The following is a 72,089-nucleotide window of genomic DNA, read 5'->3' as shown; positions in this document are numbered from 1 at the left end:
GATGTGCAGAAGTAACCTCTGAATTAGAATATATTGCAAATAAATTAAGAAGGCAATGGCAGTTTGGGGAATGGACATGAAAAAGAAATAAGTTAGATGTTAGATACATTTTAGATGGAGAACCAAAAGGTCTTAGAACTACCTGGCTACAAAAGGCCAGAGAGGGGAAAAGGTAAAGGATGATTTTTGAGTTTTAGACTTGGATACCTGGAAGAAATAAGAAACATAAAAGGAGTTATAGAGTAAGAGAGAGGGGAGTTTGGAAGATGGGTTAATGGCATGATCTTCAAATGGACATATCCAATAGGTATTTTAATTTCTATTTTTGCCTAGGAACTGAATCCTTCCCTTTCATTTTTCATTTCTAAAAGTCATATCTATATTGTCTGTTATCTCTTACATACCTTTAGATCCACAGAAAACTCAATGAAATGAATCCTTCCATTTTTGTAGAAATATCAAATTCCTGGTTTATAGTCCCAGTTTCAAAGACATGGAGGTTCAAAATATTTATGTGATTAACCTGACATTGCTTTTTAAAAATTAAATAATCAACACCAATCAAATTAAATCAATCAATTTAAAAATTAAATAATCAATAAGGGATTGTTTGCAGTATGTCACCTTAGATATCAAGACATGCCTAAATTCAATATAAGAAAGCAATTTTCGTTAAAAATCGTAAATGAAAGGGAAAAATGGCTTGATTTACATATGTAAGGGTTAGTCTGTCTTCTTTTTTACCTAGATTCAGTTTACATCAGCAATATATTCCTGCTTTACGCTCTCTTCTTTCAGTTCTTAAGTCAGACTTAACTGGGGTTTGTCATTGCCTGAACAGGAAGTGTATGAGGGATTGGAGGAGGCAAAATGTTGGAATAGTGCCTTAAATCTATCTTCCTATTCATTTGCCCTACACTTATGGCTCTTGCCAGTTCCCTAAGTCCAGACTGATCAGATTTTGAATCCTCCAGCCTGCTTTGCCCTGGGCCATGTGTTTCCTCCTGAGTCAGACCAGAGACCTGACATCCATATTCAAGTACACCCACGCTCTTGTTTTTCATCCTAGGTTCTAATGGCATTTCAAACTAAGTCTTTTGTATTCAGGGATGCTTCTGGGCTTCTTACCACTTAAATCATAATGTTAAAGTAGGAAAAAATATTGTGGAACACACACAAATTTTATAGGTGAAGAAATGAAGCCCAGATAGTTTAATTAGTCAGAATCATATAGCAAATTTGTGGCAGCATTAAGAGTAGGAGCTAAATGTTATGTCTTCTAGTTCAAGGCTTTGTTTACCACAAAAGCTTTATTCCTTAGCTGTTGTCTCAGTTCTGAGACCAAGTTTAACAATAATTATATTTTGATCTTTACCATATATATCATCCTATCATTTGTATCCTCTTACTAAGCTTCATTTACAAGATACAGGTAATTCATTTTCACCTGTAAAACTGAGGTACTCCTAGGGTGAAATATAATAGCTACTGAAGCAAATCACTAAAAACAAATTAAATTCAAATCACAGACTATAACGTTACCAGTTTGAAAGGACATGGGGAATCTAAATGATGCTGAGTAACTATCAAAATGAAAGAGTAGATACAGCTCAAATAATTGTCACCTTAGTAATGTTCTTAGAGAACTGCTACCATCAAGGAGAAGTTTCATGAGGTTTTAAGAAGTCAGAACTTTAAGATTTCCCTAGAGCACAGAACTAATTCAATTGTAAGGTACTGATTCAGAACTGTTTCAAAAGAATAATTCCCCATTCTAAATCGCCAACACTGATGCTCTAACAAGCAGAAACTCATTTTGTGTACAGACTTCAATTCCATTTAAAGATAAATTAAACAAGCAACAACAAGACAAATGTTATAACCCAGCCCTGATCGTTGCTACCGAAAAAGAAAAAAAAAAGGATAAAAATCATAGAATTCCAGAGTCTCAAATATACATCTTGTTCCAGCAATAACCCACATGAATTTTATCCTTCCCCACTGAAAACCAAAACACTAATTTAAGTGCTTCAAAGCTAGCATGGTTTTTGTGCAAAAGACTTATTGGATGCTTGACAAGGAAATAAATCAAGAGATGGTGAAAAAATGTTTTGCACAAAAGAGTAAGGATTCAGAATCCAGGTCAATGTATTCTTTCCCTCACCCTTTTCTACTTTCTATAGCAGGTCCCAGAGGAGAAGACTAGGCATAAATAATGAGATGGGAAGAATAAAAATTTGAACATCTAACCTCTCAAACCCTCAACAGAAATATATCAATAGAGAAGAAAGATAAAAGCTGATGCTTGCTTGGTTTCTCACTTACTCTCAGGAGTGGGTGCTTGTTTTTGCTAAAAACTCTTTTTTGTGTGCATCTTTAAATAAAGAAAATAGAAATACATGAAAATAACAAGGCTTCTTATAAAATGCCTTTATAAAATTAACAAAATCAACTTCAATCAGAAGATTTATTAGTTGTTTATTTTTTTTTTTGATTTGAGGAATATAGATACTATACAGACTTCTGAACTAATGAAAGGTAAGAAGATATTTCACATTTATGTCCAACATCAGAAATTACTATGTCTCTGTTGGATGTTTTCTCCATCAGTAAGTTAGAGTGGCATGGATGATCTTTTTTCTTACAGTTTTAATCATGCAAATATTCATGGCAATGGCAAAAAGCCTGGGCATAGGTCAATCCCCCTTGCTACACTTCTGAAAATCTCAGGACGAAAAGTAACCCAACTCACTGAACAGCTACTGTGTTCCTGTTTTGATGCTAAGGGCATTAAATACAATATTTACAGCAACCTTAGGAAGTAGATATTATTGGCCTTCTGTTAAAGACTATCATGACTCAAAGTGAGCCAATGAGGGGGATGAGAATTCTAATCTAAAGTTTTCTGACTCCAAAACCTATTCTCGGGATTTCCCTGGTGGTCCAGTGGTTAAGATTCTGCGCTTCCATTGCAAGCGGCACGGGTTCCGTCCCTGGTCGGGGAACTAAGATCCCACATGCCCCGTGGTGCACGACCAAAAATAAATAAATAAATATTTTTAAAAATTAAAAAGAATTTTTCTCTCCACAGCTCTGTGCTGCCACTAGTATCAATAACTGCAGGTGATCCACCAAATATGTGAATTAGACAATGAGTTATTGCATTTACTGTGAAGACCACATAAGGTCATTTAATTGCATTTGCTGATAACTACAGAAAAACTACTTATGTAATTACTTTAACAGATAGGCTATTCGGAGAAAATACCATGATTATTTTTTTCTTAAAATATCACCAATGCACATACAACTAATAAATTCTTCTAGGTAATTTAGAAAAATCCCCACACAATTCAGTGCATCATATTTGTGAATATGCATTTAATTGCTCTCTTATTTTCCTCTACATTTCCCTCCTAGAAAGAATAGTTAGTGATAAGATGATTTCACAGATGAAATTCCAAAGAACTCATACAAGATGCAACTTCAAGTTGATTTCTGCTAATAGATGTGTTTACTCCAACCTTCAATTTTGAACAAGCATATGGGGAACAGCCAACCAGAAACTTGAATGCAGCCTGTGACTAAGGAACAATGTGTGTCTCTGTGTGACACTAACCAGCACATAGAGGGAGCTAGTCATGTTGACCTCACTGAAATCAATCTGTCATCAAGTAAACTATCTGGGTAGAATTATCTACGAACTCTTGATGGCCCCTCCAAAAACCTAAGAGTTAGCTATATGTATTAGTTCCAAATATAGTCATATATTCAGTTACCAAAAACCTCACTCATGCATGAAAATGTTAGAAAAAGCCTTCAAATCTACTTTAATCCAGAAACACTTTCTGATTTATAGGAAGAGAATGAAAGTGTTGGTTACTCCTTTATCATACCGAGAAGGCAATAATCCACATACCATTCAATGATCAGAAGCCTCTTAAAATGAGATATCCTCTCCTTCAAGACACTAAACTTTGCTTTCCTTTAGAAAGGAGTGTTTGGTATTAAGTTCATCTTGCTCAAAGCCACGTTACTGCTGAGTGAAATAACAAAACTGGATTATCTAAGCACGGCAGCCCGCTAGGCAGCACATTTCTGAGTGGTTATCACAGACCGTACCTTAAGTGGCTGTTGTAAGGCCTGAGGCCAAAAGCAAAATGATTCACAAGAACTGCATGAAACAGCAAGAAATTATTCTGTTTGGCTTTCATACTGCTATTGTAAAATGGAATTAATATACACTAAAAAAGAAAAATATCTATTAGGTGTTTTCTCCTCATGTTCACAACCTTTAGTTGGAAATGTACCACAGGATAGAAACTGTGGATATAACTCTCCAGCTTAAACAGAAATTCTGTGGCTTGTATGTGGTTTCTGGCCACATACTAAGTAAATTAGCCATTGATACATTGTTAAAGTCACTCATGTGACAAGTGAGTCAAAAAGACCACGTGTGCAGTGGGGTAAAGAAGGGAAAGGTGTTTTTCATACCTTCAGAAGGAAAATGTTAGCCTCAAAGAACTTTTAGAGAAGATTAATCACCAATTTTCAACAGGTAGTTTTGAGTTACCTGCTTGGGTAGCTCAAGAGAGCTACTCATGACAACTGTACCTGTTGCCAGGGAACCTCAGACTTCCACTTGTTCTACCTGGAATTTAGTAAATTTCAACAAAAAAAGTTGAAAAAGCTTAGTTATAGACCAAGGAAAATATGCTAATAATAATAATAGGTACCATTTCGTAAGTATATGTTATGTTTCAAGAGCTTAGCATTCATTACCTCATTAAGTCACAATACCTTTATTTTAGGAAAACTCCGCATTAGACATGAGAAAACTAGAGTTCAGACATCAGACAGTGTCTTCAATCACTTGAATATTATCTCCATCAGGGCCAACATGGTATAATTTACTAATGTGAGTTTAGCTCCAAAAATAGTGCTGGGCACACAACAGATGTTCGATCAATAATTGTTGATGGATAGTCTGAACACTTCCAAAGTTGAAGACACTTTCTCCTGTGCCATGCTACTTCTCCAGACATGTAGGAAGACAAGGAAAGAAAGAAAGAGAGAAGGAAGGAAGAAAGGAAAGAAGGAAGGAAGGAAGGAAGGAAGGAAGGGAGGGAGGGAGGGAGGGAGGGAGGGAAGAAGGGAGGGAGGAAGGGAAGAAAGAAGGAAGAAAGAGGGAGGGAGGGAGGAAAAGAAAGGAAGGAAGGAGGGAGGGAAGGAAGAGAAAAGAGTGTCATTTTCTTAGTGGGAAAAAAACTTCTATATTTTCAACTGTTTAAAATGAATGGGCAATTTTTTTAAATTGAAATGACTTACAGCATTATGTTAGTTTCAGATATACTACATAGTGATTTGACATTTGTATACATTATGAAATGATAACCACAATAAGTCTAGAAACCATCTGTCCCCATACAAAGTTATTACAATATTACTGACTGTATTCTTTATGCTGTATGTTACATCTCCACGGTTTCTTTTCACAGGCTCCGGACGCGCAGGCTCAGCGGCCATGGCTCACGGGCCTAGCCGCTCCGCGGCATGCGGGATCTTCCCGGACTGGGGCACGAACCCGTGTCCCCTGCATCGGCAAGCGAACTCTCAACCACTGCACCACCAGGGAATCCCCACGGTTTCTTTTTTTAACTGGAGGTTTGCACCTCTTAATCCCCTTCACCTATTTCTCCCCACCACATCCCTCCCCCTCTTGCAACCACCGGTTTTTTCTCTGCATCTATGAGTCTGATTTTGTTTTGTTTTGTTTATTTGTCTTGTCTATTAGATTCCATATATAAGAGAAATCATATGATATTTATCTCTCTCTGTCTGACTTACTTCACTTAGCATAATACTCTCTAGATCCATTCATGGTATCCCAAATGGCACGATTTCAATTATTTATGGCTGAGTAATATTGCATAGTAGGCATATATATATATTCCCCATCTTCTTTATCGATTCATCTATTGATGGACACAAGTTGTTTCCATATCCTGGCTATTATAAATAATGCTGTAATGAGCATTTTTGCACATACGTCTTTTCAAATTAATGTGTTTTTTTTCCTTCGGATAAACACCCAGAAGTGAAAATGCCAGATGATATGGGAGTTCTATTTTTAATTTTTTGAGGAAACTTCATAATGTTTTTCATAATGGCTGCACCAATTTACAATCCTACCAGCACTGCACGAGGGTTCCCTTTTCTCCACATCCTTGTAATGGGCAATTATTTTTATATCCCATCCCAGTCTGACTAATGAAAAACTTCATGCTTGTAAATTCAACAAGTTAGATAAAATGGATACATTCCTTTAAAAATATAAACTACCGGGCTTCCCTGGTGGCGCAGTGGTTGAGAGTCCGCCTGCCGATGCAGGGGACACGGGTTCATGCCCCAGTCCGGGAAGATCCCACATGCCGCGAAGCGGCTGGGCCAGTGAGCCATGGTCGCTGAGCCTGCGCGTCCGGAGCCTGTGCTCTGCAACGGGAGAGGCCACAACAGTGAGAGGCCCGAGTACTGCAAAAAAAAAAAAAATATATATATATATATATATATATATACACACACTACCAAAGCTCACTCAAGAAGAAACTGATAACCTGAATATCTCATTATCTATTAAAGAAACCAAAAATAACTTTCCCACAAAGAATACTAGATTTCATTGTCAGTCACTTTCTCCCCTACATCTAATCAATAACCCATGCTTATCAGTTTTTCTTTAAAATTTCTTCTTGCATTAATCTCTCTCTTCTACAACTACGTGGTCAAAGCCTTTTTCAAGTCGTGTCTGAATTCGTATAATAGCTTCTAACTTGTGACTATGCTTTCTTTCTTTCCTGGTTAAATATATTATTTAAAGCATTTCTTTTATTCATCTGCTTAAAATAATTTTAGGATTCCCCTTTGTCCATAGATGTGGTCTCCACTCTGTTGAGGGTCAGTTTTGCACAGGTCTACCACAGGTTCATCATGGGAAACAAAACACTAACTGTCCTTTGTTTCACATTATCTTTCAAGGATGTTTGTATAGAAGGTAGAGGTAGCATCTCTCCCTCTGGAGCAAAGGGTAGGCATACTACTTTCTAGTATAAAATATGCAGGTCCCCTAAACTCCTGAATCCTCTTCTGTAATGAAACCTACTATGTGTAAAGGTGTCATCTGGCCCTCTTTGTATCACCCTATGGGACTTATGGCTCGAGGAACCAGCACCAAAAACGTTGATATTTCTATGAATAGTAAGCTGTCCTTCATCTCTAACTAAGGAATCTCATGTTTTATGCCAGCATCCTTGAAACTGTGGCAGACTAAGTTTTTAGCTAGCAAATAGAGAAAAATTTCGGACCTTTCACTCTTCTTAAGAATTAGAATCATCTTGGAAGATATTCAAAAACACCATGTCCAATCTCCATCAAATCAATTAACTCAAAATCTCTGGAAATGAGCCCGAGCTTTTGGCTTGTTTAAAGCTCCTCAAATAATTATAATATGCAACCACATTAGAGCAACCTATAGGGTAGAGTTTGCATTCAAGGCCCTCTAAAATCTGACTCAAATTTGCCTTTTCAAACTTATTTTCCAAGTAGAAAACTAAACACAAATAAGAGACTAGCTAAGCTGGAGAAAGAGAGACATCTTCACAAGAGAAAATTGAAATATGGAAAAAAGGATAAACAAATATGATGGAAAAATATGACATTCTGAAGGTCTGAATAGAAACATATTAAAAGGAAAAAGAGATGTATCCAGGAATGTTTGATGTTAAAGGAGTCATTAGAAAAGAAAGAAACATCTAATGGCTACTAGAGCCCAACATCTGAGAGAGGAAGAGAGAGGTAAAGTCTCAGAAAAGAAAGAAAGGAATGATTTCCCCAAGGAGACCAGGATCCTGGAAACTATTAAGATGTGGTTTCTTAAGCTACAAATACGGATTCCATTGTAAAGGTAATTGGGGAACAAACTCTTAAGTTTAGGACAGCAATATTAAATTGTTAAAGAACATAAAACTCTGCATATATTTGAGGGGAGAACATCAGGATTATCACAGTAAAATACTCCAAGAACCATCAGGTGAGTTTCAGAGTAATACAGTGCCCTAAAAGCACATACCAGAAATATGGGTGAAATTAGGACTGTAAGGGATGGTAAAGCAAAGAAGGGGCACATAAAAGTGGAGCCAAGCAAGACCAAAGCAGATGGAGTCTGAATTCGATGTTGGTCTGATCGGAGAATAGCTCCTGGGTAACATTATCCAACCCAAAACATATAAATTGGGCAAGATATATTTGACAAGCAAAGGTTTTGGCAGTCCTGGAATCATACTATACCACTCTTGGCATCTACAAGTAATCTGGAGGAATAGGGTAGAAATAGAAAGAATAAATTAAAAGGAAAAAAGTGAATAGATCAGGCAAACCGTGTTAGAAAAGGAAAGAAAACAACTTAAGAAGCTGATTAAAAATTCAGTTGAGGGCTTCCCTGGTGGTGCAGTGGTTGAGAGTCCGCCTGCCGATTCAGGGGACGCGGGGTCGTACCCCAGTCCGGGAAGATCCCACATGCCGCGGAGCGGCTGGGCCCGTGAGCCATGGCCGCTGAGCCTGCGCGTCCGGAGCCTGTGCTCCGCAACGAGAGAGGCCACAACAGCGAGAGGCCCGCGTACCGAAAAAAAAAAAAAAAAAAAAACTTCAGTTGAGCTTCTCTGAAGATGTAACAGAACAGTAGGGATAAGTGAAACTAGAGACAAATATTCTACAACCACAGAAAAATATTTGGGAGAAAATAATGTTACTCAAGACATTTAAAAACTAAGTACAATGCCTTAATGAGCCGGCCCTTAAGAGTGCAGTTTTCACAGTTATCAAAAGGGTCTTAAGTTGAGAAATCTATTGACTGATTCTCAGGTAGGTGCCAGGGGAAAACTTCCCTAACAACAGGTTTCTGGGATCAGGCTATTCATATTAAAAGGAAAGAACAGGTACGGGTCTGAAAAGGCCTGCTGACAAGACATTGGATGACTATACATCTGGTCAGAGTCCACACTCATTAAGCTCTGGAGTGCCAGAAGCACAAGATTCAAAAGGAAAACTGGGAATTGAAAGAGTTTAAATACACAGAAGGTAAAGAAAAACATTTCAAATGAAACCCATGGGCCAAAGTTGCCACCATCGTAACTCCTAAGCTTGGAGAAAAAATACACAGCACATGGATACATTCCGCTCCCCAATTCTGGCCATGGGATTTTGCCAAAATTACCTCTTGCTAGGAGAGATCTCAGGCTTTTGAGTTCCCTGGTTGTAGATTTGGATTTCAAAGAACTAATCATGGACAGGAATTGCAGCAACTCTAAACAGAGAAAAATCTAACTTTCTCCTCTCAAATACTACTTGAACTTTGGCAACACTAAGTGAAAGGCTCTGGAGACAAACTTTTGCTTGGGACCACTGCTCTAGGAGATGGGAATTGGCCCACTTTCTCAATTAGGCTAATGAGGGGTTGGTGCTCCGATGATTTTTTTGTTCTGTTAACTATTTGGACACGTTTTGAAAGACAAGGATATGAAAGACTTAACTCTTACAGCTGAAGGCACTACATGTTTTTTGGTGAAAAACCCTAGCCAGAGATGCTAAAGAAAACCTGACACAACCCAGGCACCGGAGAGAGAATAAGAAATTGGGGAAGACTTGAAGTCCTTTGATTTTAATTTAACCTCAGCAATACAATTTGATTCGAGACTTTAAATCTTTGGAATCTCTCCAGAAATGTTATACATAGAAGAGATTTATATTCAAATTTAGGGCATCTCTGTGTTGATAGCACTTAATTACCAGAGTATCTTAATGTTTGCATTCACCCTCACAGCAAAACCCTGCTAAGCGATTGTGGATACTGTGGTCAGCCTTGGTTACAAAATGTCAAATTAATTGGTATGATGTTCTGACTTATTTCAGAGCCTTGAGTGCTAAATCTATACTGACAACCTGTGGTGGTAGAAGTTCAATAACAAGTAGGAGGGGAGTGCCCTCGAGAGGAGTGAAGCTGTCTCAAAACGTTCATCTTCTCCCAAAAAAGGGAGAGCCACACTCCTAATTGACCACAGTCTTTTTTTTTTTTTTGGCCACGCCACTCACATGGCATGTGGGATCTTAGTTCCCCAGCCAGGGATCAAACCCCGGGCCCACTGCAGGGGAAGCACAGAGTCTTAACCACTATACCACCAGGGAAGTCCCGACCATAGCCTTAATGGTTAAACCCAATGGGTTATAACAACAAAAACAATAACTCCATGGAATGTGGCAAATAGAGAACGGGGGAAACTCAACTGACAAGTTTGGGAACAAGAACCCGACAAGCAGAGCTGAGATCCTTCCCCTCTTCACCTTCCTTTTAGGAATAATTTGTTTGCAGAGAGTACACATTATCCTCTATCCTTAACACAACTAAAATGTTACATCTCTCCCTGGGGGAGGAGGCCTGCCAGAGTCTAGACAGGCCTGTGGGTTGGAAAGTCTGGATATTTATGGGATTCAATATTTATGGGGTTCAGTATCTTTGCCACATACCCAAGATGAGTGTCCCAGCAGCTCTGGCAATAATACAACTAACATTTAGATTCTCCTCAGCTAGACTTCTTTGTCTATCCCAGTTGAATCAGAATTAAGAGGAAAGATTCAGGTGAATGTTATGCACTGCTCCTCTCCAAACCCCAGATCTCTCTGATTCTACAAGATGAACCAAAACCATATTGCCTCACACCAGACAGCTCTGGTACCCATCTGACCCAAGTAGCTATTTAAATATGACCCCTGGAACAGTATAATCATAGCAGAAGCATGGATGGGATTTAGTGATAGGTTGGTACCAGTTTGATAAAAGGAAGGAAACTTCATAGATGATGCCAAACATTTTATTTTGGGAAACAGAAAGGAACCTGAAAAATGACGGTGCTCCTATGAAAAGAAATGGGAAAGCAGAGCTCAGCATGATGTCACTACTCTTAGCACATCCATGTGCCAGGAACTATGTTATGAGTTACTGGTATACAGATGAAAAAGCATGAAGGAAGCTCTGCCAGTCACCCCATTGTCTCCTGCCTGGCAGCACCAGCAGTAGCATCAGTAGCATATAACATGCAGCACAATGTAAGATTTCTGATCCAAATCCTTTACTTGCATTGATCAAAGAACATAAAAAGGAGATCTAAACGCATGGTCCACAAAAACACAGCAGAATTTGTTTTTCTCCTCAATTCTCTTGCTCCCCCAAGGTTTCCATAAACTCTCGGTCTCTAAACTCCCAATTTTTAACTCAGAGATTTTGTTGCTGCCTCCTCTTGAGCCTGGTTCTTCTTCTCTCTTCATCTACCTTCACACCTGATGCTCCTGAAATTTTCCAACAGACTGTGTCTTCCTGAGGGATGTCATCTAAAATGTCCATGACTTTTCTCTGTAAGAATCAGCCCACTGACTTTATCCTTTCCATATCTGCACCTGTTCTCATCACTCGGCATCACAAACAACCTAAAATCCTTTCTGGAAATATGAGAATCCCTTTGGAAGGTGGCTGAGGGGAAGAGGCTAAGTGAGCACAGCCAGAATCCTCTTCAGGGGAAATTAGAGGGGTAGAACTAAAAACACTTACACAATTTTATCCAATCATAATTATAATAATAAACATAATTAATTAAAAGTTTTACTATATGCAAGGACCTACGCTGAGCACTCTTACATGGACTATTTCGCTTGATGTACCAGTTTTTTGAGATAATTGCTATACTATTTCTGTTTTAGAGAGGAGGGTAATAAGGCTTAGCAGTTAAATGTTGCCCAAGGTCACAAAGCTAGAAAGAAGCAAAGCCAGAACTGGAAGCTGGGTCTGCCTGACTTGGGAACCCTTAACATGTTCATATCTTGTTTAGTCCCTGACAACCTTGCCCTTTTCTTCCCTTCACCTTCCCCCCAAATTTCAATTGTTCTCAACATTTTTCAGTGCAAAATATCAGGAATCTTAAAGTGTTCGGAACATCACATGGTATATAAAAGCATGGACATGGTGCCAGCACATTGTGTGCACTGGAGTAATATTCGCTCATTTGACTTATAACATTTGAAACAAAATCATATACCTCCATCCAGTTCTTAGCCTCCAAACCAGTTGCCGCCAATTTTCTTTCTTCTATAAAGTATATCATTTCCCACATCCCCCTACCCCTGGGTCACAACATCAATCTGGAGTCCACTCTCACAGAATCTGTTGTTGGTCTCTCTTGTTGATTCTTAAGACTGCCCCTCTCATCAATCTTTTCAGGACCACTATCCTGCCTAGCCTAGACCCCCATCATTCTAGATCGTGAAGCACCACAATAGCACCTTAATTGAATTTCTGTTTCTAGTTTCCCAATTACAGCAGATTTGACATACTACATATCAACTTTACACCAACCCTTCAGTTAGATCCTTTACCATTGCCTTTAGACTAAACTTCTCATTATATTGTCACAATCTGGACCCTACATCTCAAATCTAATATCCTACTGATCCCCAGATCAAAGACTCAGCTCCAAACTGCCTTTTAATAGTTCCCTGAATATATGCTTACATTTCTTTCTCCTAAGTGAAATGCAAACAACAAATAATACACAAAAATGGGTTCATCTTTACTCACAATTAAAGATACATTAGTTAAAACAATGAAATAAAATTTTAATCCAGGACATAGACAAAGACAAAATTAAAAGGTTGATAACATTCAGTGTTAAAAAAGAGGTGGGAAAATAGGCACTCTAATTCATTGACAACACAAATTACTTCAGTGTTTGGAGGGCTATTTCTCTCAAAAATTTAAAAGGCATCCTTTATAACTCTAAGAACTTGTGCTATAAATTCTCTAACACAAGTAGGCAACTATAATATATGCCTATATATATATACACATATATATATACAAATTTACTTACTAAACATTATTGTGCTATTAAAAATACTATCTAGGAAACAACACAAAGATCAAATAAGAAATAAGTAACCAGTTAAATAAATTATGATGCATCTACACAATGGCACACTGCACTTCAGAAATTAACAAATATATATGATTGATCTATATGTGCTAATATGGAAATATATTTATGATATGTCATTAAGTAAAAAGAAAAGGTTGCTGCAATAACATCAATGAATCTCAAGGGAATTATGCTGAGTTTTAAAAAAAGGCGATCTCAAATGTTTACAAAGTATACAATTCCATTTACAGAACATTCATGAAATAAAATTATAGAGATGAGCAGGTTACTTATTGCCAGGGGTGAGGGACTGCGGGTGTAGCTGTAACAGGATAGCACAAGGGAGCCTTGTGGTGATGGAACAGTTCTGTACTGTAATTCTGGTGGTAACTACAGGAAGCTGCATTTATGATGAAATTGCATTGAAGTATACACACACGAACACACTCACACACAAATGGGTGCCTATATAACTAGCAAAGTCTGAATAAGCTCTGCAGATTGTACCAATATCAATTTCCTGGTTTTGACACTGTACTACAGATTGAGGAAGTGTAGGCGAAGGGTGCATGGGACCTCCGCATACATATATTTGTCATTTCCTGTGAATATATAATTATGTCAAAATTTAAAAAATTTTTAAATATATAGACACTCTTTCTGTGTTCACACAAAATATCATATAATAGTGAGTGTAATAACTGTGCAAGTCTTACTAGAATGGAAGGCTGAATATAGTTAGTACACTAAGAGAGAGATCACTTTTGTATAAAGAAGGTTAGAATTACAGAGCATGCTGACATAATCTTATGATCTCTTAATAAACCTTTTAGTAAACAAAAATAAAGAGAACAAGTTGCAAAATAGACAAATTGTGATATCTCATTGGTGTAAAATATAAGAATATTTATGTATTAAAATATCAGGGAATATCCTCATCTAAGTCTTGATACTGGCTACCTCTAGGTAACGTTAGGAAGAGTTGGGGGCAAGCTCTTTATTGTTTTACTTTCTTTTGTATTAGCATGTATTTCATTTATAACTTAAAATTGATCAGGAGGATAATGAGTAGGAAGAAACTGAAAGAGAAAAGAAAGGGAAAGAAGGAATTTTTCTCGTCTGAACCTTTGCTCATCCCATTTCTTCAAGGCCCAACAGAGGGCCTGAGGTCTCAATAGAACTCTGAACTCCAGAGGTATTTTACTTATTGTGTACACTATGTATTTGGGATTTAGAAAAGTCTTCCTTGAAATACTAAACCCTGGGATAGCAGGGTTCTCAAGAAATGTTTATCATGGCAATACTAATACTTTATATTTGCTAAAAATGGATTGTTCACAAAAGAGCTGTACCATATTGTCTACCGCAAAGAGAAGAATAAAGAAGATCCTAATTTGAAAAACACAGACCTTAATTAAGTACCATAGTCTTAAACTTCTGGGTCAATTAGTCATCAGAAGAAAACAAAAGGCAACCTTAAAGAATTATTCAGATTTAATAACGATTTTAAGGGTTATTTGAATCCTGCTACTTCCTTTAGAAAAACAACGTAAGTTTTAAAAATTATTAAAACTCAGATTAACACCTATAAAGGGATTCTGTCCAGCCACACCAGTCCAGTGCTCACCAATCCACTGCCGTACCATTTCTTGCAAAAGCCTGCCCTGCACTCTTGTGGTGGCTTCTGTCCTATGCAACAGATGGAAGAAAATTAATCCAAACTGTATAAGCCACTGCATTCAGACTTCCTGTATCTTTCATTGATGTTAAGGAAGAGATGGGAATTACTTAATGTATATGAAGGCACAGCAGGAGTAAACACCTCTAAGAGCTAATATGAAGTACTTGAATGTAGACTATTTTGCATTTTACATTGATAGTGGTATGGTTAATGATGGTAATGATATTTGAAAATGTATGATTCACTTGAAATAACTAAAAGAAATGGATAGGATACATTAAATTTTTCTTCACTGAGGGCTAGAAATTAATTTTATAATAATACCAAGGAAAAAATTATATCTGCATTTTACTATACTCCAAGCAGTTATTGTAAATGCTACTATCTCAAAGATATGACAAAATGTCATCTCAATTATTAAATTATAATAGATAGATAGAGAAGATTTGATTTTATTCAGTTGCAAGATAAAATCTAGAAAGGCTTTAGCTTTCTATTGATTTTCCAACAACAACAACAAAAAAAACTGTGCTTTGTGCACCACCTAGAGGAAATATGTAAAATTTATATTGAACATAGTTGCATTGGTTATAGAGACTGAGTGAAAAATCTCATCATTAGAGTTATAAAATAGAAACTACTTTCATCTGCCTGAGGTGATTTTCAGGCAGTCCTGCTGGAATATGACTTCCAATCTTATCTAGATGATGTAGATGCCAGTTGGAGTCTAGCATAAATACTTATAGTTGCAGTTACTAAAAATTTTTCTTGAACATAATTTAAACTCGAATTTCCCTTCGTAAATTGAAAAGCCTACAGCTAGATTTTCTTCTAACATTAAACCAAAGTCTATCTATTTAAAATTAAATGTAACACTTGTGTTACCAACAAATAATTTAAATAACAAGGAAAAACCTCTCTCTCTTTTATTCTCCTTACCAAAAACAAAACAAAACCAACTGTATTACTGAAAGGGAAACTGAAATGTAGATTATAAAAACTTCCAAACCTAAATGTTTTATTACCAAAAAAGAGAAGGAAAAATAACTGAATTTCATGACCATTTTTACCAGATATCTTTCTGGGCCTCATAGCCTCTATGTAGCAAAGTGTGTTCAATTAATAGTTACACTCTATGAGTAAACATTTTTAATATGCAACTCTGTCTTTATGGCATATATTCAACTTATTTTCTAGAAAAATTATTGATATTACTTATAAACACAATTTTTTAAAATGAGAAGAGGGTCCTTACTATACTATATTGAAAATACTTAATCAAGACTAAAACGCTATGCCTTCAACTCTTCTCACTTATACTCTCTTCCTAATTAGTCTCATTCAAAAATAAAGTCTCAGTTAATAGTTTTACGTTATTGACTCCAAATTAGTATCCGTATACAGTATACAGATCTTACATCTACATATTCAAAAGCCAACTCAGTATCTCTATTTGCATATCTCAAGGACAGTTCAACTCAACCTGTTCAGAACCATTATGTTCTTTCCCCCCCAAGCCTCCTTCTCTTGCAGCTCCCCTTTGTTTAGGCTATGACACCATGAAACTTGAAAGTCAACCTTAAAAACTGCCTCTTCCTTGCTCTTCAAATCTACTCCACTGTCCAAACCACTAAATAACTCTGAAATCTGTTCACTCCTGTCCATGTCCACTTCTGAAGCCCTAGTTCAAACAACCAACACTTCTGAATTGGGCAGCTGTCCTAAGGTCCAAACTCATCTCCCTTCATCACTCCCACCCAGCCTCAGTTTACCACTCAACAGCCAGGCCATTCTCATCACATTGCTCCCACCCCCGAAACCCTCTTACAATCCTTCAGTGGCTTCCCAGTGCTCCTAGGGATCAATACTCCAGTCTTGAATCTACCTAAGAAGGCTAGTTTCACTGATCTTATCTGGCCAGTACCTGCTTTATCCATCTCAGGTCACACTGCTCCCCTTGTCCTCCACATTGTAGCCACCAGAATTCTTTCAGCTCCTCTAAGTGCCATTCTCTTTTCCCAGTCTGGACCTTTGTAAATAACTTTTGCATTTTCTAGAACATGCTTCCTCTTACCCCATTTTAATCTAATCACCTCATTCTCAGCCTATTCCTCAGATCTCAGCTCAAATTCACTTTCTCAGGGAAGCTGCCCTCTGAGATTAGGCCAGATCCCCTCTCTTATCTGCCCCCTTTGGTGTCCTCATGAGCATAGGAAAACTCTCTGGTTTTGCTTATCATTGTATTTTCAGTGCATGGCATAGAGTTATAACAAGCACTTAATATTTCTTGAATGAACAAATAAATACATGAACGACAAAGGCCGTTTTTGTCTTCATTCCAAGAAAAAAAAATCAAGATGAAAGACAGAGTACCTATGTTTATCTCCTCTCTTTCCCAAGACTCAATAAAAATAATATAGAGGTATACACAAAAATGATATACATGGACAAAGAGAAAGAGGATCAAAAGTATGGCACTCACCAAATGATTGCAGCAGATTTTGGGAAGACTGAAAGCAGATGATGATGAACTAATGACTGATAAATTAAGGCAAAGGAAGATGCTGTAAGTATGCACACAGAGTGAGCTGTAGAAGAAAGCTAATCTGCCCGGTGGAATCCAGATGACTGAGAACTTTGAAGTGCCAACTACAGTGGAGAGCAGAAGTGAGGCCTGGGCTATAAACGAAGAGATTCATTGAAAGACTTCAGAGAAAACATGTTATCTCCCCCTACACCCTCCTCTCTCAGCCAACATCTTTCTCAGAAGGTCCAATTACCTAGCATTCACCCTCATCCCAAAGCTGGGTGAAAGGAAGAAAGAAAGAAGAAGGGAGGAAGGGAGGAAGGAAGGAAGGAAGGTGGGGGGAGGGAGGGAGGGAGAAAAGAAGAAAGGAAGTAGTAAAAGTAGCCATTCTTCTCTATAAAAATTGAATACAGTGCTTGAGAAGAAGTAGGGCAGCTTGTGTAGGAGTTGGAACTCTGACATTTAAGAGTCCCAAATTATAATGTTCATCTCGGCACCCACACACCTTCAACAAGGCTTGTCAGAGCAGTACAGCCTTTGACAAAAACTCGCTCAGCTTTTCTATTACCTCTTTCTAAAATATAAATGAACAAGCAAGAACCACCAAATATCTGAAGAAAAAGAAAAAACCTGCACTATGAATGAGAAAGATCAAAATAAGCAAAAATGGGGCTTCCCTGGTGGCGCAGTGGTTGAGAATCCGCCTGCCGATGCAGGGGACATGGGTTCGTGCCCCAGTCCGGGAAGATCCCACATGCTGCGGAGCGGCTGGGCCCGTGAGCCATGGCTGCTGAGCCTGCGTGTCCGGAGCCTGTGCTCCGCAATGGGAGAGGCCACGACAGTGAGAGGCCCGAGTACCACAAAAAAAAAAAAAAAAAGCAAAAATGACTCTAGGAAAAACAGAGGTAATTCCTCAACAAGGGGATTTTTAAAAAAAAAACTTGTATCCTCAGAAATATTCAAGAAGATACCATATCTATTGCATGTATAAAGCAAACAAAAAAACAAGAACAGGATACTATTAAAGATTAAATATCAGAAAGCAAATGTGTTACAATATATGTCAAATTAAAATATGAATACTAAAAATCTTCCAGCATAATAGAACTAAAAGTCAAGAAATAGAAAATATAAAACAAGATGTCCAACATTAGAAAGAGAGAACAGATATCATAGAAGAGAGGTGATAATAATAGTAAATACTAATAATCATCCTAGAAGAAATCTCCTACAGCTAAAGTACTTCAGTGAAAGTCTGCTCAATGATATGTCTGGCTCAATTACTAAAAGGAAGACATTCACTGAGTCATAGCATTTTGAAACCTCAAAACAATAAACTAAGAGAATACACTTTAAATTTCTAGTGTGGAAACAAAAACAAATTCCATAAAAAGGAACAAAACACAGACTGTCATCAGAATTATCAGCAGTACCCGATGATAGAAACCAGTGGATGAATGTTTAAAATTCTGAGGGAAAATGATTTTCCACCTAGACGTCTGTATACAGCAAAACCACCCATGAACTGTGAGGGCAGAAACAAGAAATATTTTCAGACATGTATGCAGTCGGAAAGTTCAGCTACCATGGTGCTTTCTGATGAAATTCCTTTTAGGATATATGCCAAAAAGAAGAAGGGATAATCCAAGAAAAAGTAAAATACCAGCAAAGAGTGGCTTCTTCTCAGAAGGGCAGTAAAGATAAGCTGCAGGATGACAGTGGAGCACCGGAACAGCAAGTCATACTGGCTAATCGTGAGGATGATGGAGGGCTCCAAGCGGGAGAGCTTGGCGGGAAAAAAATGTTCACAGTATCATAGACTGCGTGATGGGTAGTTTGAACAAAATTTAAAATATAGTAAAGGTAAATGATCAAGGAAAAAACAAAACCAGTTAGAAACCCTACAAGAAAGAAACAACTGTAAAAGGAAATATAAATAGAATGCACTACTTGCCTCTTCAGTGAATGACATTTATATTTTACACAATCATTAATAACATGAACAGTGTCTACTGAATTTTATATTTTAAAATCAACTTATGGACAAAGTATAAAATCGTCGTGGTTATAGCGTAGAATGTATGTGGTGTGAACCGTGAAAAAAGTAAAAGTTCAGTGACAAAAGGTGAAGGCGGAAGGGAAACTAGGAAAACTGAAGAACAGGGCTACTGTTTGTGTTTATAGAGAAGTGTCAAAAGATACTCTATAGTTGGAGAAACAAGAAATCAAGATAGTAAAAAAATTATACTAGCTAAACTAAACTAAAGCTGCTACATAGAAGATTAAATTTTTGATAAAAATATACTGAGAAGCAGGGGAATACTGGAAAGCTTGGCAAAAATGAGCTAAATCCTAATCTGTCATAGCAAGAAGTCGATAAAGAATAAAACTGATAAATCTAACAATAGATATATAAGCATGTTTTAGCGATAGAGATTTACTGTGTGAGAGCTAAATTAACTTAACCACTATGCCTATTTCCTCGTCTGTAAAATAAGAACAATAATAGTACATACCCCATGGTGTTTATTGTGAGGATTAAATGAGTTAATATACGTAAAATCCCTGACCATCCCTCGGTGTCTTCAGGGTATTAGTTCTGGAACCTCCTCGGATATCAAAATCATACTCAAGACACTCAAGTCCCTAATATAAAATGATGTGATATTTGCATATAATCTACCTCATCCTCGTGTGTACTTAAATGATCTCTAGAATACTTATAATATCTGATACAATGTGAAGGCCATGAATATAGTTATGTGTGCATGGCAAGTTCAAGTTTTGTTTTTTGGAATTTTCTGGATTTTTGTTTCTTATATATATATATATATATATATTTGTTGTTGTTGTTTTCTTTTGTGCGGTACGCGGGCCTTTCACTGCTGTGGCCTCTCCCATCGTGGAGCACAGGCTCGGGACGCGCAGGCTTAGCGGCCATGGTTCACGGGCCTAGCCGCTCCGCGGCATGTGGGATCTTCCTGGATTGGGGCACGAGCCCGTGTCCCCTGCATCGGCAGGCGGACTCTCAACCACTGCACCACCAGGGAAGCCCTGTTTCTAATATTTTTTATCTAGGGTTGATTGAATCCACAGATCGTAACATGTAGATATAGAAGGGCAACTGTACTGCTTGGTATATTGTGAGTGCCAAATACAAATGTGTGTGTGTGTGTGTGTGTGTATGTGTGTGTATTTTATGCCTCTTGATGAGTAATACGGGTGGTGATGGGGAAGGGAGCCACAGGGCTCTTAATATTCATTATTTACCCTTCTTATTTTTTATTTTTTATTTTTTCGACATGTGGGCCTTTCACTGTGGTGGCCTCTCCCGTTGCAGAGCACAGGCTCCGGACGCGCAGGCTCAGTGGCCATGGCTCACGGGCCCAGCCGCTCTGCGGCATGTGGGTTCCTCCCGGACTGGGGCACGAACCCGTGTCCCCTGCATCGGCAGGCAGACTCTCAACCACTGCGCCACCAGGGAAGCCCTATTTTATTTCTTTTAACAAGAATAAGTATTGCTCTGATAACAGGAAAAGTACTTGTTTAAAATAGCTTTCAAAATCATGTCTTACCATGGATTAAGGTTAATTCCAAAGCTTAGAAAAGCCAAATTTAAATTTATATGATGAATTTTTAAGCTCTCTCATAATAGTGGTAAACATCTCTATAAAGTCAAATTGAATTAAAGGATTAATATGAGTGCCACTAATCCAAATTCTCATCCTTCTATGATCTTCCAGGCAAAAATGTTTTGGTGCTCTATTCCCCTTTGCTACATACACCAATTTTTCCTTTCTTTTTCCCCTTCATTTCCTTTAATTCCCCACCCCTACTCCTACCCCCCGAACCCACCCATCCCTTTTTCTCTTTCATTGTCTTCTCTCCGTCTATACTGGTTGCCCTGCCTAAGCGTTAGGATGTTAGTGGGCTGTCTTACAGTGCTTACTTATCCCTCTTGGGGGTATTTAATACTCGGTGGATTGGTGACCATGGAAATAGTTTTCTCAGAAATTAAAATTTATATCAATAATATAACATAGTTATTGTAATACATATTATAAATGCAATTTATTCTATATTATAATGCTGGCATCGTTTCCTAGGATCTCAGAAATAACCACACTTTTAAAATGTAAGAAAATAACCTTTTAAAAATGTTTAAATAAATATTAACCATACTCTAAGGGTATTACAAAACTCTATTGTTCTAAGGAATCATTGAAATACTCAGAGAAATCATGTGCCTTTAACATCATGTAGACACTTTAAAAAAAAAAACCTACAAATAGAGTCACTTGCTATGCATTCATGTCTTATCACTAAGTATAAAACTGATACTAACCAAGGTGAGAAAAATCTGATCCTAGGAAACAACTCTCTGAAGTACAATATTCAGTGATGTGGCTTTGCTAAGAATGAGCAATTTTAGTGCTGGGATAGTGGAACTTAGGAAATTAATCAAATTAAATACCATTTGGGGCTTCTTAAACTGAGATTCATCTTTCTTTAATAGATATTTTTTCTTATAAGTAGCCTTTTTCTGCTGTATGTATTTTTCACTGAGCGACCAAAAATAACGCGTGGATTCACAGGTCGCAGCAGTAATGCAGCGTGAACAGCAGAGGGAGCTAGAGGCACAGGCCAACCTGGGAATGTCAGTGAGCCTAGTGTCTCACCACTACAGCTGAACCATGCTCGAACTCCTAGGAGGCATGCATATGCAAAACTCCGCACCCTGAGGGCGTACAGTGCGTACTAGTGGAAATAACTGAGAGATTTCTTTACTCTCAAAAATAGTATGAAAATTTCAAACTACCCTTAATGGAGCTCATTCTTGCCAAATATTATTTCTTAGGCAAATATAATTAGGAAATTATATTTTTTAAATATTTTGGAAACACAATTAACAAATATTTCACCACCTCCGTGATCGTAATTGTGAGTATCATCAATCAGTGCAGAGTCTGGGATACTTTTATGAAGACTTGACGCCCTGGGTGGGGAATTAAGCCAAAACAAATCATCTGACTCATGACTTCTACTAAGAAGTACTTGCTAGGGTGGCCCAGTTACAGATTTAGTCCCACGAGTGAGGCAATTTAAAATGCCTATTCACTACTCTCTATTGTCTCATGTTTTTCTCACTTATTTTTTCATATATTTCTTTTCCTTTGTATTTTACTTCTTTTAATCTTTCTTTCATTTCTACAACTCCTTTTCTCCAAATGACACCTATGTTTTCTTTTCTATTTTTATCCTTTGTTCCAATCACATTTTATTTCAACCCCTATTTTTTTTTTTTTTTTTTTTTAGCGGTACGCGTGCCTCTCACTGTTGTGGCCTCTCCCGTTGTGGGGTACAGGCTCCGGATGCGTAGGCTCAGCGGCCATGGCTCACGGGCCCAGCCGCTCCGCGGCATGTGTGATCTTCCCAGACTGGGGCACAAACCCATGTCCCCTGCATCGGCAGGTGGACTCTCAACCACTGCGCCACCAGGGAAGCCCAACCCCTATTTTTATTGCTCTTTAATTTCTTTTTCATAATTTATTCCTTTTTTCATTCATCCTTTTCTTCCATCTGCAAGCTTCCCCTCTTTTATAATCAGCCATTGTTTCAAAATTTTTCTTTTCCTTTTTCTCTTTTCATATTTATTGAAAAAGCTACCTCTTTTCCACTTTTGTGAAATGGGAATTACAAAATCTGCTGCTGTAATCACTTATTTACTTATTTTATAAATGCTTAAGGCATGCCTACAGTATGAAAAATATGTGGTAGGCAACAGGGTTGCAGGGCGAGGTAGCAATAAGGAATGAATGAAAAAAATGAAAAAGACATTATTCATTTCCTTTGCTGCTCATAATATAATAAGAAATAGACACAAATAAATATCAAGGCAGTATAATATCAGTACTATCAGGAAAATATAATATTTTTCTATGGGGATATAAGGGATTAACATGAAAACTTTCTAAGGACACAACCTCTGAGGAATCTTGAGGGATGGAGGGTTATCAATGAGTGTAAATGGAGAGAACAAAATGAATAATAACACGAGGTGAGAGAGGGAGAAGTTTAAGCATGTTAAAGAATAACTGGGGGTTTTGTACGTTATTTGTCAAACAACGAGGATGGTCCGTCTGCAATATTCATAATAGACTCTCCCTTTCAGTTAACCTCTTCCACCTTCCTGTAGACTTGGTAGGAAAGACTGAATATCACAATTACTAATCCTCAGCCTTCCTTTGCCTCTTTCCCCCTTCATAAAATGGGATTAAAATAGTACTTAATTCATAGGGGTTTGGTGAGAATTAAGTGAGTTAATAAATATAAAGCACTTTAATTGTTCCTGGAACATGTTAAGTGCGGTAAAAATATTTCTTACTGTTGGTGTTTTTATTATATTAAGAGTTAATTGAGGCCAATTCAAATAGTACTCTACACTCTTTCCATGAAGTTTTTTCTAATCTCTCCAACTCACTCTGACTTTTAATTTCACTGTACTCCTAGACACTGTTACCCAGTTAATATTTATTCTCTAATTATTTTATGTATTTTCATTTTGTGTCTTCATTGGATCATAAGTTCCTTTTGGCAGGTCCCACAAAGTATTGTATGCTTGCTTGATTTGTCCATGAAACTAATATAATTGAGGACACCTAAGAGACACTCAAAGAAGCATCAGCTAAACTAATGAATGTATTCCATGTCTTAGAAGTGAATAAGTGACTAGTATCACATGTAAGCCTGCACATTCATTAGTGGAAAGTGAAAATTATAAGTAAGCTCAGAAGAAACCTGAGAACTGCTCAAATAAATAAACAGTATTTCACTGTTTCAGGGTTATTTGACAGTATCAGGGAACATTTGTCAGATATTTACTTTTACATATCTATTTATCCACAATGAATTCGTTATTTAATTGAATTTTCACAACCACCTTCTGAGATTTTGTGAGTGAGGCTCAGAACGGTCTACAGTCACACTGTCATTAATAATGACAGAACTGGGCTTCAAATCCGTGTCTACCAAACTCCAAGTATGTGCTCTTCTATAACATCTTCCATTAATAGAAGTAAGATAAATTGGAGAAATAATTTTTTTGGCTTAAACAGTTATATTACACAGGCAAAACAACTATGGAAATACCGATAAAGTGAGAATAAAAAGTCAAAATGCAGATTTCTAGAGTTATCCAAGGAAATTTAGCAAGAATTATCAAATGTCAAAAATTAACTAATATAAAAGATTAGAACTCTGTAAGTTTATTGTAAAGTCTCAAATCATTACTACTGAAAAATTTTTTACAAGTGGTATGGAAAATCTTAGATACATGTTTATTGAGGGAACAAGTAATAGCAATACAGTACCTCGATTTGTATTTCATGTTTTTAAGGGTCAACCTAAATTCTTTATTGACCCCATTAGTGGCTCATTTCTTTGATAACTTGGAGTAGGGTTAATACATTAATAAATGGAGACTGTCTTTCTGCCAGTTCCATTTTTTTCTTTTTACGTATCAAGTATTGCTTATTCATTAAACCTTTTCTAGCTAATGACAAATATCACAGAGTAAGGTGAACTTCTTCCTTACCTGGGCCAGGACTGATGCCCAAGAAAGTGAACTCAAGGAGTAGTTGGGGTGCTGTAATGCTCACCTGAGGTATAGTTTGCTAAAACTGCCATGACAAAATATCACAAACTAGATGTCTTAAACAACAGAAGTTTATTTTCTCACTATTCTGGAGGCTAGAAGTCCAAGATCAGTGTGTTGGCAGGTTTGGTTTCTTCTGAGTCCTCTCAGCTTGGGTTGCAGATGGTCACCTCATTATGTCCTCACATGCTCGTCCCTTGGTCTGCGTGTTGTCTGTGTCCTAACCCTCTTCTTATACGGACACAAGTCATATTGGATTAGGGCCCATCCATCTGACCTTATTAATTGCTTCTTTAAGGGCCCTGCCTCCAGTCACATTTTGAGGTCCTGGTAGTTAGAATTTCAACATAGAAATTTTTGGCAGGGGCGGTGGGGGAAGACACAATCCAGCCCATAACACCTAGCGTCAAGATCTGAATCATCTATCCGGTTAAAGCAAGGCTTGAACTGTAGCACCCAATTACCTAACTAAGCACTAGGCAAAGCAGGAGAACCAAAACATGTTTTTGTTTGTATTTTGGGGTTTTTGTTTTGTTTTGTTTTTGCAGATTTTGATATTTTTAAAAAGCATCAAAGCAGTCATCATGGAAAAAGCAGAACTTCTTTGCATTTTCTTATACTTATTATAACTTATTGTTATATACTTATTATACTTATTGTACTTATGTTATATATACTTATTATACTTATTGTTACTTGGCCTCTAAGGGTCTTAGCCAGTCTGTGGCCAATCCTGGCTAAGGGCTAAAGGAGCAGCCCAGGTAAGTGGATGGGTAGCCAAGGCAGGGCTCTGACCTAACATGGGAATTAGAATGCAAATCAGAAGACTATGACTGAATTCTAGTTATAGGGTCCAAAGGAGTTAAGAGATTTGATAGGGAAGGCTGCCACTGTGGACGGGGAAAGCCACACCCTCACTCCACGCACATCAGATAGGAGACCTGGGATACCAGGTTTGGTTTGGATTTCTTTAGAGTCCCCGAAGGGTAAATCCTAAACAAAGTGGTGGAAAGACATCAGCTTTAAAGTGAAAAAGTTCTGAATCAAGACACTAAATATGAATCATACTGTTTGTGAATCTATGAAAATGTGATCACACCTCTTTGGGTCTCAAATTCAGTAAATATCTCCATAAACGCTAGTTCTTTTTCTTTACCCTTTTTGCACAGCTGAGTGGGACTGGAGGAGATAATTACCAATTACAAATGTAATCTAGTGAAAAGTAAACCAGAACTAAACTGGGCCAGTAGCAACATGGAATGTATCTTCAGCCACCAGTGTCACAAAGTCACATGTAATAAATCTACAGTTTCCTGACTTTGCGTTAATATGTTATGGAAGTATCTAAGAACAAAGGTATCTCCTTTAATGTCTATCTAATAGTCAAAACTTCCCTGAACACCACATATTAGAGTATTTTCTGTTAAGCTTAAACATTTGCTTATTGCCATAGTAGCGTGGTGTTGACATTTCTGGTTGCTAGGAGCGTCATAGTGTTGGGTACATATACAATAGCATCTGTCAGCTCAGATGTGGGACCTTTTAATCAGCAGGACTTTCTTTTTCTATGCTGGTACAATAATCGAATGTATAGATTTACCATGCAAATTATACATGAATATCTGAACTCACTAATCCAGAGAAATAAAACACGAGTGTTTAATAACTTATATTTAAGGATTTTTTTCAGCATCTTTTAGAGTGAAAGAATAAATAAATAAAAGCCTTGAAACAAAGTGGATGCCCACCAGTAACATAATGGCTGAATATATTGTGCTGCACACACACCATGGATACCATGGAGTCATTAAAAGAAGTAAATTACAGCTACGTCAGTTGACTTGAAAGAATTTCCATCCTGTGTTGTCAAGTGAGGAAAGCAAAATGCATAAAACTATGTATCTATAGTAATGTTCATAGCAACATTATTCACAATAGCCAAAAGGTGGAAGCATTTAAAATTTGATTATGTAATTCTTAATATTTTATAACTTTAAAACGTATTAATATAGCCTTAATTTTAAATACTTTTACATTTATTTTAAAATACATTTTGTAAAATATATTCAAATTTGGATTTTAAATGCAATCATGCTTTGAATACAATTACATTTTTAATTATTTGATCATTACCATTAGAACACAGATTATGCAAAAATCTTGATCTTGACAAGATCAAATCTTGACAGCCTAACTAATGATTTTGTTGAAATAAAGGCAAGAAAAAAAGTTTATAGAATAAACATATAATGATTTATGAATTATATATGTCTTTATTTTATTAGTCATCTAAAGCACTTCCTATTCAATGGACACCAGACAAAACTAATTAAATTTGGTCTTTTGGATATTTTGCCAACTTATTGTCATTATAAAACTGTAGTTTTACATATATCTTTCAAATATTATTATGAAAATATATTTGTCAAGGTAGGAAGATTTCTACCTTGTTTTTAGTTTGTTAACTTGATTTGTGATGTTCAAAGGTTCTAAAATGTGTATGCGGGCCTCTATTTTTACTTTTGACCCAGGCTACCCGAATCTCCTGAAAGGGCCTGGAAAGCACTCTGAATACAGGATTTATGAGAGTCCTAAGGTTAGAGCACCCACAGAACGGCAGAGGCTACTGGCTCAAGATATCTTGTTACTCAGTTCAGTTGAGAGTGGAGAAAGCCTATTGGCTTTCTGTTTCTAGGTGATGTTTCTAGTCGATACATGTATCCTGAAGTTCATTCATTTCGCCAAGGAAAAATCACTTCCACATCCATTTTCCTAATTAACAAAACTTTTGGTGTTGGTTAATTTTTTTTTTTTGAATGAAATTAATATAAAGCCTTCAGAGAGTGAGCTTTGCTTAAGCTTTCAAGTGCTAACTAACACCCCTGGAGTCTGCATACCTAACTAGGGTGATTCAAATGTTAACTAACTGCCCTTAGGGTGCAAATTACACTGAACTGTCACACTATATACCACTGTTTAAATAGCAGTATTTTAAAGTAAATTATAGCAAATGTAACAATCACCATATATAAGGGCTTTATAATCATGAGTTCTGCCATTAACTAGCAGTTCTTTAATATGTTCTCGCATTCAAACAATGCCCAGACTTTTCTCTGAAAGGTCAGAAGTCATTCAGCTCTATCCTAACAGACCTCAATTTGATATCTGCTGTTCAGAACCCACACTGTGAGCCCAGAGACTAGAAAGGACATCTCCCTTTCCAGCTGGTCCCTTGATGCTGCTCATAGTAATTGGCTAAACTGTAAACAGGTTAGAAGTGGTTGCCACCTCTCCCTACACACCTCTTAGATCATGGCCCACATCTCTGACAGTGGTACCTCCTCACTGAAGCCAGTTTCTCCAGTTCAATCTTGTGTTCAAGGTATGGGTAAATTTCTGTACACAAGCCATATAACCCAACACATTTAATCATTGAGGGGGCTCAGATCTCCACCATCAAATGATTTGAATAAAATGATCATTTAAACCCCACTATCTAGAAAGATGAAGTCCAAACACCTATCTTGGCTACCACCTCCACGTGGAGCAAAACCAGTCCCAAGGGAATGGAAACCGGACCCTTAGCACGATGCTATTCTAGTGGAAGGCTCACATCACAGGCCATGTCGCCAATCTACTACATTTTTCTAATGCTTCCAGTTCTTTTAAGTTTTCTGGCCTTGAGTTCTCTTCCTTATCAATATCTTTCAGCTTGGGTCTGGGCCTCCTCTAGGATATTGGTTTGTGGGGTACATAGATGCCTTCTCTTTATCAGCTATCTGTTGGGGTGCCTGTGAAAGAGTACCTCCACATTGCTTCCAGAAAGGCTAAGAACTGCATTAAAGTTGTAGATCTCTCATTTGTGCTAGCTGCTATACAAGTCACCTGGCTTAGCTTGATAAATCAATGCTTCCTGTCCAACATCAGTAGCTTGAAGAGGCTGGAGTTACGGTGACGAACCATCCTGGTTTGCCTGGGGCTGAGGTAGTACCCGGGACATAGGATTTGCAGTACTAAAATGGGAAAGTCCTGCACAAATCTGGACCAGTTTGTCACTGTCGTTGGGTGATTGGCTGGATTTTAGCACATGTGGCATACAATGGAAGTTTCATGTACAGCAGTGCCAGCCCAAGGCTGGTACAGTGATACTAACACATTTCCTACTTAAAAATCTCCTCCGGCCAGTCCCTTTTACATCCAAGTTGTAGCCTTAGAAACAAAGAAGGTTCTTTTTTGACCTTCCTGAAAATTTTAAGAAATTAACTTTCACAGTCTCCTAGCCCTCTACTTATTCAAAAGCCATAGGGTCTTTAAACATTTTGCTGCTATCGCCAAAGGTTTGTTTGTTTCAAAGACAAATGACCTCAAGCCTGGGACTCTATGACATTCCATCAACGTCTGGCATTTCCAGGATTCTGATACTTATTCCACAAATAGCTCCTCAATCACATACCTTTCAGCTGAGCTATCCTTAAGCTCCCCTTCTCTTCATTTTCTTCTCCTATAAACTAAAAAGTTTGTATGGACTGAGCCCTAATAAGTTGTAAGGTGTTTCTTTATTATTAAGTAGAGTACATTTTATGCAAAATGTATCAGAAACTAAAATTATTCATTAACAAATATTTATTGAGCTGTTGCTATATTATAGCACTGTGCTAACTGCTAAGGATACAAGAGTGAACAACGCAAGCACAATCTGCTAGGCTAGTGAGGGTTGCTGAGAAGTAAATGAGCAATGCAACGTGGCAAATACCATGAGGGTCAAGTTCCACATGCTATGGGGGCGCAGGGGAGGAACGAGTCATCCAAATTTGGGGGTCATGGAAGATTAAATGGTTGGTTAGTACTCATCTGTTCACATATTCATTGCTTAATTCAATAAATATTTATTGAGAGTCTTATGTGTGCCAGCACTGTGAGAGCCATTTTAGATGAGAATAAATGTAAATATGACTTAGTCTTTATGCTGAAAGTGTTTCATAGCCTAGTATGAAAAAAACACATGTAATAAATGACAAGTAGTTATTTATTTGGTTATTAATAAGTGCTATTATAAAGGCCTCCAGGGAGAGTTTGACTGAAAGAGGTGACTTCAGTATGGAATTGTACTTGACCTTGAAGATTAAGGAGGAACTTTCTTTTGGGATAATGGGGAAGAAGAAGGGCTCTCCACACAGAGGCAACAGCTCGTGGACATATGTAGAGGTATGGAAGCACATGATCTGCAAGGTAAGTACAAGATTTGGGTGTGACTAAGGGTTAGGTGTTTGTGGAGAGTGGTAGACAATGACTGAAACTGTAGGTGGCATCAGATCACAGAAGGTCATTTTATGCCATCTTTAAGGGGTTTGGATTTATTCTGAAAATAATGGGAAGCCGCTGAACAGTTTTAAATCAGGAAGTGACCTTTTCAGATTTGTGTCTTGGAAAGATCTCTGTAAAGATTGTGAGCGTGGACTGGAGGAAGAAGCAGTTTATCAAATTCTCGAAACCACTCTGTGAAGTGAGTATAACAGGTATTTTTACTCACATTTTACATGGAAGAATCTAAGATTTAGAGGTGTCAAGTGATTGGCTTAAGGCCCCATAGGCCATTCCAAAATTGACGAAAATCAACACTTGGTCCAGATAGGAATATAAATAGCTGGAAACCTCTATGCAGTTAGCCTTTGGCTTCTTCAGTCTTGCTATCCTTGAAAATAATAATTACAAGCTAGTTCTGGTTGTAGTGCCGACTCCAAGTAGTTTTGCATAATAGATTAGATAGAATTTATACAATTTGAATCAGACACTTTGAAGTTTCAAAGCACACCACAGTATGCTTTTCTATTTCCTAGGCAAAGGTCTGGGTCACTCATATTTTCTAATGTTATTCTATATCTTCTAAATCTTACATTCCAGGCTGCAAGTGAGCCATGGAAATATTCCAACTTTTCTAATTTGTAGCCAACAGGAGGCAATTAACTTTAAGAAAGTGACATTTTTATCCTCTAATATTGTAAACATTTCAAAATTGTTGACACTGGCTCAAATATGTTTCTTCTGATATTTGTGGGATATTGTAGGTGGCAAATAATTGTGAATTAGTTTGATTTGGTTTTCTTCCCTTCGCAGTTTTATATTTAGGTGCAAACGAGCCAATAGTGATTTTCTTTTCCCCCAAATGTCTCTAATCAGTACTTAAAGTTTTCAAAGAGTTTATTAATTACAATCAATATTAAAGATTATGTTCATAGAAAAAGAAAACACAGTAGTTTAAATTATTCCTGGAAAGTCTGGATTTTGTTGAGGTGAAGGGTGAGTAGCAATAAGTCTGTAAATGTTAGCAAGGGAAAGTCAGTTTACTAATTTTTCCTGTATAACAATGATTCTCAAAGTGTGGTCCGAGGGCCAACAGTTTCTGCGTTACCTGGGAACTTGTTAGAAATACAAATTCTTAGCCTGAACCCCAGATCTACTGAGTGGAGCTGGGGAGTGGGGGAGAAGAAGCAGTCTGTTTTTTCAGAAGCCCTCCAGGTGATTCTGATGTAGGTTAAAGCTTGAGGCACATTGGTATAAAGGAAGAAAGCATATGTTTCAGACTATGAAAGACATGGTTTCCATTCCAACCCCAGACATTTGATTTTAGACACATCATCTATTTCCTGGTGCCATCATCACATTATCTGGTTAATAACCCCATAGCTGGCCTTGTGAATATTATAAGTGATAACTGATCATCTGTTATATTGACAGTCTTCCGCCTCCAAGTGATTTGGATACATGCTTAAGTTTGAGAACCACTGGTCTATAAGTGTAATATATTGGAAGCAGACCAGCTACGTAATTTGAGAGGCCCAAAGCAACTTGAAGATACAGGGTCCTTTGTTCAAAAACTAAGAATTTCAAGATGGTGACAGCAGAGCATTAAACCAAGTAAGGGGCCCTACTAAGCATAGGCCTACAACTATACAGGTTGAATGCCCAAGAGGAGTTTTTGCTTGTATCTAACCACACCATTTTGTTTTGTTTTTAGATGGAAACAATACAATGCCATGAAAGTGGGCCACATTTTCTCCTCAGACACTACCTCCTGTGCTGTCAATCTCCACAGGCAGACGGTGCTCATTGGCCTCCCCATCTTTGCTCAGTGCTGTTTTCTTTTTAGCTAGCCAAACGCGTTTGTACTTCAAGACCCAACTTAAGGTCCCCATCCTCTGAGAATTCTTCCCTTACGACCTTAACTCACTCAACTCTGTCTTTGTAAATGTTTCAGTACTAGTTATATGACAAACTTAGCTATTTTTAAAATATTAATGATTGCTCATCATTGTGTTCGTCTTGTGTCTTAAGTCAGAGTATAAACATCTTAAGTATTGAGATGGTGTCATCATCATACAACGGAAAGAACATAGGCTTTCGAACTCAGTAAAGCCTGAGCGTAAATACCCTCTCTTGTTTACTAGCAGTGATATAGGTAAACTTGCTCTTGAGTCTCAGAATCTTCATTGGAAAAATGGGATAATAAGACCTACTGCACTGGGTTGTTGTGAGGATTAAATGATATAATATGTGTAAAACCCTGGGCATATTTAAGTGCTCATCAAATATTAGTTCATTTATTGGATGTCTCCCACCACATATCTGATTTTGTTTCAGCAAACAGATCATTGCTAGACACAAAGTCAAACACAAATTTCAATAAATATATGCTTGTTGGAAATTGTATGTATTTTATTTTTTATTGTATTAAATTACATGTACCCAGGAGGTAAACCAATCCTATGTTGAATTTCTTATAAAATGTTAATTATTATCTCTGACTTGTTTGTACATTATGTTTACATTCTGACTCATAAAAAATTTTAAATTTTGTACAATTCTTTATATTTTCAAACCTCCTATGTTATTAATGTTATCTTAAGGGATGAAAAGAGAGACAGTGTTATTCCAAATGAGGAGATGGGAAAGACCGGCACAGACAGATTAAGGGATAGCTCTAATTACACACACTACCAGTGTAATTAAATATCCACTAATGTGTCCTTGAAGCTGGGTCTAAACTCATATGCTGACTCCTTGTCCAATATTTTTTCCACTATACCAAATCTGTAAAGGACATACAGCGATAATTATCTTAAGAACATACCTGTAAAGTACCTACAGGAACAATTATTTTAATTGATTAAAACAGAATAAATGATACTATTTCTTTTTATGCTGCACACATAGTGCGCATTCCATGTCTGTTAAACAGCATGTAAGCTGCCTATTACAGTTCTTGGTTCACTGTAGTACGTGCTTAGTAAAGAGTGACTTATTTAAATTCCTCTATTTGATAAATGTGTTTTATAGGAACGATTTTTTTCCTAATGAAAATTTAAGGACAAGGTTCATTATTATTAACACAGTTTCAATTTGGGGCCTAGCAAATCATTCTTGAAAGCTGTTTTCCCCCCCCTCCGTGTGAAGTATTACACTCCTTCCTCCTGCCTGACTGGCGCAACCCACACTTTGCCTACCAAACTTATGACTCAAAGGCCCCTGAGGACTTTCTGTAGCCTTCCAGCCATAGCCCAAACATCCAAAGCTGCTTCCACGTGAAACAACCAAACACAGTCCCCCAAGCAGAAGATCCGCTACAGCGAGAGCTCCTATAGACAGGACGAATGAGAAAGCAGCGTCCCCCTTTGCTCCCACCCCTCCCCATCTGCAGCATCCAATTGCTTTCCTCTGTTGTGCGGCCGGCTCCTGGGATTGGTCGGGAACGGGACCGGCGCGAGACCAGTGAGCACAGGCCGAGCGGGGAGACTGGTCAGTCACGTGCGGCCGCCCGGTTACCCCGCCTCACTGCGCGCCTGGCGGGGCGGGGCGGGGCGAGGTGGGCGGGGCCCGGGAGCTGCTGCGCCTGCGTTGTGGGCGTTTTCGGGGAGCAGCTGCTGCCGCCGCCGCCGCCGCCGCCGCCCCCGCCTCCGCTGCCGACGCCTCCGCCTCCGCCGCTACCGCCGCGTTTGGGTGTAGAATTAGGAATTCCTGCGCCTCGTTAACAATGAAGCAGAGTTCGAACGTGCCGGCTTTCCTCAGCAAGCTGTGGACGCTTGTGGAGGAAACCCACACGAACGAGTTCATCACCTGGAGTCAGGTAAGGGTGAGGGCACGGCGGCCTCCGAACCCCCTAACTAACGTCCTTCTCTCTCGCTCTCTCCTGCGGGGTTGTCTCTCGCGGCCTGCGGCTCAACGCCCTCTGTGAGGCCCGCGGCGCGGGGGTGGCGGGGTGGCATGGGGCTCGGCGTGCAGCCTCGCGGGGGACCCCGGTATTGTTCGCGCGGGGAGCCGCGGGGGTCCCGGCCGGTGCTGCTGGCTCAGGCCGCGGTGGGGGAGGGGCGGCCCGCGCGGGGCGCCGCGGCCCAGGAGACCCCGTAACGGTCCGATCCGGGCGGCGTTCGGAACCAGCCCGGCGGAACGAGGGCGGCCGACGAGCCGAGGGAGCGGGAGCCACGTTACTGCACACTCATCCTCCGTCCTCCCGCCGGGCTCGCGGACTGCGGCTCGCTGGGGGCACGGGGAGCTCTGGCCGGGATCTTCAACGCGGGGTTTGTGTGAGGCAGTCTTTACCTTCACGACCTGATTCTCGCCCCTGAAACAGACACACAGTTCGCCTCGCATCTGAGATCTTTATGACGGCAGTCAGGGAAGGAGGCACATGTTCAAACGCAGGTTACTGCTTATCAGGAGGCTTGAAAATATTATATAGAAAATGGTACGTTATTCTTTCGCGATTCTGAGCCATTTTTATAAACAGACTTTTATGATTATTTTAATAAAAGTGCCAATAGACAGGTGTTCAGTAGCATAGTGGAGAGCAAAAACGAATCACTGAATTTCACTAAACAGTTGCCGGCAGTGTGGTGTATAGATGTCTTGATTATTGGTTTGATCCCAATTCTGCCACTAAACAGGCTCCTTATCTCGTCTGACCCAAGTGTCGTCGTCCATAAGATGAATGGGTTACTTAGGTGATCCAAGACCCCCCTCTAGTTCCAAATACTGATTCTAATTAGAATGATTATTACATAAACAGAGCATTTGCGTTACAATACACTTAGGCTATTGGAATCGTTTTGTGAAGGGGAGTGGAGTTCTCTTATTGTAGATGGTCATCTGTTTTGGATATTATCTTGTTTAGAGGCCTGGAAAAGAGTAAGTGAAAACTACCTGCACAGTGCCTGGCACCTGTTAAGTGCTGAGTAAATGTTATCTCCCCTCTTTCTCACTTTCTTTTCTGTTCTGTTTCCTATGCTAGGAACCCTCAGTTTTACTATTTTATCTTAACAGGGAGCACTATATTGAGTACGTGAAGTTTTGACTACTGTAACACCACAGTCTGCCTTATATTGCTGTCATTTGTTTATTTTCTTTATCTCCCTCTAGGACTTAATTTTCTTGAAGGTCAGTAGCATCGAGTGGATGTTGTACATTAGGCATTTGATGAATTCTGTACAGTTGTACAAAGAAGGGGTGGGGTGAAAATAAGGAAGCCAGCCACCAGTATACACTTAAAAATAAACAGATGTCTCATGCTTTTCATCAGTCATAAGGATTAAAAGTTGACAAGGATGGATCAGCACAGACTGCAGTTACTCAGCCTTGTGCATGTGTAAGAGATTGGACTGAGAGTCTCCCCACTCCCAAGCTGACTTTATCACACCTATTTGTCTTGGGTGGGCCTTCTTGTTTTTATTGCCTAGAAATGGTACCTAAATATATTGGAAATTGGTTTTAGTTAAGGGGTATTCTGTCAGCAGGTCTAATAAATTCTCATTAGCCAACATATTTTAATAATACTTTAATTTTATGGGCAGTATCAAATGTGTAGAGTTTCATACTAATCCATAAATGCATCATTTTATGAATTTTAAGCTAAATAAACCACTTAAAAATCATTCTTATTTTTTTTCCATTATTAAGTCTAAGCTTATGTTTTGGCTTCTCATTTTTTAATACACAGTGGGAGAATTAAAATATAAATTCAGGGTTTCCCTGGTGGCGCAGTGGTTGAGAGTCCGCCTGCCGATGCAGGGGACACGGGTTTGTGCCCTGTTCTGGGAAGATCCCACATGCCACGGAGCAGCTGGTCCCGTGAGCCATGGCCCTGAGCCTGCGCGTCCGGAGCCTGTGCTCTGCAACGGGAGAGGCCACAACAGTGAGAGGCCCGCGTACTGAAGGAAAAAAAAAAAAAAATATATATATATATATAAATTCAGTGAGGACAGGGACAGTATCTGTGCCAAGGGATACAGTAGGTTCTTAATAAATGTTTGATTAAGCAGTGAAATCCTTCGACTATGTAATGGAAATGGTAGGAATGATAAAAGTGGAATGATGCCTGAAAACAATCTCAAAGATCATCTGGTTTAGTCTCATTATGTAGATTTGAAGTTTAGGTTAGATTATTTGTATATAATTACAAAGCTAGCATTATCGGAGGTGGGGCTCTAGCATAGATTTCTGAGCTCCCAGATCATTCTTCCATCAACGGCCCTACACTTAATACAGGTCGTCACAATATTCAGTTTTTATACCAAAATGTTACTCCTCCACAAGTCAGTGGACAATTCTGGATTAATGTCCTAGGCTATGCTTAGTTGCCTAAGGAAGTTGTCTTACATTCCCACAGATTTTTCCGAAAACAGTGTTAACAATGAAAGGTAAAACTTAAATTGAACAATGATGTTAGATGGAAAAACCAAAATAATTTACTCTCTTCTTTTAGAAGTTGCTATTTATGGTTGTTTCTGGTTTCCTTCAAATTTGTTTTGCCGGACTTCTGTTGAGGTAATTTAGCATTTATACTCTCTGAGTGAAAATCATATTAAGACCTTTTAGAAGTAGAAGATGTTTTGGAAAGGAGGCAATCTTTTATGCAATTGTTTTCACTTGTGGAAAATAATTTACTCTAGCTAGAGTGTAAGGCAAGGGGAGAAAACTTACCAACTGCAGTTTGAAAAGCTTGGCTTAATATTCCTGAAGACTTATATAACTTTAGTTTTCCTTGAAATTTGTAGTATGACAGAAATGAACTAATACCCCCATTGATGTCATTAATTGTAGAAATATAATATTCTGAACAATCAAAATAATACTGTTATAAACTCAAGTAATAGAAATGTCTTTAGATTCTGAGTGTCTTTAAAACATACAGTACATCCCCCAAATTCCCCACTGATATTTCTTTTTCCTTTCTTTTTTGTCTGTTTTTACATTTCCTATAGCTATTTTGGCTCTGGTAGGCAGTCTGTTACCAGAATCGAGGACAGGGATAGTACTGTTGAACAACCTAAAGCTGTTTTAAATGTAACAGAGTCCTCAACAGAGGGCACAGGTTTAGCTTGGTAGCAACTGGGGAAACTTGATCTTCAGGGACAAGAAGTTGTGGAAGTTGAATGGAAGTTCTTGCCATTGATCGTAAGGAACAGCCTTTACTGTTACTGATATATGATACTCAGTGTATGTTGAAGTGAAGCAATATTAAAAAAAGAAAGAACTGGAAAGTCACTGTTTTACCAGTGTTACTTCCTTTGTCTCAGTTCTTCAGGTTGCTTGAGAATACCAAGAAGTGATTTCCACCAAAGACTTCATACCCATCTGTTCTACCTTTTTGTGCCCTATGGCAGTCTGTACTTCCCTATCCATCTCAAGTCAGCAGAGACAGATCAGGAAATAGGAGGGAAAGGGAGCAAAACCAGAATTTGTCCAGTGTTTTCTAGCTGTTTTGGATGAATTTGAACAGTAGATCTTTAGACTTCCCAGTGTTATGGTATTGTTTTGAATTTCCCAGCAGTACTCTCAAGTGAAAACAAGAAAGGCCCAAAATGTGGCAGAATAGGGGTTAAATCCACTTTAGATGGACCTACAGAAAAGTTGACTGATTCACAGACTAGTATTTTTTTATTTGTATACATAAGAGAAAGAGCTAGAGACTCACAAGGAATGGTTGGTAAACATTAAGAAATTATAGACCGGTTGTTTAAAAAAGAGACTTCTATTTTGGAAACTTTTAAAGTAATGGGGCTGAAGTATTAGATTATTATTAAGAGTATTTTGGACGTTTATAACCAAGAGTACCAGTTTGAGCAGAAACAATTACTATTTGGAAGCTTGCTAACATTTATGGGTTAGGCCTAAAGAGAAGCTACCATCCTTCTCACCCTACTGAGTAATAGTGGCTTTTTGTCCCTTATAAAATGCATAGGGAGAGTTCTGTGTTGCAGTGCTTAAGCTTCACAGGTTTAAACAGCAGTAAGGTAGAAATTTTGCACTCAAAGAAGTTACTTATTAATTTTGAAGTAGCGAGTGAAGGAATACCATAAGCAGAGACGCAGAACAATATTAGTGAGTTAGGGTTGTGTGTGTTTGAGAGAGAGAGCAATATAAACAAGATGCATTCATCTCCTCATTTGATATATATAATCCAAGAGTTGAAATTCTAAAAATATAATTTGGTCCACTGTGATCAAAGACTCATTTATTGTCACTCACAATAGTTGTGACTCTGTTACAACCAGACAGTGTGCTAGGTAGTAGGAATCCATTCAGTAGTTAACAAAATAGCTGCCTTCATAGATCTTACATTTTAGTGAAGGATACTGATAATTAAAAAGTAAGCAAACACAAATAATATAATTTCAGTTAGTGATAACAAAATAAAGCAGGGTAAAGAGAGAGTGCAATTAGGAGACAGAAATCACAGAGTATTTTGAACAGAGAAAGTTTAATAGGATAACTATATTAGGAGAATTGGGGTAAAGAAAACTCTAAAGAAGATAGGAATAGCAGTTATAAGAAGCAGCCATCACTGGTAGGCCTAAGAGCGAGTGCCCAAATAAGAGCCCTTCCCCGAAGTCTAAGACCTTGTTGGAGAGAGAATGACTATATTTCACTGAATGGCGAAGACTTCAGTGATGCCACACTAGTGGGACTTACTAGAAATCCATCCTTCAGAACTTGCCGGGAAATATGCTTTCTAGGGCAGGGGTTGGCAGATTATGGCCTGTGGGCCAACCATGTGTTTTAAAAGTAAAGTTTATTTGGAATATAGCCATGCTCAGTCTACTTACGTATTGTCTGTAGTTGCTTTCTTGCTACAGGGGCAGAGTTATGACCTGCAAGCCTAAAATATTTATTATCTAGCCCTTTAAGAACATGTTTATTAGCCTATGCTCTAGGGTACCCTAGAAAGCTATTCATGGAGAGATGTCTGGCCAGAGATACTCTGATTTGAAGCCTCCCAAGGGAGAGGGGAGTGTTGGGGGAAGCTGCTGGCCTTAGGGTGCTGCTGCCTTCTGTGCACTGCAAGAGCTAGGTGCTGGAGAACCTGCCTGCACAGCAGGAACCTGCCAAGGACACACTGGAACCAGGAAGGGTAATCCCTTCCTCTTGTAATATCTCTCTAGTATCTTCTATGACAAAGCTTAACACCATGCTCGAAAAGAAAGATATTTAAGACTCAGCTCCATATTTGCAGAGCAGACATCGAAGAATGAATTTGGCGCAGTAAATTCATAACTAGCATGTAAAATGAGTGGAATCTGTTGTATTTTAGGTAGAGTGACGATGAAGCCTCTTTGGGGAGGTGATATGTGAGCAGAGATCTGAATGATTAAAAAAGATGGATCTGGCAAAGGGGAATGGAAAATGTAAAGGCCTTGAGCATAGCATGTTCATATGATTGCAGAAGGCCCATGTAGTTGGATTATCTTTAGATAACATGAGAGTGAGGTCAGAGAGGTAGGCAGAAGCAAATGGTGTAGGGCCTTAGGGCATGGTAAGGAGATTGGAAATGAGGGAACTAGTTAGAAGACTATCACAGTTTTCCACTATGGTATTGAAAATAGCGTGGTTGAGACTAGGGTAATAACAGTGGAGGTGGTGAGCAGCAGATGTAATATCTACTTTGAAGGCAAGGTCACGGATCTTAATGATAAATTTTCTGGAGTTGGAGGAGAGATAGAAAAGAATTAGAATGACTCATGTATTTGACCTGAGCAACGGATGGATGATGGTACCATTTGCTGAGATGCGGGAAGATTCGGAGAAGTGCAGGTGGGGATTCTGTTTGGCCATGTTAACTTTGAGATAACAAATGGATCGCTAGTATTACTTCAGACGTGTTTTGTTTTGCTTGCATTTCACTGACCACACTTGGTCATATGACGACACCTTATTTCAAAGGAGCTGGGGAAGTGCAGTGCTGGAAAGGAGAACAGCATGAATGACTTCTGTACTCCAAGACCTTCAAGTGGCAATGTTGAATAGGTTATTTAGATAATGTAAGACTGGCATACAAGGTGGAGTTTGGAGCTTGTGAGTGGTAAAGCCATGGGACTGGATGAGATCATCCAGGGAGACAGATGAAGATAGAAGGACCTGCAAGATAGGGTATTCTAATATTTAGAGAGTATGAAGACAAGAAAAAGCCAGCAAGAGAGATTGAGAAGGAACAGTGAGAAAGGAGAAAACACAAGGGAGTGAGGTCATATAAGTTAATGGAAGAAAATGGTTCAAGAAAGAGATGATCAACCATGTCAAATGCTGTTATACTTTTCTTATACACCTCTTCTGGTGTATATAAGCAAAAATTTCTGTAAGGTAGTTACACCTACATTGAGGAGTAGAATTTCTGGAAAATAAGGTATGGCACGCTCAACCTCAAGATCAAATTATTTTCCGAAAAAAATCAGCTTGTACTCCTTTTAGCCATGCATGAGATTTCCCATTAATTTGTCTCTTCAAAACTTGATATTCTCATTCTTCTGAGTTTTTACCAATCTAGTGGATATAAAATATTATATCAATGAGGTCTTAATTTATATTTCCCTGATAATTAATGTGTTCAAACACCTTTTCATATTTATTGGCCATTTGTGTTTCGTATTCTATGAAATGTTTGACCATTTTTCTGTTGGGTGGTTTATCTTTTATTATTTGTAGGAATTCCTTGTAATTCTGCATCTTTTTGGATGTACGTGTTGCCTCTGTCTTCTCCTAGTTGTGGCTTATCTTTTTTACTTTCTTTTGATGAGTATAAGTTCTTAATTTTAGTATAATTTAATATATCAGCCTTTTTTGTGGTTCATGTTCTTTGTTTCTTCAGGATGTTTTTGCTTTCCTACCCCAAGGAGAGAGAAATACTTTTCCATCTCTTTTTTTTTCTTCTGAAAATTTTAAAGGTTTGAATTTTATATCTAAATCTTTAATTCACTGGAATTGATTTTTGTGTGTGGTATAAGGGATTCTGTTTCATTGTTTTCCATATTTAGTTGTTTTAGCCCCTTTATTGAACAGTTTCTTCTTCCTCTAGTGATTTGTGTTGCTACCTCTGTCTTATAAGCAAAATTATATGTAGATTGTGTTTTTGTGTCTAGATTCTCTATTTTGTTCCACTGGATAATTTATCCTTTTTCTTGTATCACATGTCTTAATTACTGTAGCTCTGTAAAGCTTTTGGGAGGGCAACCTAGTCTTCAGGAGTGCCTTGACTACTATTGGTCTTTGCTCTTCCATATATGTTTTAAAATCAAGTTCCATTAAAGAAAAAAACAAAGCAAACCTATTAGGATTTTTTTTTTATTGGAATTGTACTGAAACTGTAAATCAGATTAGGGAAAATAGGTATCTTTATGATATGATATATTCATGGGAACAAATCATTTTTCTAAATTCATTTTGTTATTTAATAAAATTTTATATTTTTTGCAATTAGATCTTGTACAGCTTTGTTAGATTTTATAGATATTTTAAGTGGTATCCTTTAATGAAAAATAATTGCTGTTGCTGGTAATTAGAAACACAAGTAACGTTTGTATATTGATAATAAACCAGTGAGCTAATCATTTTACTGATTTGGATTCTCAAAGTGTACATCCATAGGTGTCTGGATATGACAGTTTTGTTCTTATTTTGAGAACCTTATACCTTCAGTTTCATTTTTTGCAGTGGCTAAGATACCTCAGGGTGTCAGATAGAAGCAGCAATCATGGGATCCCTTTCTCTTATTTTTAAAGGAAGTGTTTTAAATATTTCCCCTTTAAGTTACTAGCTGTTAAAATTGAGAATTTTTAATTTGCCTTTTTGTTATTGATGACAGAATTAATTGGGTAGCTTAGAGGGGACAGGGCATGCCGGGATGGAGAATACAGGAAAAAGTTGACTTTGGAGGAGTAGGATGATGGGTTTGAAATAGACAAGTGAGTGAGTCAAAGAACATTGTGTAAAAATGTTATTGATTGAAAAATTCAAGTGGGAAATTTGAGATGGTCAGGGGCAGAGGCATAGTTGTGATAATCATTATACATAATAAAGTCAGTAATTAGAGAAATTGGTGTGGATGAGACTGCCTAAGGAAAGAGTATAAAAGGTATCATAATCAAGGATAGAAACTTAAAAAACCCACTACCTCTTGACAGCTGGAAAACAATGGAAAAGAAACATGAGAGATAGGAGACCCATTGTATAGTTTCGAAGCCATAAGAGCAGAGCATTTAAGAAGGGGAGTGTCAGTAGTGCCAAATGAAATGCCACAGAGAGGTGTAGGAAGACGAGGACTGAAAAGAGGGCATTGAATTTGGCATTTGACATTTTAGAAAAAACAGTTTCAGTAGAGGCACAAAAAACTGAAACCAAATTTTAGTGAGAGTAAGTAGATGGCCCTGAATTGGAGAAGAGGGCTTTAAAATATTTGTCAAATTTTGCAGTGAATGAAAAGACAGAGGGGGTGGATAGATGAGAGGAAGTAAGGTAGAGGGAAAGTCCTTTTAAGATAGAAAAATATGTATGCATTTTTAAATTTTAATAGCTACTACCTAATAACCAACAGTGGTTATTTTTAAACTTTAAAAAATTTGCCAGTCTAATAAGTGAAATTCATTATTTTACTGTACATTTTATTATGAATGAGATCTGATCTTCTAAATTTCACATTGAGTGTTTCATCTTACTGATAGAAAATTTTTAATTAATGCAGTTAATCGTTTGTCATAAATGTTGGATATATTTTTATGTTAGTAAGCTTTCAACTTTATTGAATTTTTTAAATGTCTGTTGTCAGTTAAGTTTAAGTTCAGACACAAGTAATAGAAATTCAGACAACAATGACTTAAACAAAATAGAGATGTACTGTATAGAGATGTACTCTTACATCTGAAGATGTACTCTTACATCTGAAGATACTGAGTCACCTTCTCAACCTTTCAGCCATACTTAGTTCCTTCTACTTCAGTCATTACTGGAGCTCTAGCCGTTGGCTCCAGGTTCTGAGCAGGAATATGAGATGTAGGAGTTTGACACTTTGAGTCTTTTCCCTTTTAGAAGCTTTTGTGGAAGCTCCGCTCAATCCATTTTGCTTATATCTTGTTTGCCAGATGTGTTATTTGGCCACCTCTGTTTCTAAGAGGGACTGAGAAATGTATTTGTAGCATCAGACAAAATTGTGTTGTTAGTAAGAAATTAGAGGATCATCCATGTTGTTGCAAGTGGCAGAATCTCTTTCTTTTTTAAGGCTGAATAATGTTTCATTGTGTATGTATGTATAAAATATATCAATATATGTATAAAGTATGTATATATCTCACAATTTCTTTATTCTTTCTTTGTTGGACATTTAGGTTGTTTCTGTGTCTTGGTTATTGTGAATAATGCTGCAGTGAACATGGGAGCACAGATATCTCTTAGAGATACTGATTTCATTTCCTTTGGGTATATACCCAGAAGAGGGCTGCTGGATCATACGGTAGTTCTATTTTTAACTTTTTGAGGAACCTTTATACCATTTTCCATAATGACATTACCAATTTACATTCCCACCGACAGTATACAAAGGTTCCCAAAGGTTCCCTTTTCTCTACATCCCTCACCAACACTTGTTGGTTTGTTTTTTTGTTTTTTTAGGAATAGCCATCCTAAAAAGTATGAGGTGATGTCTCATTGTGGTTTTGATTTGCATTTCCCTGATGATCAGTGATGTTGAGCACCTTTTCACATACTTGTTGCCCATTTGTATGTATTCTTTGGGAAAATGTCTAATCGAATCCTTTGCCCTTTTTTTTTTTTTGTGGTACGCGGGCCTCTCACTGTTGTGGCCTCTCCTATTGCGGAGCACAGGCTCCGGACGCGCAGGCTCAGTGGCCATGGCTCACGGGCCTAGCCGCTCCGCAGCATGCGGGATCTTCCCGGACCGGGGCACGAACCCGTGTCCCCTGCATCAGCAGGCGGACTCTCAACCACTGCGCCACCAGGGAACCCCTCCTTTGCCCATTTTTTAATTGGGTTGCATCTTTTTGCTGTTGAGTTGTGAGAGTTCCTTATATATTTTAGATATTAATCCTTTATTAGATATGTATTTGCAAATATTTTTATTCCATTAAGTTGTCTTTTCATTCTGTTGATTATTCTTGGCTGTGCAGAAGCTTTTTAGTTTGGTGAATTAGCTTGTAGTAGTCATTTCACTGTGCATGTGTGAATATATGTTAAATCATCATGTACATCTTAAATATATACAGTTTTAGTTGTTTTTTTTGTTTTTTGTTTTTTGTTTTGCGGTACGCGGGCCTCTCACTGTTGTGGCCTCTCCCGTTGTGGAGCACAGGCTCTGGACACGCAGGCTCAGCGGCCATGGCTCACGGGCCCAGCTGCTCTGCTGCATGTGGGATCTTCCCGGATCGGGGCACAAACCCACGTCCCCTGCATTGGCAGGCGGACTCTCAACCACTGCGCAACCATGGAAGCCCCCAATTTTAGTTTTAAAAAATAAAAAAGGAAGTAGAGAAATCAAGATAGAGTAGGCAGCTAGCAGTCTCCGTGAATACATTTATTAATTTTTACCTGTATGACTTCTGGGGTTTTTTATGTGATGCTTTCAAAAGCTTGGTTATAAAGAGTGAGGTAACATTGAGTTAGCATTGAGCTTTTGTTTTTTCCTTCCAAATGGAAAGTTTATTAACTAATCCTTTTCCCTCCTGATTTTTCCTCCTGATTTGAATGCTGCCCTTACTTATTACCTATTAAATTCTCAAATAGATTTGCTTCTGCTTCTGTTCTCTCTAGTCTGTCCATTCAGCTATTTGAGTATCCCTTCTTTAGTACCAAATTCTGTTGTCTGTGTAAGGTATGGTTAACACCTCTCTCTCCATTGTTTTCAGTATTTTCTTACCTATTTGTTACATAATTTTTATGAAATGAACTTTAGTACCTAATATTTGGTTGTGTTAGCATCTATTCACCTTGTCTCCAAAACCTTTTTTTTAATTGAGAGAGAAGTCAACGTATTGGTTAACTTAATTAGACTTGACATCTTTACAACACTGTCTCTCTGTAGTTTAATATTTTCTTAAAGTTCTTGTGTATTCTTAAAATTTATTTTTAGATACTTGATATTTTTCTATTGGAGTTTTTTATTCCATTTTAGTTTTAGGTTTTTGTTGTAAAATACATATATCTTAAGATTAACCATTTTAACCATTTTTACGTGTACAGTTCAGTGACCTTAAGTACATTCACTTGTCATGCAGCTGTCACTACCATCCGTCTCCAGAATGTTTTTCATATTCCCAAACTGAAACTTCATACTCATTAGACAGTAATTTCCAGTCCCCTCCTCCTTAGCCCCTGGTAACCATTCTGCTTTCTGTCTTTATGAAGTTGAGTATTCTAGATACCTCATATAAGTGGAATCATACAGTATTTGTCCTCTTGTGACTAGTCTAACTTAGCATAATGTCTTTAAGTTTCATCCACATTGTAGCATGTGTTCTTCCTTTTTAAGGGTGAATAATAGTCCATTGTATGTATGTACCACATTTTGTTAATCCATTCATCTGTCAATGGACGTTTGGGTTGCTTCCATCTTCTGGCTATTGTGAATAATGCTACTATGAACATCGGTGTACAAATATCTTTTTGAGCCCCTGCTTTTAGTTCTTTTGGATATATATGTAGAATTTTAGGATCATTTAGTCATTATATGTTTAATTTTTTGAGGAACCACTGTACTGTTTTCCATAGCAGCTGCACTACTTTATATTCCCACCGGCAGTGCAAAAGGGTTCCAGTTTCTCCACATCCTGACCAATACTTATTTTTTGGGTTTTTGTATTTTTGTTTTTTAATAGCCATCTTAATGAGTGAAGTGATATCTCATTGTGGTTTTGCTTTTTATTTCCCTAATGATTAGTGATGCTAGGCGTCTTATGTGTTTATTGGCCATTTGTGTATCTTTTTTGGGAAGAAGTGTCTATTCAAGTCCTTTACCCTTTGCTGATCAGGTGGCTTGTTTTTCATTGTTGTTGAGTTGAAGTTTTTTTAATGTATGTTATGGGTATTAACCCCTTATCAGGTGTATGATTTGCAAATATTTTCTCCGATTTTGTGGGTTACCCTTTCACTCTCTTGATAGTGTTCTTTACGCAAAAGTTTTAAAGTTTGAGGTAGCCTCATTTGTCTGTTTTTGCTTTTGTTGCCTGTGCTTTTGGTTATCCAAGAAATTTTTGCCAAATCCGTTGTCATGAAGCTTCTCCCCCTTGTGTTTTCTTCTAAGATTTTTATAGTTTTAGCTGTCCTGTTTAAGCTTTTGATCTGTTTTGAGTTGATTTTTGTATATGGTATAAGGTAAGGAGTCAACTTCATTCTTTTGCATGTGAGTATCCAGTTTTACCAGCATGGTTTGTTGAAAAGGCTGTTCTTTTTCCGTTGAATTGTCTTCTTTTTGGCTGAGTTGGGTCTTCGTTGCTGCGCGCGGACTTTCTCTAGTTGCGGCGAGCAGGGGCTACTCTTTGTTGCAGTGCGCGGGCTTCTTGTTGCAGAGCACGGGCTCTAGGCGTGCAGGCTTCGGTAGTTGTGGTACGCGGGCTCAGTAGTTGTGGCTCGTGGGCTCTAGAGTGCAGGCTCAGTAGTTGTGGCGTGTGGGCTTAGTTGCTCCACGGCATGTGAGATCTTCTGGACCAGGGCTCGAACCCATGTCCCCTGCGTTGGCAGGTGGATTCTTAACCACTGCACCACCAGGGAAGTCCCTCCATTGAATTGTCTTGGCATCCTTGTCAAAAATTCTTGGACTGTATGTATGAGGGTTCATTCCTGGATTTTCTATTCTGTTCCATTGATTGGTCTGTCTTTATGTCACTACCATATTATTTTGATTATTTTAGAAGGAAATTTCAAATTGTTTATTTTTTATATGGAAATACACTAGTGACTTTATTTTTTTTTTAATTTTTTTTTCATATTGGAGCATAGTTGATTAACCATGGGTTAGTTTCAGGTGTACAGCAAAGTGATTCAGTGATATGTGTGTCTATTCTTCTTCAATTTCTTTTCCCATTTAGGTTGTTACATAATATTGAGTATAGTTCTCTGTGCTATACAGTAGGTCCTTGTTGGTTATCTATTTTAAATATAGTAGTCTGTACATGTCAATCCCCAAATCCCAATCTATCCCTTGCCTCCCACCCTTCCCCGTGGTAACTATAAATTTGTTCCCTGAGTCTGTGAGTTTGTTTCTGTTTTGAAAATAAGTTCATTTGTATATTTTTTTGGATTTTGCATATAAGCAATATTGTATGATATTTGTCTGACTTAGTTTACTTAGTATAATAACCTCAGGGTCTATCCATGTTGCTGCAAATGGCGTTATTTCATTCTTTTTGATGGCTGAGTAATATTCCATTGGATATATGTACCACATCTTATTTATCCATTCATCTGTCGATGGACATTTAGGTTGCTTCCATGTCTTGGCTATTGTAAACAGTGCTTCAGTGAACATTGGGGTGCATGTAATCCTTTCAAACCATGTTTTCTTCTAGATATATACCCAGGAGTGGGATTGCTGGATCATATTGTAGCTCTATTTTTAGTTTTTTTAGGGAACCTTCATACTGTTTCCCATAGTGCGTGAACCAATTTACATTCCCACCAACAGTGTAGGAGGCTTCCTTTTGCTCCACACTCTCTCCAGCATTTACTGTTTGTAGGATTTTTGATGATTGTCATTCTGACTGGTGTGAGGTGATATCTCATTGTAGTTTTGATTTGCCTTTCTCTAATAATTAGAGATGTAGAGCATCTTTTCTTGTGCCACTTGGCCATCTGTATGTCGTCTTTGGAGAAATGTCTATATTTAGGTCATCTGCCCATTTTTTGATCGGGTTGTTTGTTTTTTTGATATTGAGCTGCATGAGCTGTTTGTAAATTTTGGAGACTAATCCCTTGTCAGTCGCATCTTTGCAAATGTTTTCTCCCATTCTTTGGTTTGTCTTTTTGTTTTGTCTGTGGTTTTCTTTGCTGTGCAGAGGAGTTTAATTAGGTCCCATTTGTTTATTTTTGGTTTTATTTCCATTACTCTAGGAGATGGCTTAAAAAAGATATTGTTGTGATTTATGTCAAGTGTTTTGCCTATGTTTTCTCGAAGAGTTTTATAGTATCTGGTCTTACATTTAGGTCTTTAATCCATTTTGAGTTTATTCTTGTGTACGGTTTTAAAGAGTATACTAATTGCATTTTTTTACATGTAGCTGTCCAGTTTTCCCAGCACCATTTATTGAAGAGACTGTCCTGTATTGTATAGTCTTGTTTCCTATGTTGTAGATTAATTGACCATAGGTGCATGGGTTTATTTCTGGGCTTTTCTGTCCTGTCCCATTGATCTATATTTCTGTTATTTTGCCAGTACCATACCATTTTGATGACTGTAGCTTGGTAGTATAGTCTGAAATCAGGGAGCTTGATTCCTCCAGCTTCATTTTTTCTTTCTCAAGATTGCTTTGGTTTTTCAGGGTCTTTTGTGTCTCCATACAGATTTTAAGATTTTTTTTGTTCTAGTTCTGTGAATAACGCCATTGGTAATTTGATAGAGATTGCATTGAATCTGTAGATTGCCTTGCGTAGTACAGTCATTTTGACAATATTGATTCTTCCAATTCAAGAATATGTTATATCTTTTCATCTGTGTCATCTTTGATTTCCTTCATCTATGTCTTACAGTTTTCAGAGTACAGGTCTTTTGTCTCCTTAGGTAGGTTTATTCCTATGTATTTTATTCTTTTTGTTGCAGTGGTAAATGGGATTTTTAAAAAATTTTTCTTTCTGACCTTTCGTTATTAGTGTGTCAATTAGTAGCTAGATATCTTACTGAATTCTCTTGTGGTTTTTCAGTTGATTGTACAAATATATAATTATGTTTATTGATAAAATATGACTTTCTTTCAAATTTTATCTTATTTTTGTCTTAATTGCATTGGCTTTAAAACATTGTTAAGTAATTATACTAGCTACATACTGTATTTTATTAGTTTTTGATTAGAAGAATGGAAATCTTTCTAATATTTAACTATAAAGTTTGATGCAGCTTTTGGTTTGATACATACTCCTAAACTTTTGAGATTGACATCAAAAAGTTTAATTGCAGTTTGGAGCTTAATTGAAATTTGTAGCTTAATTGCAGTTTGTTTTTGCTGCTATTAACAGGAATAAAATGATGGTCTGAAGGTGTCATGGAAGGACTGCCAAGTTTTGAGGTTCATATGTATCACCTAATTTCAGAGGATCTTAACTAATTGACGTTTTCAATTTTTTTCAGAATGGCCAAAGCTTTCTGGTTTTGGATGAACAAAGATTTGCAAAAGAAATTCTTCCCAAATATTTCAAGCACAATAACATGGCAAGTTTTGTAAGGCAACTGAATATGTGTGAGTATGGATAGCAGTTTAATTGGAGTACTGTCATCAGTCACTGATTAAACCTTTTCCACCATTAGGATGATAAAGGAAAATATATTCCATAGAAGCACCATTAATTTTTTAAGTTTTTACTTTTGTCTATTTAAAATTTTATTCAAAATCTGAATTTTGAATCTTTTTCAGATGGTTTTCGTAAAGTAGTACATATTGACTCTGGAATTGTGAAGCAAGAACGAGATGGTCCTGTTGAATTTCAGCATCCTTACTTCAAACAAGGCCAGGATGACTTGTTGGAGAACATTAAAAGGAAGGTGAGCTATTGTTAACATGATTTAATTAGAGCGTTAACATGTAGTATACTTGGCCAAGACATATTTCATTTGTTGACATTAAGAAGGTACTGAAATACACAGGTTTTCTTGTTGGGACAACTTAGACTAATAAAGCTTTAATTATTTTGCCCTTTATTTTTTTTTTCCTCTGCGCTCAACTGTATGGAGGGCTCAGTCTTTAAACACTTTTTAGAGGAAAGGAAATGTTTACATTCTGACTTAGGATAAGGAGTCATCTATATGGTGATGGCTCACTCCTTATAATTTAACTTAAAATCATAAGTTCCTACTAGAAAGTCAGCTGTCTGGAGGGCGATTTTCTTTAGTTCACTGCTGAATATCTAGTGCTCAGAATAAGTCCCTTATATATAGTAGGAATTTAAATAATACATTTTTGAATGGATGATATGTTTTGCTGAAATAAGATATTTTGACTAAATTCACAAGGTGGGGTGGGGGGCGGTAAAAGGGTAGTAGACCATGAAAGAACATGGTCTTAGTGTGCAACTATTCTGCATAAATTTAATTAAAAGTGGAATGCAATAATAAATAGGCTTGGGGAAATTACTGGGAATTTGACAGAAGAAAATGAAAACAAAAAAAAAAGCCCTTAAGTTGCTCCTGCTTATGGAAACTTTTCCACATTAAAAATAAATAAACTGATTATTCCTTATCCTCTCTTTAAGCTATGAAGTCTATTCTTTTCCTGGGCTTTTGGAACTAAATCTCACTTCCTGGACAGGCTACAAAAACGTCTTATAACAGGGAAGTTTTGAATTATAATCATGGTGTTTAGTATTTGTTTAATTTCCTACATTTACTTTTTGAAAGGTTTCATCTGCAAAACCAGAAGAAAATAAAATTCGTCAGGAAGATTTAACAAAAATTATAAGTAGTGCTCAGAAGGTTCAAATAAAACAAGAAACCATTGAGTCCAGGCTTTCTGAATTAAAAAGGTAAAGTATTATTTCCAAATATAATCCTAATATGGGGGTTGGTGTGTATGTGTGTGTGAGGTTTGGAGGTTAGTGCTTTAAGTACCTAGATTACATTGTTGAAGCCAAGATCAAAAGCCTTTTTCTTAAGTATTGATTCCCTTTATTTTTTATTTGTAGCCATAAACTTTACCCCAATATTGTATTTTCATGATGGTGTTGAAAGAATATATAAACCTGGTCAGTCAAAACAATTTGATGCACAAGTGTTACTGATGAAATAATAGATCATTAAGTTGGTGTAGGAAACTATGATTCTCCTTAGGTTGAATTTCATATGTTTACACACATATGAGGACCAAAAGCCATACTACAGGGACTTCTCTGGACCCAGTGGACCCAGTGGTTAAGACTTCACCTTCCAATGCCAGGGGTGTGGGTTTGATCCCTGGTTGGGGAGCTAAGATTCCACATGCCTCGCGGCCAAAAAACATAAAAAAAACAGAAGGAATATTGTAACAGATTCAATAAAGGCTTCAAAATTAGTCCACATAAAAAAATCTTAAAAAAAAATACGGCATACGCTACCTATCCTTTCTTTTATAGAAGTTTCTTAGGACATTTTCTATGTGGCCTATCTTTTAGGAAAAAATAGGACACAAAAAATAGGGAAAAAAGGGCACTAGAGACTTGTCCTACTTGATACTTACTTTACATAGACTTGGGAAAGTGATATTCAAACCTTTTTTCTACAGAAAAGTGCTGTATTTTGTTTTACTACAATTTTTGGCACCATTATCCTAATGCCACATTAACAACTTGTGTATAGAGTAGACCTATATTTCTCTTCTTAGTAAGTAGTTGGAATTCTCTTATAGTAAATAGGCGCCAAGGTCTTAAGAGTATTTATTTTATGTATTGTCTGTCCCATTTCAATTGTGGGACGTTAGTTTAGCTATTCTTAACTCAAGTATCTTCATTGAGAGTAACCTTGGACTTTGATTCCCTTTTTTAATAAGCCTTAATTTGAAGCTTGCTAGTTTTGCATGTTTTATTTAAGCACTTATGTTGGTTTACTCTATGTATCTTGTGTCTGTTGAAGTGCCCTTTGACCCAGTTCCTTGAATCTCAGATTTAGCTTTTAAGAAGTGGGATCTCAAATTCATCCTGTAAGTCTTAGTGGTAACCATTCTCCTACTTATCTTTAGTAGGCAGATGACGGTATCTTTATATTTCTGAGTCAGAAAAAGTACAGTAGTTATTAAGTATCAAAATCTTATTTTCGGGCTTCCCTGGTGGCGCAGTGGTTGAGAGTCCGCCTGCCGATGCAGGGGACGCGGGTTTGTGCCCCGGTCCGGGAAGATCCCACGTGCCGCGGAGCGGCTGGGCCCGTGAGCCATGGCTGCTGAGCCTGCGCGTCCAGAGCCAGTGCTCCGCAACTGGGGAGGCCACAACAGTGAGAGGCCCGCATACAGCCCAAAAAAAAAAAAAAAAAAAAAAAAAAAAAATCTTATTTTCTGTGCCCTCTATATTTAAATTCAGTCCCTTTTGTAATAGTTTGGATTGAGGAAGATGGCTTTTGTGTAAATTAACAAAAGAGCAAAAATTAGAGCATTTAATAGAGGAATTAATCTTTCAGGCCTTCTCAAAATTATCATTGCTGCTAACATTTAATAACTGCAATTTCAATGGAAGATGGTGAATGAAGGAAAAAAAAACTATTACTGCTGGGCATATAATTGGTTTGTCATGTATTTAGATATGCTTTTAAAAAAACACATCTTTTAATATGCTTTAAAAAAACCAAACATTTATATGCTTGTGTTTGAGACAGATCTTTAGACAGTTTTAGAGTCTTACAGACTTCAGCTCGACATCAATACTTAACAAATTGTCTGTGTGATCTTGGGTAAGTCTTCTCAATTCTCTGAGTCTCAGTCTCCTCATCTATAAAATAGAGATAATTCCTTTCTTGACAGATTTTAGAGAAGTTTAAGTAATACACATAAAATGTTTAGAATAGTGCCTGGCATAGCAAGTGTTGGGTAAATGTCATTTCCCCTTTAAGAATTGTTTCCTAAGCACAAGTCCTGAATTCACATGGTAGCCATAGTTGAAAAGTTAGGTTATTTTTTAAACAGGAAGTAATGAAGCAGATTGTCAGAGGAGTAAATGGCCTACTATGTATGGATGTAAGCATAAATCTTAAGTTTTCATGCATACATTGCCATGAGTAGAAGATACTACAGTTATGAAGGAAGGATTCTGGAGTTGTGTCAAGGTTAGTTGCCATTCTGTGTAATTGAACCAAAGTTTTCCTAGTCTCATAAAGATATATAGTAAAAACTAGTTCACGTCTGGTGTTCTTAATTAAAGATATTGAGGTCTGGCTTATCTGACTGAATTTTTTTATTTTTATTTTTCATAAATGATAACATAGTGAGAATGAGTCCCTTTGGAAGGAGGTGTCAGAATTACGAGCAAAACATGCACAACAGCAACAAGTTATTCGAAAGGTAAGCTTTTTTCTCTGTGACTGTAATCTGCATTTGTTTAATGAGTACCATTTGTGACCCCCCCCTCCAGAAATCTCTATTGAGTAGTCAGTGATTGATCTTAGTTTCTTATGTATTGGGTACACAGAAGTAAAACTATGAAATCAAACAAATTAAGCCAAGTGTTACATATTCTTTGTAATAAAAAAAATTTCTTATTAGCTAAATGTAGTCATTCCATACTTCCAGATAATGTTTCATTAGCTTTTAGTAAAATTTTTTTGCCTGATATAACAACTTTATTATACTTAATTCTTAGGAGTATAATCAATATACTACCAATTTCTTAATATTTTATGTAAAAGACATAGCTTTACTGTGTGGGATTTTTTTTTGTTTTTGTCTTACTATTTTTTATTCTAAAAGGCATAGATATGGTCTTGGAAGAGAAATGACTAATATTTTCAAATCGGTCGATCAAATTATGTGTTCAAAAAATGAGTTACAAGTGTATGCCACTATTCGTATGTGCAGAAAAGCAGTTAATGTAGTGTTGTAAAATAAATCCTAGATTTTAGTATATGAGCTGAAAATTACTGGGGGAACAGAAAATCTCTCTGCTGCAATTGTGTCCTTGTGATTTAATCTTCTCATATCAGCTTTCATATGTTAATAAGAGGTGAAACATAAAAGTAATTAAGGCAGCTATTTTTTGCTCATGAGTAAACTGGACTAAGTTTAAGCAACAGGTTTTATCAGGGGAGGGAGGGTGGGAGAGCTTCAGTTTGTTCCTAGTCAGAGGCCATTAGCTAAAAATAGTGTTATGACTGAAAGGATATGGGTGTAGTGGAGCAGGGTTAGAACACAGAGATGAATGGTAGCTGTACCCTTTGGCCCATAGTCAAAATAGGTATACTGATTTTTAAAAATAAGTATGCAAGTGAAGGTTGAATGTAGGATTCAACTTTAAGTGTTTAGTCCAAGTACATGTATTTTTAAAACTTTCATATTTGATTCCAACTTGAAGCCCTATTTAAGAATACCTGATTTTAAATGATAGGTGTACCTTAACCTGTGCTTTATTTTTAAAATCTGTTAATCTTTTTCAGAAAACAATGTTTTGGTTAAATATCAACTCACAATACTCCATAATTTGTTGGGTTTTTTTTTTTTTGAAAGCAAGGATAGTTGATAAAATACTTATTTAACATTTCAGTTTTTCATGAAATCTAACATTCTTTCTGCTCAAATTTGAATTTGAATCTATGTGTTTTAGTGGGGTTAGGGAGTTTACATAATGCATGATGACAGGTGATAATTTTTTCTCTATTCCTGGAATTTGTTTCTAATTCTGCCATTTACTGTTTGGCCTTGGATTAATTGGAATAATATATGGGAGGTGTCTTTATAGAACTTGTCAGCTAAAGAAGTCCAATGATGTAAATGTTAAATGCCTCATCTTCTCCTTCAGGAAACGAACTCTACAACATAATGCCAAAGTGTTAGAAGAGAACTGAAATACACAGCAAATTTCAGGAGAAATTTAGCCAGAGATTCATGTTCTTGTAAATTCAGCCAACTAATGTTTTAAGAATTTTCCCTAACACTTTTTTATAAATTAACAAAAGTAATTGGACTATTTCATAGATATCTTTAAGGTTAAATGTTGTCTTTTCATCAGCTGTCAGCATTTTCTTTTGAATAAGCAATTTAGTGGCTAACCTCCTTTTCATAGACTCTAATGCTGTCTAACTCTTCAACTAAAATGTCTATATTTTTCTCCATGGCAAAGTTAATACTGATTGTAAGGCAAACCATTTAGTAGCCTCGTTTGGGGGAGAATTACAAAATTAAAGCTATACGGTGTGTATTTTCAATGGACAATTCTCTATTTTAATTGTGTACAAGGAACTCTTCTGCAGAGTCTAAATAGTCATCAGTCACTTGGCCTTTATTCATAACATCTCAGTGATATACTGCTGCTTTTTTTTAAAATAAATTTTTTAAAAATATATTTATATATCTTTGGCTGCCTTGGGTCTTCGTTGCTGCACGCGGGCTTTCTCTAGTTGTGGCGAGCGGGGGCCACTCTTTGTTGTGGTGCTCAGGCTTCTCATTGCGGTGGCTTCTGTTGTTGTGGAGCACGGGCTCTAGGCACGCAGGCTTCAATAATTGTGGCATGTGGGCTCAGTAGTTGTGGCTCGTGGGCTCTAGAACGCAGGCTCGGTAGTTGCAGCGCACAGGCTTTGTTGCTCCTTGGCATGTGGGATCTTCCTGGACCAGGGCTTGAACCCGTGTCCCCTGCATTGGCAGGCGTATTCTTAATCACTGCGCCACCAGGGAAGCCCCTATACTGCTTTTAATAGTTTACTTTTTTAACTCCTTTAGGCAGTATAATTTCAAGACATACCCTAAACCAGTTCTCACATTCATATCAGTATCACCTGGAGGTCTTGCTAAACAACACATGTTGCTAGACCTCATCCTCAGAATTTAAGATTCAGCAATTCTGGAGTGAGGCAGAAATTTGCATATTTAAAAAGCTCCTAGGCCAGTGCCGCTGGTCCATGGACCACACTTTAAGAAACACTATCATAAAATATGAAGGATTGCTTGCATGTCTTGATCTGTTTAATAGTCTTTTTCTAAATTTAATCAGACTCTGAAGATTAAATCAGCTTCCCGTGATTGTCATCAGGAAGCTTTGACAGATGTTCAGTGTCTCAATAATAATTTTTCTAGAGTTAGCCAATAAACTTTTTCTAACTTGAAAATAGTAAGATCTATTCTGAGAGAGTTGGCAGTTTCTTTTGCCTCTAATTGTATTACCTGGTATAAGAAAAATATCTGTCAAACATCAGTTTTCTTTTCTGCGTCATAATCTTCTTGAAAGAATTTTAAGTAAAAATAGGGATCTGTATCCAGGCATGCTTGGTACTTATCAAGACAAATAATTGAACTGAATATTTGGTAGATAAATAGGTGGATGGGTGGGTAGGAAGCTAGATAGATAGATGGGTAGATGGATGTCCTAGGTACCTCTATATCTTAGGTAGCAGCAACTTTATCACAGGTTGTTCTTCTGCCTGGATGCTGGTACATTTCTTTAAATATCATTGTAAGATGCATCCAAATTTAAAATGTTAATATGTGAGAAACTGTGACTTAGAATAGAGGACATACAGTACCTGCATTAATTTTATAAGACTTGTAATATAGACTAAAGAATTAAGAATCTATGATGGAATATTTCTTATTTATATTTTCCTTTTAGATTGTCCAGTTTATTGTTACATTGGTTCAGAATAACCAACTTGTGAGTTTAAAACGTAAAAGGTAAGATTTTATGATAATACATTTTGACCTATCTATAGACAACCAAACGTTAGAATTTAATCATGAATGGTTTACATTTGCTGAGTGTATGCGTGTTGTCCCAGATGAACAGTCCTCCCTTGTTAAATTATACTTCTAACATTTCAAGAGTGGTGGTGTTTCCTACTATTGTCATCTTGCTGTTTTTGAAAGATTAGAATAGCCTAAATGGTCGTTTTACATACATACGGTTTATAAAGAGTTCATCTTTCATTCACATTAGCAAATTATTGTAGCATTAGTCCTCAGTGAGAGAAACTCTTAAAGAGAGGATACATGCTGAAAAAAGCATAAAAAGTTTTTACTTGATATCTCATGTTTAATCCACTCACAAGGGTCTTTAAAAACCTGTACATTGACCATGGGTTGTGATACCCATAAATGTCAGTAACTACCTTTGTCACAATTAAAACATAAGGAAAACAGTGGACAAAGGAATAGGTAGAAGGAGAAAAAGATTATCTTGTAAGGCAAAGGATTTTAGCAGAGCTTGGTTATACTTACAGCTTATGCTGTAGAATTAACTCTACTTCCATTGAGTCTTTGCGATATTACCTACTTTTTACTATGTAAGAACCATAAAGAGTTATGTAGTTCAGTCAGCAATGAAGTATATTTGGGGAGAGTAGTTTATAGTGTTTATTATAACAAAGATAACACAGAAGAATGGAGAAATAAAAGCCGTGGATACACTATCCCCCATACCCCTCCAAAGAGGTAATCGTTTTTAAGAGTTTCTTGTGTACTGAAATTTTTTATTCATTATTAAAATGAGTGTGTTTATATGTGGCTAAATTATTAGAAGCAATTTAAACTCCATGTATGTTTGCTCACTGAACTTCATGTATATCTTCTGATTTTCAGACCTCTACTTCTAAACACTAATGGAGCTCAAAAGAAGAATTTGTTTCAGCACATAGTGAAAGAACCAGCTGATAATCACCATCATAAAGTAATTTTTAAAATTCTGTTTTATATTTATTATATCAAACTAAATTTTATTACAGCAGTATGTCATGCATTTGAAAAAGTTTAGTGAATAATCTAACTGTTCATCCTCCAGCTTTTAAATCATGACATTTTTTATCATTTGCTCTAGATTATTTTAAGAGATAAACTATTACAAATACAGTTGTCTCAGTTACCTGTTCCCAAGTTCATTTTTCTCTCCCTCTCCAGTCTCCCCTGTCACCCAGAGATAAATCACTATCTTGAAGTAGTATGTGTCATTCCCATGGCCTATTGATGTGTGAATCCATGAAAAATATTTGGTATTATTTTGCATATGTCTAAGCTTTATATAAATGATATTATTTTGTACATATCATTTTGCAGTGTGGCCTCTTTCACTTGGTCTTGCTTTTGAGATTTATTAAACATAGAGATTTAGTTGATCTTAACTACTATATGAGATTAATTGAATATTATGATAATGTAATTATGCACTTGTCCGTTGGTTATTTTAAGTTGTTTCCAACTTTTATTATAAATGTGTACAGACCTAGACTCTTTTACTGTAGCAATTTCAAAAAAATATTTTTGTTTACCTTCATTTTTTCACAAGCTCTCTGGGTAAATTGTCAAACTTATACCCAGTGGCAATTAGTTGAGTCCAGACTTCTTTTAATATCTGATTATCATTGTTACTTTCAAATCTTAGAATTCTAAATACTGCTTTAGATTTATTATTAAAGTATTGAGATTTTTGTTCTCAGGCAAGTCAGAGTTAACCTGACATCTGGTTCCTCTTCCCACTGTTTAAATTATCAGGCATACCTGTTTTTAGGATTGAAGACTCATGTAAATGGGTGAAGATTTCTTAATTTAACTTGATTTGCATCTTTTGCCTCTATATTATCTAGAGTTGAAATTGATAGAATTTTCTATTATAATAATGACTTTAGTTTGCTTTGGAGAATTGAATGTTTTTTTATTAGTGTATCCATGGTCTGAATATAGCTGTAGCTGAATTAAAAAAAATAATAATTGCTAAAATGCCAGACTGACATTTAGCTGTGGAATAGTTGAAATGTTTTTTTCCCCCTTTTAAAGAAACCATTCAATGAGTAAGAATAAAACATGGCATCAAACAGAGTAGCTTGAGATGAAATAATCCCCATCAGCCCAGTGGCCATCTGGTTATGTTCGAGATTTCTGATGAAGTCCTAAGACTTTTTTACTCTTTGGGTATAAAAAATCTTTAAAATTTGAAGATCTTTTCATAGAAACATTCTGAGGCATGTCATCTTTAATGTCCCTTACAGTAAGAGAAATAGTTAAGTAGCATGCAGATAATACATCTCATACCTCTGTAAATTGGTACTTCTAATACCAATTTAGTGTATAAGTCCCATAAGGGCAGAAAACATATCTGTTTTGCTTACCATCGTATCTCAGTGCCCAGTTAACATTTTTTAAATGGTTGTTTAGTAGTCAAAATAATTTCAGTTTTTTGATATATTTTCTACCTGATTTTTTAGGTTCCACACAGTAGGACTGAAGGTTTAAAGCCAAGGGAGCGGATTTCAGATGATATCATTATTTATGACGTTACTGATGATAATGCAGATGAAGAAAATATCCCAGTTATTCCAGAAACTAATGAGGATGTTATATCTGATCCCTCCAAGTAAGGAGATTGTGAAATACAATTTTTGAAAATATTACTCTTTTTTTATCAGAGATCTAAATTTAAAACTACTTTATTCTTTGATAAACTAATATCTGACTCATATTTTAATTATTGAACTGAAAAATTAAGCCAAATTATTCAAGCACATAACCCCCCTCCCTCCAGCGAAAAGACTCCCAGCAAAAAGTAATGAGAATTCATTCTTATTTTTAAAGTTTGGAGTTAAAGACCTTTAATTGATTCTTTGTGGTCTTATATTATATGAAGTATCAATATTTTTCATTAAACTACACACCCAAGAAAAGCCTTTTGACAGGTGGTTTGGGGAGAGAGTTTCCATGGAGAGTGACTGGATAGGGTGAATTTATTGAATTAGTCTGAGAATGTAATTGGTTATTTCTCATATTGCTGATCTAGCTGTAGCCAGTACCCTGATATTGTCATTGTTGAAGATGACAATGAAGATGAATATGCACCTGTCATTCAGAGTGGAGATCAGAGTGAACCAGCCAGAGAATCCCTAAGTTCAGGCAGTGATGGCACCAGCCCTCTCATGTCTAGTGCCGTCCAGCTAAATGGCTCATCTAGTCTGACCACAGAAGATCCTGTGACCATGATGGATTCCATTTTAAATGATAACATCAATCTTTTGGGAAAGTGAGTCTCATCTAAAGGTTGTCTAAGTTTATTTGCTTTCTTTGTTTACTTCACATGTTCTTTTTCTCTTTGAATGATTTTCCTTTCAGTTTATGAACCTATGTAGTCAACCTTTCTGTTCTGGTTAGTGCTGAGCTCTGCAGATGGTATTTTGAGAAAGATTTAATTATCCCAAGAGCAGTCTTGGGATCTTCTTGTCAATTCCTCAGATTTCTGTAATGAAATACTTGGTTTTGAATGTCTTAAAAAAGTGTGTATGATTGTGTGTGTTTGTGTTTTTATCAGGACTGTGGAATAATACAATCTCTATGAAGGAACTTATTTTATAGCAAAGGAAAACTAGAAGTTAGTAGCAATATAACCAGTAGTAAGAGGTTAAACATTTTATAATTTATAGTATAGAGGAAAAAGATAAATCAGACTGGGTTATTGCAGAACCTTTTTTCTTTAAATACTAAAGTTTTGTATAAAGGCTGTGGGTTCTCAATTAACCAAGTTTTTTTGAATCCTAAATAGTGAATAGGATCTCTTAAGGTTGAGAATTGGTAAGGATTCAGCAATTGCTAGGAATATTTTGCCTAGCTAGACTGCAGTGTGATTTTAAACATAAAAGCAAGGAAACCTAATATTTGATTTTTTTAAAATCTTTTTTCCTTAGGGTTGAGCTGTTGGATTATCTTGACAGTATTGATTGCAGTTTAGAGGACTTCCAAGCCATGCTGTCAGGAAGACAGTTTAGCATAGACCCAGATCTCCTGGTCGAAGTAGGTACTTTGAATATTCTTTGTTGTACCGGCAGTTTGTGTATTTATGTATAGTATTTATAAATCAGTGCATCATATTCTTGAATTCTACACTGTTTTTGCAGTTTATTTTTTTAAATGAATGGTTTTGTTTATTAGAATGAACAGATGGGTTCAGGAAAGTGAAGGAGGGAGATCACTATTTGTCTCTGAGTAGAAGTTCAGTTAATCCCTGTGTAACAACATATCAACTCTGTTCAACAGTACTATTAAATCCAGGTCTTGTCTGGACTTGTTGCTGTGTTATGTTTTGCTCTAGAGTAAATTGTCACTGAATAGAAATCAGTGCAAATAGTGTAAATAATTAGCCAGGAAACAGCATGGAGGCACTTCTTAATACTTTGGGAATTAATGTTTTTCAGTCAAATGTATTATATGTTATTATATTTAAAAAGTTTTTGGATTGAGTCCTAAGATTCCCCTATTCCAGTCCTCACCACCACCTATATGAACTTGATTCCTATGTTGTCTGGACTTTGAGTCCTTGTCTATCATTTCTGGTACTAACCTTGCTCTCTTTTCTCTTGTTCCTACCACTCCTCTCTCTCTTACCTAAAGCTTTCTATGTGGCCTGGTTTCATCCAGATGAATCTTGTTCTTTCCCCTATTTCCATTTCCTGTTGTGAACATTTTCTGTTGTGTTATTTTTTTTTTTTGCGGTACGCGGGCCTCTCACTGTTGTGGCCTCTCCCGTTGCGGAGCACAGGCTCTGGACGCGCAGGCTCAGCGGCCATGGCTCACGGGCCCAGCTGCTCTGCGGCATGTGGGATCTTCCCGGACCGGGGCACGAACCCGTGTCCCCTGCATTGGCAGGCGGACTCTCAACCACTGCGCCACCAGGGAAGCCCCTGTTGTGTTCTTTTACTTGAAAAGTTTTGTTGTTCTTTGTTTTGCATTTTTTTCCTTAAAATACAGCTTCTCTCACATCAGAGGATTCTACAGTTTGTCAGTGTCACATGACTTATTTTTCCTAAATCATCAGTGCCTCACAGGATGGATTTCACCTTCTTTGAAGATTTCCTTTCCATGTTATTCTCTTAACTGAATTCAACATCCATGTTAATGACCTATTTGGACTTGTTTAACAGTAACTTGACAGCCCTTCTTGATTCTATCAGTCTTTGTCCCCAATCTGAATCCAGAGACCTTTTAGAATATCTCTCCCTTAGATCACTAAGAAGGAAATAAAATCCTGTAATTCTGACTCTACAAATCCTCACAGTCTTCAAGTAGGTCATTTTAATTTAACTTTGGAACAGTTATCACGTTCTTTTGTCCTCACGACCTTATCCAGCCAACACTTCCCTATTCACAGAGCATAATTCACCATGCCCTGATACTCTCATCAGCTGTGGAATCTCATATCCTTTCTTCTTAGAGGAAGTACTTCCTTTTTAAAGCCAGTTTGTACACCTGCCCCCCGCCTCTCTGTTTTTCTCTCTCTATCCTTGATCTTTTCCAACTGCCTTCAGTGGGTACAGATCATCTCCATTTTGATGTGTTGCTCTGCTCATTTACCATTCTGTTTCTCCAATCCTTTTACTACAAAACTGTAGAAATGAGTGGCTGTGTTCGTTACTTTTTTTTTTCACTCTATATTTCCTTTGAAACCCTGGATTGTCTTGCTTATTTACTCAAAGCCTGTGCTGTCTTGGTATATCCACTGTAAGTAGCCTGCAGCTTTTTTTTTTTTTTTTCTTCAAATTAGGCCACTGGGCTAGTGGAAGAAGGTTTGTTTTGAATCAGACAGATTTGGGTTCCATTTTTGGCTCATGTTACTTACTAGCTAAGTTATTAATCTTGGGAAAGTTAACCTCTCTTGCTCAGTTTCCCCATCTGTTAAATATGGCTGATGCCTGACATGAAGGGCTTTTGTAAGGATTATAAGTAATTAACACTATTACTGTTTAACACTATTGATTTTCTACTGTAGAACTTTTCCTGTTGATTTTAAAGGCACTGGACCTCTTTGTTCTCTTCCTATCTCCCTAACCATTCTGTTTCCTCTAAGAGCTTTTCTTTTTCTTGCTGTCTTCTACTTGTGGATATTCCCCAAGGTACCCAGTCTTTTATCCTGTTTTTTCCTACCTCTCTTCTTTTTTCTATCCTGCCTTTCTGGAGGGATTTTAGCTTGTAGGATTGCTCTCAAATGTATATCTCCAGCTCTTAATATTTTTTAAAGTAACCTTTGCTTGAATTCTAATTCCATGCCTTTGGGATCATCAGTTAGATCTTGCCTTAAGTTATTTGTTTTTAACACCAAACCTTTGTTTATTTTCTAAACTAGCTACCTTTTCAAGCTTTATTTTCTGTAGTGGTATCAGTCTTCTGTTACCCACACAGGACAGTAATCACAGTAATCTTGGTTTCTTTATCTCCTTGCTCACCAAGCCTGTGTATTTTCCAAAATAACGTTCACAAACCATCCCTACTTTCTTTTGGGTTGACCAGAAAGTGCCTTCGGTTTTTAAGTAAAAATAAGACAATTTTTCATTTTCACCAAGAACTTTATTGAACAATGTATTCACCATTTTGTTCCACTACCTTCTGCCATTTTTCATACACCTTCATAATTCCATCTTCCCAAAACTTTTTATCTTTTTGAGCAAAGAACTATTCCAGGTGCCTTTTACAGTCTTCCAGGGAATTGAATATTTTTCCATTAAGAGAATTCTGTAAAGATCGAAGTAAATGGAAATCTGAAGGTACAATATCTGGAATATGGCTGATGAATCCGAACTTCCCAGCCAAGCAGTAACAGTTTTTGCCTGGATATCAAAGAAACATGTAGTCTTGCGTTATCCTGATGGAAAGATTATGAATTTTCTGTTGACTAATTCTGGATGCTTTTCGTCAAGTGCTGCTTTCAGTTGGTCTGATTGGGAGCAGTACTTGTTGGAATTAATCGTTTGGTTTTCCAGAAGGAGCTCATAACAGAGGACTCCCAATCCCACTATATATACAACATCACCTTTGGATGAAGACAGGCCTTTGGTGTGGTTGGTGGTGGTTCATTTCACTTGCTGCATGATCTCTTCTGTTCCACATTATTGTACAGTATCCACTTTTCATTATTGTATGGTATCCACTTTTCATCACAATTTGTTTGAAAAAGGAATGTTTTCTTTACATTTAAGTAGAGAATCGCATGTAGAAATATGTTCGAGAAGGTTTTTTCACTTAACATATGTGGAACCCAAACTTCTAAGCGATTAACATACATATTAACATAACAGACTTCATAGTGACTTTCAATGCTCAATTTGAATATTTTGAATATGTCAGCTATCTGCCACGTGGTGTAATGTTGCTTGTTCTAATTAATGTCTCGATTTGATCGCTATCAACGTCAACTGGTCTACCCAACCGTGGAACATCGTCCAGCAAGAAATCTCCAGCACGAAACTTTGCAAACTACCTTTGACAAGTTCAGTCAGTCACAGCACCTTCTGCATACACTGCACAAATCTTTTTGTGCATTTCAGTTGCGTTTTTACCTTTCTTGAAATAGGGAAGCATAATATGCTGAAAATGTTGCTTTTTTTCCTTCCATCTTCAATATTAAAATGACTACATAAGAATTCACCAATTTTATTTTTTTTTTAAATGCACGCTGATATGACAGCTGTCACAATACAGTCTAGCAAGATTGTTTCAAATGAAGTTAAAGACAACTAAGTGCTACTAGAGCCATCTTACAGAAAAACCAAACGAACTTCTGGGCCAACCCAATATTTTCACTGTTGCCTCTCATCTAAGACCTTCATTGTTTATTTCATCCTTGAATTTTGGGGTATTGTCATAAATAAAAAATCTACCCATAGGTTGCCTTATTCTCTGAGATGGCAAAGATGGTAAGAACGTGTGTGAGTAATAAGTATGCTGAGAAGCTCATGGGTTCTTGCTGCAGAGTTCAGTACAAGTGACCCAGTGTGGAATCAGTAGGAGAGACTTGACCTTAGAATTCAACTCTGTCAGCTCCTCATACATGATCTGTTTTCCTACTTCAGACCATGCGTCTGCTGGGAATACATGAAGGTATCCCTGAGTCAGTGGGTAGAGGGATTGAGGCAAAGAAGGAGTGAGGAGTTTATACTGCTGGTCCTCCTCAGATGCCACTCTCAGTAGGGACAAAATCTGGTCAGGCCTCTGAGGCAAGTACAAGCTGAACTGGTAGAGATGGGCAGTGATGTATAGTTACCTACTCTTAAGAAACTGAGTCTCTTCCTCTTCATGCATCAGTAGGAGGAAAAGTTATGAAAGGAAGAAATGTTAATGAAAGGAAAAGAAGAGCTGGGGATATTTTTAGGGCCACAATGAATGTGGAACTTTAAGGAGAGGAATCAGTGTTTAGAGAGGGTGGAGGAGCGTCTCTGCATTTCATTCTATCCTGCAAACCATTTGGTGTGCTCATTCTCTTAAAATGCTTTAGTCAGTATATTTCATTACTCAGGCCACTCCCAAGTCTCTTATTGCTGACAGAATGTCCTGTCCATTCATTGGCCTTGCCGTACCTTTTGAACCTTATGTATACAACTTACTATTCAACTCAGGACTTCTGCATTATTTGGACTTACCATCTTATTTGTAGAACTTACCTCACAACCATTTCTTCCTCTCTGTTGTTGCTAATGCTGTAACAATGTACTCCTTCATCCTCTCCTTTCTAAGTCCTAACCATTCTCCAGGAACTACATGTCACATAGTTTTATCAAGACTTTTTGTTTCATCTGAGGGACGGGGTGTGTGTGTGTGTCTGTTTTCCTTTCTCTTAGCTCCTTAGTACTTTTGAGCCCCACCATCCATTATTATTGTAATACTGGATTGTATCTGATCATATGTTGCTATTTGATGTTATTCTTATTTTGCCTCTTAGATTGTAAGCTCCTGGAGAGCAGGAATAGTGTCTTCATCTTGTATTCTTCATGATGTCATTTATTTCTTAGATGTTCAGTAAATCCCTGTGGACTGGATGACTTTGAAGCTTATGACATAAACAAAAGTTATGTTTGTAAAGTGGCTGGTCTGAGGAGTGCAGTAAGCAGTAGGCAGTGGTCTTTGCATTTATGGCTTCCCTTGCTAGGTGAGGTGAAAAGAACCAACATGGAGTTAAGCCATTTGGTCGGAGGGCTCTACTTGAGGTGTAATTTAGGAACCACTGTCATAGAGCAGATTCTATAAGTTTATCACGTAATTAGCAGGTAGTCAGTGAAGGCTCTTGTCAGGGCAAGGGACTCAGCCCTGGGTGCCATTTAAGGCCAGAGGCTTTTCGGGAGGAAAAAATAAAGGAAATGAAGGAGAGGGGAGGTGGGGAAAACCACTCTTTGTCTCAAGTGATTTACCCTACTACTTTATAGAATAGAAATTCTTAAAACAGCTAATGCATGGGCTAGCTTGCTCTGCTTTTGTTCGTTTTTCTTTCCGCTTTTCTCTTCCAAACTTGCTTTACTATATGGAAACTTCCTAGTGCAGGAGCTACATCTTTTCACCCAACATGGCTGTATAGAAATTTTGAACACACAGTTAATTTTTTAAAAATATTTTTTAAACTTATCATCTTTCTTGTTTGGTCTTTCAGCTTTTCACTAGTTCTGTGCAGATGAATCCCACAGATTACATCAATAATACAAAAGTAAGTTTTAATTTGTGTTGCTCAGGACCCGTAGCTGTAAGAATTTGAAAACAGTCCTAGTAAGTAGAGAGCAGTATCACTCCCAGTTACAAAAAGCATTTTATATTCTTACCTAATAAATGTGATCAAGATAATAAAATTCTAGATGAAAAATTAGCTTTTGGTTATGGGGTGAATCATTGCCCAATTCTTCTGTGCCTTGTGCTGTTAAGTACCAGTGTGAAATCAGCCCTCAATGTGCTGGGAGATAAACGGACTAAATTTGGCATATTCAGGTATATCACTGAAAAAAATTATTAGAATATGATTTCTTCATGTTCTGTGTCTTCATTTTACATTCTTATTCCATCTATAAAAAACTTCTCAGCATTTTTTTATTGAAAATTTAAGGGTACCCATATTTTAAAATAAGTTCGTTCATTTTATTAGTATACAGTAAAAGCACAGGGATTTATACTATTTGTAGGTAAGGTGAGTTGAAACAGTGAAGTACGGATTTTGGACTTTTTTTTTTAAGTAATTGTTTTATTTTCTTAAATGTATAGTACCTGCAGTTGGGATTAGCAGATGTTAACAAATTCTTTAGAACTGGTTTTTAATGAATAATAAGAACAGTGTGAAGTTGTTAGAGCAGACCTTTAGAAATCATTCTGTTTCGTTGTATAGCTTATTGTCTTGAGTAGGTATATACTTCATTTATCTTGTATTTATACCAAATTGTTCTGTAATCCCTGCTTTTCATTGAATAAAAAGGTAAATCAGGTCCCCTGAAATGTGTACAAATTCTAGATTAGTAGAATCAAAATTCTTATTCGTGTTCTTTATAGTAAAAAATGAACACATATTAAATAAATATGAGGTATTAGAGTGAGGAGGTGGAATTTTTCTGACCATTGTCATGTGTGAGGATGGCCTGACCACATTTTCTGCATTTTCAAAGTTATAGCCTGGTTAACTTAAAGTTGAAGGAATTTGTGAATTTTTGAACTAAAAGGTTGATTATACATTCAGTATTTGGATGATTTATATCAGGGGTTGTCATACTTTTTCTGTGAAGACTAAATATTTTGGGGTTTGCATGAAGCCAGGTGTTCTCTGTCACAACTAGTCAACTGCAATTTGTAGTGCAAAAGCAGCCGTAGACAATACATAAAAGAATGAGTATGGCTGTGCTTCTGTAAAACTTTACTTTCAGTAAAGTCAGGATGCTGAATTTGGCATTTGGACTATAGTTTGGCTAGGTTTATATTATAAGAATCTGTGGACCACGTCAGTACTGTGTTTCAGTAAATATATTATTGAATGTGAGACCTTAAGTTGAATGAACCCATATCATGCATTCATTTAGTGAATGTGCTGTACTGTTTGTTTATTGTTAGACATTGAGTCGTTCTCTATTCTTGAATCATCTCCTGTTCCCAGAAGCTTTTAGAAATAGCAGTTAAACAGCAAGTTTACATATTGCTCTATAGAAAAATTAAAATGGAGAGTGATTCTTTTTATCATAGTTTTAGAATCTAAATTGTTTTTAAATAATTGACACATCAGCTGTCATTGCCTTGCTCATGACAGGTATTATGTGACATGTATTACAGCACTCTTTACTAATGAGTCAGGATGCCTTATACTCCTCACTGTAGCAGTCTAAGTGGTCACTACTAATAAGCAACAGTTTGTATGGGAGATGAAACCCATTTGTCATCCTGGTTCTAATATGCATTTAGAATAACAAGAGTGGCATCCTTGGAAAATACCTATTTTAGGAAGTAGAAAAATACAGAAGGTATCATTTCATTAATGTTTATTTATTGTGAATGCTAAATGAGAAATATTTTAATGTAAATTTTGGTGGAAGTTGAAGTAGTTTTTATTATGTCTTGGAGTCATTATTATCTATGAAGCCTGGAAACTTGTACTGCTTAATTTTGTGATGAATATCAGGGAAATTATAGGAATTAGTGTGTTTGTTACATCATATATAGTTTACAAGTGTGCAGATATCTGGGACTTACAGCTATTCAGGAAAAATTGTGAACCTCAGCACCTCAGTTTGAACATCGTTGAAAAGAACACTGAAGAACTTAACATTTAAAGATTAATCCCCTTACAATCAGATGTAAGGAGAGAAGACAGTGGTTGAAAGAAGCAATTTAAATGACAGAAAAGAATTGAAAGAGCCAAAAAGGAAATGAAGAAACACCACCTCAACTGTGAGGCTTCCAAATATAGGGATAAATAGTTTGAAGGATGTTATCCTGAGCTACTGTAAACGTGTTCAGTTATGCTAAATATTCTGTTTGTGAGTGAAAAGAAATGTGTAATACGTTTTAAATCAAAGCTGTTTAAAATGAATTTAATTGTTTAAAGAATTATCTCTTCATTAGCAATTAGAAACTAGTCATCTTTGATTCATTACCATCTTCTACTCTTGTCAAATTCTGTCTGTTCAACTTTTGAAATGCTCCCTCCTTTTTGTACTTAGTGTCATCCTAGTTCAGGTTCTTTGTTTCATCCACCTGATGACAGCAGTAGTTTTCTTAGGCAGTTTCATTACCTCTACTCAAATCTCTTTCTCTCCCTAGTTCATCTTTCCTGATGCTCCCCTTTCCTATATATTTCAGAGAACATACCAATATTCTTATATTTTACCAGTTTTTAATTTTTTGCTATTTTTCAGGAACATATAAAATATGAGACAAGTATTTTTATATTATTTTTTCTCTTTTAGTCCGAGAATAAAGGATTAGAAACCAAGAGCAATGTAGTTCAGCCAGTTTCAGAAGAGGGAAGAAAATCTAAACCCAAGACAGGTAGGTATAAATGTAGTATTAGTTTTTTTAAATAAAGATTTCTATGTAGAAACTGTGGGCCAAGGAAGGTTTTGCCATGCTTAACAATTGAACACAGATTTGTATTAGTCTCAGTTCTATGCATAACGTATCAAGGTTCCAGCATATAAAGGAAATTGAATTGGTGTGGTAATAGTTCTTAAAGATTGTCATTTTTTCCCCCTATTTAACTTCAGGAGAACTGAAAGAACCCTCAGTTCTTAATTGTTGAATAAAAGTGTACATTTTCTGACTTGTACATTTTTAAATTTACTGACACAAAGTGTGATATTTCTTGTTTGGCTATATAAGGGTAATGATTGCACATATGCACATCTGCTTCTGTTTTTTCCACCATATAGCTTGAACTCTATATAAGCTGGTGATAAAAGATCAGTCTTCTTATCTTTGTTATAGATAAGCAGCTTATACAGTACACTGCCTTTCCACTTCTTGCATTCCTCGATGGGAACCCTGCTTCTACTGTTGAACAGGGGAGTACAGCATCATCAGAAGTTATGTCCTCTGTAGATAAACCCATAGAAGTTGATGAGCTTCTGGACAGCAGCTTGGACCCAGAACCAACCCAAAGTAAGCTTGTTCGCCTGGAGCCATTGACTGAAGCTGAAGCTAGTGAAGCCACACTGTTTTATTTATGTGAACTTGCTCCTGCACCTCTGGATAGTGATATGCCACTTTTAGATAGCTAAATCCCCAGGAAGTGGACTCTACGTGTATATATTCATCAAAATGATGAACTATTTATTTTAAAGTATCATTTGGTACTTTTTTTTGTAAATTGCTTTGTTTCGTTTAATCAGATACTGTGGAATCAAAAGCACCTTTTGCTTTTCTCACTAACCACACACTCTTGCAAAGCTTTCAAATGTTACTCAGCTACGTAGGTACATAAGATTTGATGCGTTAAATCACAGTATTGGCATATCTTTAAGTTGGATTCAAATGGCCATTTTTCTCCAATTACAGCAAATTGGATTTGTTTTTTACATGTATGTTCATTAACCCCAGTTAAACTTTTTGTTTCTTTGTTTTACTTGTTGATGCTGTCTTGTTTGCATTGAGTGTAAGTCACTATAACTAATGGTAGAACTCCTAAAGCTTTCTCTGTTCCAGTTGCTTTTATTAAGTATTTTTCACTTGACTTCTTTATAAAACTGGGAACATAAAGTGCCTGTATCTTGTAAAACTTCATTTGTCTCTCTTGGTTCAGAGAAGCTCATTCATGTCCAACAGGAAAGGCAACGTGTACTTGAGTGCTTGCTGTCTGAGGCAGTCGCAGCTCCGTGTACATAGAAGGGGGGTGGGTGCCGTCAGCCCATCCACCTCGCTGGACTAGTTTTAAGTAAAAGTTTTCTGGTTTGTTTGTGTTTTTTTGAAGCATAATATTTAGTAAAATAAATATAATGAATGTTGCGTACTAGTGTCTGTTATGTGTCTTCTTTGGAGGTGACATCCATGTGACAGTTTTTCCTTTTCATAGGAAGTAGACAGACTTAAACTGTAAACTTTGTCTGTTATCCATTATTCTTAATATGAGTCATACCAAGATCTTTGTGCCTCATCTCAGAAGATAGACTGTGTATTGCAACAAGGAAGAAATTTAATGCCTCCAAATTTAAAAATTATGCTGGCTTGCTTTCTATGTTGCTAATAAAGAACTGAGAAAAGTATGCTTCCAGTTGTCCCAAATTAGGTAAGAACATTATCACTGGATGCCAAGGGCCTATAATTTTTGCCCTGAGAGAAGATAAGAGAAACAGTTAAATCACTTCTTTCCTTTGGAACACTTGCTCAGAAGAATTAGACTTAATGCAAGGCCAGGGCACTATCACTTGAAGAATTGTACCTTCAAGCAGAGGACTGAAAGCAGTGAGCTAGTATCTGAATATTTTCTAGGGCAGTTGGGTGAGCAATTGCCAAGATGGCCTTCCTGTTGGTTATAGTCTCAGTATCTTGGAACTCTCTTACTGTGATGTAAAATTTCAAATAAAGCGTAGCACAGAGGGATAAGAAACCCTTCCTTAGCAGATCCTAAAATACTTGGCTCTGACGGTGGGATCTTGGTGAACTAATTTAAGAACCCAGAACAGTTTTCTGCGTGAGCTTTAGAGGTCACTTTCTTAGAGATTGTTAAGATGTGAAGAGCTTAGAGACTGAGAAGAGAGCTTCAGAGGCTTTTTCTTTTTCGCTTCCCTTCCTCACTGTGGGATATGATTAAGTTTCTTCTCCTTTGGGGATAACTCTAGAAGTATTTAAAAAATAATTTTGAAAACCTTATACCTCCTAGTACTTTTTAAGGTGACATTTAAATTTTTTCATCTTAAGTATTCGGGAAGAGTTTAGGATAGTGTTAAATACTGCCATTTTAAAAAATAGTTGTTACGTGCTTTTAAATGTATTGGAAAGAATCTAAATACCATAGTGATTTGATGTTCTTCATCATCCATTCCACTTCCTCCAAAGAATTTTATCCTACTTTTATTATGCGTGACAGTCATACATTGAAGATAATTGTTGCACTTCTCTGCAACAAAATTTGAAATTTTATTCTGTAACCTTAAGATTCTAAGCATTAAAGTTTGTCTCCAATTATAAATACACAGTTGATTAAAACAGTATAAACGTATGTGACAGAGACTGTTAACTGATTGCTGAACCATTTCCTATCATGCAGTTAGATTATTTCCACCTTTGTAAACAGGGTAGCTATGTAATTCTAATAAATCAGGAAAAGTGATGTTCAGAACTTGCAGGTCTGGTCTGTGAACATCTCCCCCATGCAACCCTCCTCACCTTTTAC

At 37.0% G+C, this 72,089-nt stretch overlaps 1 protein-coding gene across 1 annotated transcript; it reads left to right on the top strand.

Moving 5' to 3' along the window:
- The first annotated feature begins 49,494 nt into the window (after nucleotides 1–49,494).
- HSF2 (heat shock transcription factor 2) lies at nucleotides 49,495–70,616 on the top strand. Its single transcript, XM_082855340.1, has 12 exons — nucleotides 49,495–49,588; nucleotides 49,763–49,890; nucleotides 50,743–50,867; nucleotides 53,287–53,362; nucleotides 56,616–56,677; nucleotides 57,581–57,668; nucleotides 59,197–59,345; nucleotides 59,766–60,005; nucleotides 60,664–60,769; nucleotides 66,387–66,440; nucleotides 69,169–69,250; nucleotides 69,686–70,616. The coding sequence occupies exons 1-12, from the start codon at nucleotides 49,558–49,560 to the stop codon at nucleotides 69,976–69,978; spliced, it is 1,434 nt and encodes a 477-aa protein (XP_082711466.1). The 5' UTR covers nucleotides 49,495–49,557; the 3' UTR covers nucleotides 69,979–70,616.
- Nucleotides 70,617–72,089: the final 1,473 nt, after the last annotated feature.

This window comes from Leucopleurus acutus (assembly GCF_964270905.1).
Source record: "Leucopleurus acutus genome assembly, chromosome: 15".
NCBI lineage: Eukaryota > Metazoa > Chordata > Mammalia > Artiodactyla > Delphinidae > Leucopleurus > Leucopleurus acutus.
Note: the sequence above shows the minus strand (reverse complement) of the source record. Positions and strands in the feature narration are given on the sequence as shown.

Bases quoted from the DNA above. Each gene is read 5' to 3' on its own strand.
- HSF2 (XM_082855340.1), top strand. From the start codon at position 49,558: ATGGCAAGTTTTGTAAGGCAACTGAATATGT. The intron at 60,006-60,663 runs GTGAGTCTCATC...TTTTTTCCTTAG, and splicing joins AACATCAATCTTTTGGGAAA to GGTTGAGCTGTTGGATTATC. The intron at 69,251-69,685 runs GTAGGTATAAAT...TCTTTGTTATAG, and splicing joins AAAATCTAAACCCAAGACAG to ATAAGCAGCTTATACAGTAC.